Source organism: Nicotiana tomentosiformis, chromosome 12 (genome assembly GCF_000390325.3).
Source record: "Nicotiana tomentosiformis chromosome 12, ASM39032v3, whole genome shotgun sequence".
Classification (NCBI taxonomy): domain Eukaryota; kingdom Viridiplantae; phylum Streptophyta; class Magnoliopsida; order Solanales; family Solanaceae; genus Nicotiana; species Nicotiana tomentosiformis.
In genome coordinates, this window is record NC_090823.1 from 63,241,670 (window position 1) to 63,313,758 (window position 72,089).

At 39.3% G+C, this 72,089-nt stretch overlaps 1 protein-coding gene and 1 non-coding gene across 2 annotated transcripts; one reads left to right on the forward strand and one right to left on the reverse strand.

Annotated features, from left to right (window-relative positions):
- Window positions 1–37,417: 37,417 nt before the first annotated feature.
- On the reverse strand, window positions 37,418–40,486 carry LOC138902754 (uncharacterized). The gene is made up of 6 exons (XM_070190651.1): window positions 40,372–40,486; window positions 38,955–40,285; window positions 38,734–38,904; window positions 38,375–38,430; window positions 38,137–38,194; window positions 37,418–38,095 (listed from the first exon to the last, which is right to left on the reverse strand). The coding sequence occupies exons 1-6, from the start codon at window positions 40,484–40,486 to the stop codon at window positions 37,418–37,420; spliced, it is 2,409 nt and encodes an 802-aa protein (XP_070046752.1).
- A 295-nt stretch (window positions 40,487–40,781) lies between these two features.
- LOC117274978 (small nucleolar RNA R71) lies at window positions 40,782–40,888 on the forward strand. The gene has a single exon (XR_004505136.1). It is a non-coding gene; the product is annotated as a small nucleolar RNA R71 (small nucleolar RNA).
- The last annotated feature ends 31,201 nt before the right edge of the window (window positions 40,889–72,089 follow it).

Sequence of the window (72,089 nt, forward strand, 5' to 3'; positions counted from 1 at the left end):
CTTGGGATGGCTGAACGTTAGTGTCGATCTTTAGACTTATCATGTATACTTCTGAGTTATGACACTACAATATCATTTTGCTATTGATTCATACTTTCATTTCTTTCGTATTTTTAATTATGTGTTATCTTGCCTAGCAAGTGATGTTAGGCGCCATCACGATCCCGCAGGTTGGGATTTTGGGTCGTGACAGCATGTGCTCTCATTGTCAGGAAGAGAGAAAATAAATACCTTGTAGACATTAATATGACTCTTTCCTTTCAGTACCACTACACCAGAGTTTAGCTTGGTGATAGTACAGTTTGCATAATTAAAATTCACATTATCTATTTTTTCTTATATGAGAAATGCCAAAGAATTTAGTTTTAGCCCATCAACATAGTATACATCCTCAATGGCATGCAACAGTGACTTATCAATCTTACCAATTCTGATTGTCTGACCTTTATTACTATTTTGAGAGGACAAACTCCCTCCTTGAATAGATATTAGTGAGAGAAAATGCTTCTTTTCACTATTCATGTTCCTTAAGCAACCGCTATCCAATTACCAGTCTTGATTGCTCCATATCACCTTAGCCTGCAATAAAGATTACTTGTTAGTTTTGGAAACCCAGACAAGCTTGGGTTCCTTTTTATGATAAAAATGAGGAATTACATCTTTTCTTGCGCAAAATGACAGCCTGTTAGATTTAACTACTTTGGTTGCCCTAACAAACTTTGACTGAGCATAAGATGCAGTCTTTGCCTTTTTATCTTCCTTTACAGGCTTAATCTAGTTTAATTTTCCTTTAAATTGAGCATTAGTCAGAGCAAAGAAACTATCTGTATAATGACTTGTTCTACTACAGTGAGTACATAACTTGTTGTAAAAAATACTTATATACTTTGAATCAAATCTTGAAACATGCTTCCTGCATCAAATTCCTTCCTTACTAGTGCTACAATTCTTATTTAACTGGTGTAGAGCATCAAATAATCTATGCCACTTGCTTATCCTAGTTAGTACAAAGTTAGCCTTGTCCATATTTTCTTGTAATACCCTATTCTTTTCTATTTTAGCATACAAGTTATCTTTTGCTTCTTTTAATTTTCTTTCAAGCCACTCATGGACTTCACTGAGTTTTCCTATGTCTTCGTCACAACTTTCATTATACTGTTGAATTTCTAGGTTGAGAGCTATTTCCCTAGTGGTCAACTTAAGAACTTGGTTCTTAAGGACTTTCACTTCATTTTCAAAGTCATTTTCCCTTAGTTTAAGGACTTTAAAATTCGGTTTCACACTAGAAAGATTGTTTAATAATTGTTCATTACCAGCATTCAACCTATCAACTTCATTCATCAAGGATAATATTATGGTCATTAATTCCTTTTTAGATATTACATGCATATTTTTCTTAAGATTAGAAGTGCTTAGCTCCCTTGAGTCGTTCTCAACATCTGAATCATTCATTGTCATAATGCCAAGCACTTTCTCTTTATTTTTAGTGCTATTTTCAGACCAAACAGTGCCATCAAAGCAAGTTCAATGTCTTCACTTCCATACTTTGATGCCAAGAGATCCCATATGCTTTTTTCAAATGAGAATAAACACACCTTAAAGAACACATTCTCTTCAAGACCTCTATAGAGTATTTCTTTCACCTTGGCATTTTTCTGAATCAACATGAATCTTCAATATCGCAATCTTCTTCTCTCTTGACACTCTCACACCCATCACTATTTATCTTCATTGGAATCCTTGGTCCTTGACTTGTGATCACCCAAAGATCATAATCAGTAGCTTGGAGGAAAACTTCCAAATGTACCTTCCATGCATCAAAATGTTATCCATTAAACACTGGCGGTCTGCCAATGTATTGTCCCAGCCACAAGAGAGACGATATGGTGTAATACTTATCATATTCCTCAGAATCTATAAAATCATACAGGACTATGGATTCATTGTCACTTCCTTCATTTTTTTATTCATTTTCACTGTCTTCATAAGCTGCCAGAAAGTCCTGCTTCATAGCATCTGAGAAGCGTTTTGCTTGTTTTTTGTTGCGACTTGGACTGTGTTCTTTCAACTTATCCCTCTTCTCTTTCTCAGCTCTCTCATTCTTCCATTTAATTTCCCACGTTGAGAAATCTTTAACCATGTAGTCCAACATTTTGCAATTTTAACAACCATTATATAATGCCTTATCTGAAACCTTATTTTTGCTAGTGTTTTCTTTCCTCAAATTATTCTTTGGATTCTTCACGAATTATAACGACTCAGTCGATCGTTTTGAGCATTTGCATTCCGTTAAGCTATTTGAAGTCTTGTGCGGCATCGTATGATGTATTATGACTTGTGTGAATCGTCGGTTTTGGTTTTCAGATTTTTTGGAAGTGATTTGGAAGAATGAATTTCATATTTGAAGCTTTAAGTTGCAAGAGTTGACCAAGTTTGACTTTTGCGTATTTGAACCCGGAATGGAGTTTTGATGGTTACATTAGATCCGGATGATGATTTTGGACTCGAGTGTATGCCCGAATTGGCATTTGGATATTAATAGAAGGTTTCGACGCTAACTGGCAAAAGTTGAGAATTTGAAGGTTTGAAAAGTTCATAATTTTGATTGAGAGTTGACTTTGAGGATATCAGATTCGAATTGTGGTTTCGGGAATTGGAATAGCTTCGTTATGTCATTTTTGACATGTGTGCAAAATTTGAGTTCATTCCGAGTTGATTTGATATTGTTCGGCACGAGTTTTAAAAATTGAAAGATTTAAAAAAATTTAAGTTTGAATTGTGGTATGATTCGTCATTTCGATGTTCTTATATGTGATTTGAGGCCTCGAGTAGGTCCGTAATATGTTTTGAAACTTGTTGGTATGTTCAGACGGGGTTCCGAGGGGCTCGGGTGAGTTTCAGGGTGATTTCGGACCATTTCTAGGCCATTTTTAATTACAGATTTTTGGCTACAGCAGTGTGCATCGCGATCACGGACATTGGATTGCATTCGCAAAGAGCAAAATAGGAGAAAGGGGTCTGTGAAAAGCGTTCGCAGAGATAGATTCGCGTTCGTAAAGAAGAAATTTCTGCTGCACAGGGCTGGCTTTCGAAGCTTATATCTTGCAATCTATAAGGAATTTTGGAGATGATCTGAAAATTAGAGTTGTAGCCCTTGGTGTCTAGTTTTCAGAAAGTCAAACCATTTGTCATTTGAAGTTTTACACAAAAATGTTATGACCATTATACTAGAGTATGTCTGGAGGAGTTGGGCAGCTTATTCTTCACGATCGCGATTGGTTTTCTACGATCGCGAAGGACAATGTTGAGCTGAGAAAAGTTGTGCTTCGCGATCGCAAAGGGTAAATACCTGGGCAAAAGCTATATTTCAGGGGTTTTTCCATCTATTTTATCATATTTGGAGTTATGGAGCTCGGATTGAAGCGATTTTTGCCATATGGATTGGGGTAAATGTTCTCTACCCGGTTTGGATTATATTTCATGAATCTATCCTCGTTTTTGGAATTTGGTTGATGATTTAAAAAGAGAAATTGAGGTTTTTTTGTCTAAAGTTCCATAGAGTGAATTTTGTAGTTTTGAATATCGATTCGGAGTCGGATTTGAGTGAAACTAGTATGGTTGGACTCGTAATTGAATGGGTTGTCAGATTTTGGGAGTTTTGTTAGGTTCCGAGATGGGGGCCCGAGGTTTGAATTTTTGGTTGACTTTGGGCTTCTGATTAAAGATTCTCCCTTTATCATTTGGAATTATTTCCTTAGGCTTTATTTGACGTATTTGAGTTGCTTTTGGCTAGTTTTGAGCCATTCAAAGGTCTGTACACGCGGGATAGCATTTTTGAAGAATCGTTTGGCTTGCTAGGTATTGGCTTTGGCTCATTCGAGGTAAGTAACACTTCTAAAATTGGTGCTGAGAGTATGAACCCCTGAATATACGTGATATGTGTTTGGTGTTGAGGTGACACACATGCTAGGTGACGGGCATGTGGGCGTGCACCATGTGAATTGTGATTCAGTTCTTTCTGTGGTACTTCGTAGTTACCTAATCTTATCTGTAACCCTTAAATCTCTACGTGCTAGAGTAGTTGAGTTGTGATCCATGTTATAAATCATGCTTAGGCCACATGCTGGCACTGTTTGGACCCGTAGTGGTCGTGTTACATGTTGAATTAATTGCTTAATTTTAAATTTATACTAGGTCACAACTATTATTTGCATATTATATCTCAGTCTCTATTGTCCTTTATTTATACGTCATATCATCACTGTTTGGGCTGATTATCCTGATTCTTATGAGGCCGAGAGCCTGATTGTGAGGATAATTATGGGCTCGGGCTGCACGCCGCAGCATGTTTATTTGATGCATGCCATGATTGGCTTATTATATCACTTGGGCTAGAATTGCCTATCCGGAGTCTGCACATCCACAGTGGGCACAGGTACCTACTGAGTGCGAGTGCTAGTGTCGAGTGATTGGGACGATTGAGTGACTGTGAGGACTGAGTGACTGTGAGGACTGAGAGATTGGGAGAACCGAGTAACTGGTAGGACTGAGTGGATTGATACTTTGAGAGTATGTGTATGGTTATTCACTATGTTGTATTGCATTCGATATGCACACTTGACATACAGGCATAGAGATGCATTTTTCTCATATTGTACGGTATCACGTCATTCATGGCTTCTCATACACATTGACATATAGGCATAAGGATGTACTTTCCTCATGCAATTTGATAATGAAACATTTACTTGTTGAAAAGTTTTGTAAAGGAAGTCACGGTTTTACAAACCTACTCATATTTTGGTGTTTTCGGTAAAAAATTTGGGTTTTACTATTTTATTTGTTATACATGCCTATTTTGCCGTAGCTGTGAGCGAGTTGAGCATCATACCTCTGGTTATTTTCTGGCACTATTGTTATTATGATTGTTATAAACTATTGCTGGTTATTAGAGTCGGACCTTGACCCTTGCCCCAACTCGTCACTACTTTCAACCTAAGGTTAGGTTTGTTACTTATTGAGTACATGGGGTCGGTTGTACTCATACTACACTTCTGCACATTGCGTGCAGATGTTAGATGCTGATGTTGCTGCGTATGATGGGAGCTGGATTTGAAGATGTACATGCGTTCCAGTTATGGCTATCACTTGCCTTTGGTAGCATTAGATTCGAATTCTGTTCATTTACATTTCAAACAGATGTTGTAATTATTTTAATTCAGTTTTGTAAAGAAATCTAAATCTTTGACGCTCATGATTTGTACTACCAGTCCTTGGAAAATTATTTTTATAATAGTTCAGTTGTATTATCATTTCTTCTCTTAATAAATATCATTTGAACTAGTTTATTGTTAGTTGGCTTACCTAACGGGTTATGTTAGGTGCCATCACGACTAGTTAGATTTTGGGTCGTGACACAAATTTTTTAAACTTCTTTGCAAACAGGGCTTTATCTCTTTTGGCTCTTCCTTGCACAATTCCAGCTTTATCTCTTTTGGCTCTTCCTTGCACAATTCCAGCTTTCTTTTTCATGAGTTTTTAAGTTTTCAAACAACTCATCCCGTTAAATTTTATCCAATTCCTTATCTTCCTGAATTACAGTGACTTTATTTTTCCATGAAGCATGAATAATTCTCAACACTTTGCTAACTAATTATTCAGAGTTGAACACCTTTCCAAGTGACTTTAGTTCATTTATGATAATTATAAACCTTTTAACCATTTCTTGAATAGGTTCAAAGTCTCTCATTGAGAGTAGCTCATAATTTCTCATCAACATTTCAATTCTTGATTTTTTTCACATGAGTTGTCCCTTCATGAGTTGTTTGAAGAGTATCCCAAATTGTTTTTCCATTTAAACAAGCTAATATTCTGTTTTAATCATCCCGACAAAGGCCACATATGAAAGAAATTTGGCCTTAGCATTCTTTTCCATCATTCTGAAATCAGTTGCTATAAACTCAGACGGATCTTTGGGAACTTGTCACGACCCCAATTTTCTATCTTAGGATATTGTAATGGTACCTAGTCTCTAAGACTAGGTAAGCCTAACATGTATAGAGAAATAACAAAAATAATAATAATCAAACCTCAAATTTAAACCATGTAAACCATCATAATAGAACTCAAACATACAACTGACAACAACTCCCCAAAACCTGGTGGAACAGAGTCATAGGCTCCACAGAATATTCTGAAACGTCTACTACAACATTGTCCGATAAAGAAAATAAAATAAATGGGAAAGTAATGGAAGGTTACTCCGAGGCCTGCGAACGTCGGGCAGGTATACCTTGAAGTCTCCTGAAAGAAGCTAACCAATCAATCTCTAGCGTCCGGCACTGGCAGACGTACCTGGATCTGCATAAAAATGTGTAGAAGCGTAGTATGGATACACCACAACGATACCCAGTAAGTATTAAGCCTAACCTCAGTAGAGTAGTGACGAGGCCAAGTCAAGACACCTACTAGGACAAGATAAATAGAACAAAAATATAACAACGGGAAGTAATGGAAAGCAGAGAAACGAATGATAACAAAGAAATTTAGAAGCGTAACTAATGACAGAATTGTAAGCAAAAAAAAAAAAGACAACAAGAAGGAAGCAAATATTGAGAACCACAAATAATCAAGAACGAACAAAACTGGTAAGACAAGGAAGAGTAAAAGAAACAAGAACAATTCACCCAATAACTCTTGTCAATATGAAATGCACAACAAGAATCACAACCGAGGTACCGCCTCATATTCACATTTCACAATTTCAATCACAATCTTTCCTTATATCTTCACGGGAGCCTTACATTTAGTTTTAAAATTTATTTTTCCCGAAATAGCTAATTGCGTTTTAGCCCACTTTATCTCACAGTGTGGCTTCAAGTAGTTCCCCTACCAGGAACATGCGTATTAAGTCCACCTTATCTCACTGCATGCATATCAACCCCTAGTCTTATACCACCGCATGCGTATCAATATCACAACACAATCACAGCTCACATCACAAGTGCTTATATGCCACAACTTGCCACAAAATCAAAAATACCAATGTTTTCACAACAAATAGCCCATGGCTCAACCACAATGCGTATAAGAATTTCAACAATAACAAATGAATGTGAATTGCTCAATAAGAAAGATATCTTAACAATTAACAACCTCACCTCAATGTGATACCGGCTTTTACAACTTCAACATCAATAACTCAACAAGAGGATATTCCATGAAATAACAACTTCAAGTAAAAGTAATTCAACAATTTAAGTGGTAACAAGACATTAAGGAAGGAAATAACTTCAACTAAAGTATATAAGAGCAAAATAACAATTAAGAGGTAGAACAAGTGTTAACAATGTCAAATAAAGCATGTAAGGGTAGATTAACATATGTAAGAGTAGATTAATAATGAGGGATATAGCATGTTATAACAATTCAATTAAAGGCATTGAAAGAGTCTAAAGAACCAAAATCGGTTAAATACCACATATAGATCGTGTACACACTCGTCACCTTGCTGATAAATGATGAAAAGTGTATGTTTTTGAGTATGTTTGCATATTATTTCTTATGTGTGTTGCGGGAGATCGCACGCTTATAAACGTGAAATATGCGCATTACGTGTTTATTATGTGTAAATGAGTTTGGATGGAAGTTGGTGGAAATCGGATAATTTAATGAAAAAAGAAGTTGAGAGGCAAGAGCTAGGAGCACGCCACAATTGGTGCATTACATGAAAGGTAGGCGCAAAATGGCCTAGAAAATGAATCAAAACCAGTGAAGTATGGAACTTTGGCACATGACCAGGCACGCGAAAGAAACAAAGAAGAAGAAAATAGCTGGGAGCGTGCCTAAGGGTCGCACATTGCACCAACCCCCAGCACGTGACTCAACTTCTCCTTTTCGAGATAGGAGTGCTCAAGGCTGCCCCATACAAACCCTAATTGATTTAAATACATTATAAAATGTCCTACTGAAGGCAGAGGCACTACTTTAGGGTTAGACAATATTATTGGAGGCAAGAACACGCTAGGAGTAAGGAGAAAGATTCAACTACGGGTTTTTCCCTTTCTTCTTCCTATTTTTCATTGTTGGTTGTAATTCTTAGTATTGTAATTTTACATACTATAATGAGTAGCTAATTTATTGTCTAGAGTTTTGATGGAACCTTTTGGAGGATGAATTTTTGTTACGTTTTAATATAATTTTGCCTTTGAATATCCCTACTTATTCAACTACGTGCTTATTTTAGTTAATTGAAGAGCTCTCAATTGATTGTGCCTATTTATTATGTATTGCTTGAGAAAATGTGCATATTTAGGTTGTTGTCGAATAATGTCACTCTCAAGGTATATGAGAGATCAATACTACGTGTTTAAAAGTGGGGTTAGAGATAACGAAGCTTTGACGTGATCACAATGAGCGGTGAAAAAGTGCGAGTTAGCGTAATTCGAGAGGATATGAGTAGTACACTATTGTAGTTGCTCGAGAGAGTATTCCGATAAGTTGAGTACTCATAATCAGTAGAGAATACTTAGAAAAAATTGTAGAAGACATAGCGGGAAGGATTCCGACAATTGAGAAAATCATAACTCTAGGCTTTTCCAATCTTGTCTCCAACCCTTATTATCTTTAGTTGTTAATTTACTACTTTAATTAGTTAGACATATGAATCTTAATATTTATAACTTAGGAATTGTTCAAGATTGTCTTCTTAGTGATAATGAGCAATTGTAGCTAAACCTTAGTTCTTTCTGAGATTCGACTCCGGACTCTTAGATCGGATTATATTTGCAGCTAACGCTTATAGTTTTAGGATTAGAGTTGGGCGTGATCAAATTTTGGTGCCGTTGGCGGTGAACTAATGGTATAGTTGTAGCTGTATATATTGGTAGGTTTCAAGTTTGAACTTTTATTTTATTTTTTTAATTTTATTTTATTCTACTTGTTGATTTGAGAAACATGACATCTTGGAATTATGGGAGTTTAGGTGTTGTAATTCTACTTTTGATCCTTATACATATTGGGAAGGAAACCACCCATGGAAAAATTATCAAAATATTCCCGAGAGTGAGTTATGTGTACCAACTCAATCTTATTTGTGGAATGTGTGTGGTGGTCAAAATGGTCACTTTCATGGTTGTGCTTATACGTCTTATCCTCCCCCTACCCCTTACTATGATGGTTCTACTTTTTTTTGTGAAGTTAAAAGGAACAAAGAACCCGGGGATGATGACCTGAAAGAGATCAAGAATATGCTAGGGTGCCTTATGGAAAAAACTAACGACACACAACTGCGGATACAAAGGCAAGAGGCAACTATTTGCAACTTGGAAGCTCAACTGAGTCAACTAATTGTAGCCTTTAATGTTCAACAAGCTAATATTATGGATAGTAGCCAACAGTAGTGTGTATTAGAGACAAACATTAAGGTGCCTGTCACGACCCAAAATCCCCTATAGGATGTGATGGCGCCTAACGTTGCCGTCAGGCAAGCCGACGGTGAATTTTTTAACTTAATTACTCATTTTAATATTTTTGAAATCATCAATCCCGTTAAATTAATAAAGTAAAAATCTGGTACTCGGTCAAACCCGTGATCTTCTTTATCAATTTCCGTATAAGGTATAAATTCCAAGATAAAGTGATAATAATTACGTGTCTACAATAATGAACATCCACTAGGAACCCCCAAAATCTGGTGTCACAAGTGCATGAGGATCTACCAAGAAATATAATAAAATACAACATCTGTCTGGAATACAAGTTAGACATGAGAATGTAAATAACTCTGATGGAGACTCTGTATGTTGCGGATCGTAAAATGGAATGCAGTTCACCATAAACTCCCCGCAATAATCGCGCCACTGCGCCCCAAAGACCACTAGAAATATATATATACACACACACACACACACACACACCTGTACAAAAAGTGCAGCAAATGTAGCATGAGTACGTAAATAAATGCGTACCCAGTAAGTATCTAGCCTAACCCGGAGAAGTAGTGACGAGGGGTCGACATCGACACTTACTAGTGGTCCAATAAATCAAGTACAACAGAAAGTAAACAAGTTTGAGGCATGGTAAAAATAGTGTAAACAAATTTAAGCATGTGGTACGATCCTCCTCTGAACAGTAAACGCAAGCCCTCAATTATCGGTCACCTCCTCAACCGGAGTGGATATGGAAAATGGTCCCCACTAGATAGATAGTCACAACTCAAATCAGAAAAACTCACGGATACGATGGCTTCTTGCCAAATATTACTCACGACGCTGCCGAGGTCAATGGCCCGATCCCAAAATAATGTGTGCATTACAGAGAGTCGAATGGCACGAACCATAGATGCATCTATTAAACTGCCGAGGCGAATGGCCCGCTCCTATTAGAATAAAAAGCTTTAATGGGTCCTTGACCCCACTCACGAATATGCATGAGAGTTATGAAATTTAAGGAATATTTTCCAATGAGTACGCACACGCGGGAGAAATTCATAAAGGAAGCAAAAATTATTCTGCGGATTATCAACTAGCTCATCACATCACTACAATAGCGAGTCTATCACCCTATGCAAGTCTAGTCTCAAGTCGTAATGCAAAATAAAGGAATTAAACGAGCAAAGATAACTCAAATAGTACAATTATAGCATGGCGTGAACCTAAGTCTACCCGGACGTAATAAGAAATTCTAGCATACGCACGGACACCCATCACCTCATATGTGCGTAGCTCCCACAACATGTAGCACATAAGAATATAACACCTGCGGGGTAAATTCCCCCACACAGGGTTAGACAGGAGACTTACCTCGCTCCGAAGTCCCATAACCGGCTCCAACGCCACTCTAACACCTCAAACCGATGTCCATCGCTCCAAAACTAGTCAAACAATGTGCAAACAAATAAAAATATACTCTAATACTCATAATAAATCAATTTATAACAATTCCCAACTCCGCTCGAAAAGTCAATAAAGTCAACCTCGGGCGTTCGCGAAGGCATGAATCACTTCGCGTTCGCGAAGAACAAAACGAGGCACTAACAACCATCAACAGCAAACCATCCAAACTTGGTCCAAAACCATCCCAAACCACACCCGAAGTCCCCGGGGCCCCGTCCAATCACACCAAAAAGTACCAAAACATTATACTAACCTTCTCAAGGCCTCAAATCAGACCAAAGAACATCAAAACTACGAATCGATGATCGAAATCTTCTTTAAACTTTCAAACATTCAAACTTTACCAAAGCGTCCGAATTACACTTAAATATCCCGGAATGATACCAAATTTTGCGTGCAAGTCATAAATCATGCTATGAACCTATTCCAAAGCTCGGAACCCCAAATGGACATCAATAACATGAAATTCCACTTCAAACCAGACTTAAAAAACTCTAAAACCTTCAAAATGCCAACTCTCCATAATAAGCGCTGAAATTCTCCCGGGCCACCCGATACTCGACCTGAACATACGCCCAAGTCGGAAATCATCATGCGAACCTATTGAAACCTTCAAATTCTGATTTCGAGGTCATTTACGCAAAAGTCAAACCTTGATCAACGCTTCCAACTTAAAGCTTCCGAATTGAGAGTTTTCCATCCGAATCAACTCTGAACTTCCCGAAATTTAACCTAGACCACGCGTTCAAGTCATAATATATGAAGTGAAGCTACTCAAGGCCTCAAACCGCCGAACGATATGCTAGAGCTAAAAATGACCGGTCAGGTCATTGCAGTGCCAATGGAGGAGTCCAAAGTAGCACACAAACATTCTAACCATTTAGAATTTAATGATGTCACTGTTGAAGAAATGATACTAGAGTCAGGCAAGGACATTGAGGATACAAATTTAGTTGACTCTAGTGTAATTTTTATCGAGGAGGTTGAAAATAATGAAACTCAGGTATTTGAGCATGTTGTACCTCATTCCAAACACTTCTCTATATTATGTTCGGATGGTGAAATGAGAATTGATCTTTATGAGCATAAAAAGGAGTCAAGGGAAGAGGTCGATGAGCCTTATATTTTGAAATTTTTAAGGACATCTAGGTAAGGTGACACTCCTCGATTGAGAGCCAAAAAGTGCATGAGAATTTATTTAATTTTGGGCTCGCAAGAATTTGTACCACCCAAAAAGCATAATCATAAGTTTTAATCAAAACTTCGGATTCAATTCATAAGCTCGAGGTGGAGGCCGAAAGTGATTCATATCGTGCCGCGACGTTAAATCAGACGTTTGTTGGGAGGAAACCCAACTTGACTGCTTTTTTTATTTTAATATTTTTGTAGTGTCATTTTTTGATTTTCTAGGAGCATGGGAAGCAAAGACATTTGAAGAAAGAAAAAGAAAGCAAGATGATTGGAACTAAGCATGGGGGTGCCTGCACAAAGGACCATGCCTGGGAGAAGTTTGAGTATCACATTAGCTGCTAATGCTTCGGTCTTTGGCCTACCAGGGAGTTTCTTTTACCCTCTTGTTATTTATGGTGTGCATTGAGGACAATGCATAATTTTAAGTTTGGTGTAGGGAGATTGTCTGAGTCATTTTCTATACTATTTTAGTTGTATAAGCGTAATTAAAAATATGAAAAAATAAAACAAAATAATTAGATAGAAATAATCCATCTTGGTTTTTCTTATAGCCACGGTTCTTTTTCAAGAGATGACTCTTTGAACCGGGTAGTAATTATTTTTTTTTAGGTGGAATTTTTAATATGTTTTGGACTTTTTCCGACGATGGACTTCCTATACAGTTTTCTTGAGGGATTAAAGTCTAAAGAAAAATACAAAAAAAATCTTTTTTTTAAAACTGATAATGGAATGAGAAGAACTTGAGTATCTATGCTTTTTAACATGTTTTGTATTGGGGCTTACAGCTGGAGCATTTGCACTGAGTACTTTCTTCTTTATTATTGTGACTATATGCCTTGAGAGTATATGTGTTTTTTTACACTTAGGCTCGTCTATTGACTCCTGTTGTTACTTTCTAGTGCTTGGATTATATGATGATTGTGCTAGTTTCTTTAACTTGAGAGTTGGGTAGGAACCGTCCTAAGTGAGTCATGTGCATTATGTGAGGTGAGATTTTGGTTGTAGTCTGTGCCATCCATTGTAGTCTAGAACTTGCCCCGTTTCTGAGTCAAAGCGAAATTATTAAGTCTTGTGAGTGTAGAAATGATATAAGTATTTGTTTGATTGACCCTTATGCCTATTTGCCTACCAGTGATAACATTATCCGTAGTCATCCCTTTTGAGCTTGTAGACCTTTTTCTTTGGCGCCCACATTACGAGCCAATCCCTATTTTGTTCTAAATCATATCTTGTTCACCCTTTACCTCAAAAAGCACTTATGTCGCTGAAAGAGTAAAGAAAGAGATTGAGTAGCTTTTAAGTGGAACCATAAAAAGGCCGGCAAGGTGCATTTATGGGTAAAAGTCTTACTAGCCGGAAATACCAAATTAAGGAGAGTGTGAAAAAAAAAAGAGAAAAACAAAACACAAAAGAATCAAAAAACAAATAAAATGTAAAAATGAATGACACCTCCCATATCTTTGTTTGGACTAGTGAGTATCTATATGTTGATGTGCTTAATATAGAAGGCCTTAAATATGTATGATTTCATGGCAAAATATCGAATTTGTCATGACAAAAAGGTGCTTAATAGTGAAGTGTAGTGTATTAAAGTGCCTAGGAGGGTTAGTCACTATTTTTCTCTCTCTCTCTCTCTATATGTCTATATATATATATATATATATATATATATATATATATATATATATATATATATATATATATGTCCATACTATACCTTAGCCTACATTACAACCTATAAAGTCCTACTTGATCCTATACTTTCCAAGCTTAAATTAGTCGAGTCTTACACTACGGGCAAACCTATGGTATGAACTTGGGAGGCATAAGAATTTCATTGTGAGGGTGAGCTAATTCTTTCAATATTTGAGTCCCTAGACTATACTTGAACTTATATTTGAGTGTGTGGACTATTTCTCTCCGTGGTTTGTTAGTGAGGGCACATGATTTGTAAAGGATTGGTAAAGTCCTTGGTTTTTGAGTTGGCACAAGAAGCAAGTCATAGCATGGAACGTATTAGAGACAAATTTTGAGGCTAGGATGTTAGAAGAGTCACACAAATATTTTAAATAGTCTTGGCATTAGTCTAAAAATGAGGAAAGATGGCAATAGTCCTTATGCTGGGTTCTAAGCATTGTTATATAAACTATTATCATTGATATGATGCTTGAGTATATTTTGGAATTATGTTACTTGCCGATGTGCTTAATTTTATATTTCTTGAGGACGAGCAAGAGTTTAAGGGTGGGGAAGTGATAAATGATTAAAAGTGCATGTTTTTAAGTATGTTTGCATATTATTTCTTATGTGTGTTGCGGTAGATCGCATGCTCATAAACATGAAATATGCTCATTACATTTTTATTGTGTGTAGGAATGATTTTGGATGGAAGTTGGCAAAAATCGGATGATTTAATGCAAAAATAGGTTGAGAGGCAAGAGCTGGGAGCGCACCACAATTGGTGAATTGCATGAAAGGTAGGCACAAAATGGCCTGAAAAATCAATCAAAACCAGTAAAGTACGACACTTTGGACCCGGACCTAGCACGCGAAAGAAATAAAGAAGAAAATAATAGTTGGGACCATGCCCAGGGGTCACGCGTTGTGGGAAGGATTCCGACAATTGGGGAAATCATAACTCTAGGCTTTTCCAATGTTGTCTCCAACTTTTAGTATCTTTAGTTATTAATTTACTACTTTAATTTGTTATTTAATTAGTTAGACATAAGAATCTAAATAATTTTAACTTAAGAATTGTTCAAGCTTGTCTTCTTAGTGATAGTGAGCAGTTGTAGCTAAACCTTAGTTCTTTGTGGGATTCGACTCGGGACTCTTAGACCAGATTATATTTTCAGCGATCGCTTATCCTTTTTAGGACTAGAGTTGAGCATGATCACTTGCGTACATGGCTTTCACATAACACAAATAGCACAATCAAGACAAATCCTAAGGTGTAGTTCCCCCACACAAAGTTAGGCAAGATACTTATATCAACTAGGCCAACTCAGCCCTCGGAAATAGCTTTTTCCCTAAAATTCGCCTCCACATAGCTCAAATCTAACCAAAAGTGACTTAATATCATCAAACAATGCAAGAGAAAATAATTACAATAGATAAAGCTTTGATCTTTACAAAATTCCCAAAAAGTCAACAAAATTCAACCCCGGGCATGCCGGCCAAAATCCGGGTCCAAGGGTTGATTCCGACTATCCATAACCCCATGAGTCCATATATGTGATTAGTTTTCAAATCCGAGTCAAAATCTTCTCTCAAAATTCAATTCTTCATTTTTTAAGAACTTGACAAAATTTCCTAGTTTTCCTCTTTGATTCACATATATTTGATGTTAAATCTAAGATAAAATCATGAAATATAAATGAAAATTGATTAGAATCACTTACCCAATGTTTGTAGATGAAAATCCCCATCCAAATCGCCTCCGACTGAATCTAGGGTTTTAAAATATAAGAAATGAGACCTAAATCCCGACTTTTCTAACTTTTGTTCAGTTGCAGATGTCGCATTTGCGACATAATTGTGAACCCTCGCAATTGCGAAGAAGTTCTCGCAAATGCAGCCACTGACAACCGAAGAGGAAGTCGCAATTGCAACAGTTGCTTCGCATATGCGAAGCCTGTCCTCATCGCAAATGCGACACAATAGTTGCAAATGTGAGCCTACCCCAATCATAACAGTCCTCGCAATTGCGAACCAGGTCTTGCAATTGCGACACCAGAGCCTCCCCTGCCATGTTCGCAATACAAAGCTGGTGCTCTCAATTGCGACATCAGAGTACCAGCACACCGGATTTTTGCTTTTAGTCGAAAACTCATTCGAGCCCTCGCAGACCCGAACCAAACATCCACACAAGTCTAAAAATATCATACGAACTCGCTCGTGCGATTAAAATACAAAAACATCATCTAAATCTACAAATCGGACACCAAAACGCATGAATTTCAAAGTAAAGTTCAAGAACTTCAAGAATTGCATCTAAGCATCCGAATCATACCAAATCAACTCCAAATGATACCAAATTTTGTAGACAATTTCTAAATAGTATATCAGACCTATTCCAAGTTCCAAAACCAAATTCCGAACCCGATAGCCAAAAGTCAACCTGCGGTCAAACTTCTAAATCTCAAATTGCCAATTTTCTGCAAAACAACACAAATCAACCTAAGGGCCTCCCAATGCGATTAGAAGCATAGTCCCAAGTCCAAAATCAAGATAAAAAATTATCGAAGCTATCAAAATTCCGTTCCGGGGTCATTTTTCACAAAACTCAAATATTGGACAACATAATTAATTTAGGCTTCTAAGCCAAGAGCCAAAGGGTCCAATTCAACCCTAAATCTTTCTGGAACAATACTAATCAACCCGTAAGTTATAATATCATAAACGCACATGTGTGAATCATCAAATACACAAAATAATCGGATGGGTCGTTCTCCCCCTTTTTAAAAAAAACGTTTGTCCTCGAACGTGCATAAAGACATATCTGAAGTGATGAATAGATGAGGATAACGTCTCCGCATATCGTGCTCAGTCTCCCAGGTCTCCTCCTTGATCGGATGACCCCTCCATTGAACCTTCACTGAAGCAATTCTGGTTGACCTCAACTTTCGGACCTGCTTGTCCAAGATGGCCAGCGGCTCCTCAACATAAGTCAAATCATTGTCCAATTGGACTGAACTGAAATCTAAGACATGGGGCGGATCATCATAATACTTCCGGAGCATAGAAACATGGAACACTGGGTGAACCGTCGATAGGCTGGGTGGCAATGCAAGCTTCTAGGCCACCTCTCCCACTCTCTCAAGGATCTCAAAAGGATTGATGTACCTAGGGCTCAACTTACCCTTCTTCCCGTACCTCATCACACCCTTCATGGGTGAAATCCGGAGCAAAACCCTCTCTCCAACCATAAATACTACATCACAAACCTTCCGATCAACATGGCCTTTCTGTCTAGACTGGGTTGTACGAAGCTGATCCTGAATCAACTTGACTTTTACCAAGGCATCTCGAACCAAATCTGTGCCCAACAACCTAGCCTCTCCTGGCTCAAACCAACCAATTGGAGAACAGCACCGCCTCCACATAATGCCTTAGAAGGAGCCATTAGAATACTCAATTGGTAATTGTTATTGTAGGCGAACTCTACAAGCGGCAAAAATGGATCCCAAGAACCCCCGAAATCCATAACACAGGCACGAAGCATATCCTCTAATATAAAAATGGTACGTTCGGACTGTCCGTCCGTCTGGGGGTGAAATGTTATACTCAACTCAACCCCTGTGCCTAACTCACGTTGCACAGCTCTCCAGAAACACGATGTGAATTGCGTACCTCGATCGGAGATAGTGGATACCGGCATACCGTGTAGACGAACAATATCATGCATATAGATCTGAGCTAGTTGCTCTGAAGAATAGGTGGTCACCACCAGAATGAAATAAGCCGACTAGAATCACAAGTCCATGGTAACACGCTCCCATTTTCACTCGGGAATCACAAGTCCCTGAAGCAAACTACCTGGCCTCTGATGCTCATACTTAACCTGCTGACAATCTAGGCACCGGTGATATAGATCTAAGCTAGCTGCTCTGAAGAATAGGTGGTCACCACCAGAATGAAATGAGCCGACTAGAATCACAAGTCCATGGTAACACGCTCCGATTTCTATTCGGGAATCACAAGTCCTTGAAGTAAACCGCCTGGCCTCTGATGCTCATACTTAACCTGCTAACAATTTAGGCATCGAGCCACATACTCCACTATATCTTTCTTCATTATCCTCCACCAATAGTGTTGTCTCAAATCCTGATATATCTTAGCGGCACCCGGATGAATGGAGTACCGCGAACTGTGAGTCTCCTCAAGGATCAACTCATGTAACCCATCTACATTGGGCACACATAACTGGCCCTGCATCCAAAACACACCATCGTCTCCGATAGAAACCTCGTTGGAATAGCTGTATTGTACCATGTCCTTAAGGATAAGCAAATGGGGGTTGTCATACTGACGCTCTCTGATGCGATCATATAAAGAAGAATGAGAAGAAAGCTAGAACCCGACTAGGCTCTAAAACATCTAACCTCACAAACTGATTGGCCAAGACCTGAACATCTGATGCAAGTGGTCGCTCACCAAAAGGAATACATGCAAGGCTACCCATGCTCACTGCCTTTCTAATCAAGGCATCGGCCACTATATTGGCCTTCCCGGTATGATATAAAATAGTGATATCATAGTCTTTAAGCAACTATAACAATCTCTGGTGCCACAAATTAAGATCTTTCTGCTTGAACAGATGCTGGAGACTCCGTTGGTCGGTATAGACCTCACATGGGACACCGTACAAATAGTGCCGCCAAATCTTCAATGAATGAACAATAGCTACCAATTCAAAGTCGTGGACCAGATATTTCTTCTCATGCACCTTCTACTGCCCAGATTAGTAGGCAATCACCTATTGTCTTGTATCAACACCGCGCCAAGCCCAATGCATGACACATCACAATACACAGTGTAAGACCCCGAACCCGTAGGCAACACCAACACTTTGGTGTAGTCAAAGAAGTCTTGACCTTTTGAAAGCTCGCCTCACACTCCTCGGACCATCTAAAAGGAGCACCCTTCTAGGTCAACCTAGTCATAGAAGCAGAAATCGATGAGAAACCCTACAAAACGGCGAAAATACCTAGCAAACCAAGAAAACTCCGGATCTCAGTTGCTGAAGACGGTCTGGGACAACTATGAACAACCTCAATCTTCTTCGGATCTACCTTGATCCCCTCACTCGACACCACATGGCCAAAAACACCATCGAATCAAGCCAGAATTCACACATTGAGAATTTTGCATATAACTGATACGCTCAAATTACACCCAAATAAATGGTGTAAGGCGGTCGATGTCAAATATAATAACCCAACTAGGTTGGGGTCGAATCCCACAGGGAATAGGTGTGAAAAGGTTACTTGAACAGTGTGGAACTTGACTTAAGTCGTAATCATACTCCGTTAGCTTAAAAGAGAGTGTTGTAATTATGAGTTATCGAGAAAACTATTTTGTTATGAGAATGTAACTAATTTGATTAAGAAAACCAAGGTTTTGTCCCCATTAATGGAATATAATGCTATCGGTGTTAATATGATATATTCCTAATGGAAGGTCCTTTGATATGCAAATGATTTCTAAACGACTACCCAATATTTTTCCAATAGTTAGGTAGTATTTTCTCTTTATGATTTTTCCAAATATAAAAGAGTTACAATTAAGAACAACCAATTTATGCCAAATAGAACCCACTTATCCCTAAGCGATTATATTAAAAAAGGTTTAAAGCCTTGAGTTTTGTGCTATTCAATTCTACCAAACTCTAACCCACTTTTCCAAGTAAAGATAGAATGAAATGGCATTAGTCAGTGTTTGCAACCACCAACATTAAATAAAGCATGATAAATGAATAAATACCAACCAACCATTATATATATATATATTCAATGGTAAACACCCATTTAGAGCCCACAACCTTAGCATTTAAAACTAGCTACTCATACTAGAATCCAAGAACAAAGCAATAAATAAAGTCATAAAAATTACAAAGATACAAGATTCTCTCTTCAAAAGCTTTCAAAACAATGGTGTATTCAATGCTCTAAATGTAGCCTCTTTTTCAGACAAGATATCCCACAAAAATCCTAGTTATTCTCTTTATAATGGGCTATAAGTCGGGGGTCAAAATATGGCAAAAATACCCTTGCAGATCACATCTGCGATCGCAGAACGTGTCACAGAATCACTTCGCGGCCCGCATAATTATAACTCCATCACATAATTGAGTGTCCAGTTGCCCAGTTGTTCATCGCAAATCTATTATGCGGTCCGCACATTGATTTTGCGATCGCAGATGATGCCACAAAATTGCTCTCGCAGAACTCTTTCTTGCACTTATGCGGCTCTCTCAAAAACTGGGAGCAGCTTCTTCATTCTGCCGTTGGTATGCGGCCCGCACATCACTTTTGCGGTCGCAAACCTGCCGCATTTCTGCTCTTTTATGGGTTTTTTGTCATTTTTTTGTGTTCTTGGTTCTTCAAGTCTGGTATGCTGCAAAACACCAAAACTACATAAGAAATAACTTACAATTCTTTAAAAGACGAGCGAAAGTCTTTGTAATTAGTATCAAAAGTGCCGCAATTCTACGGCACATCAATAACTTCTTCTCTCTCAAGGTCTGAAGCACGATCCGTAGATAACGCTAATGATCATCCTGACTGCGGGAGTACACCAAATTGTCGTCAATAAACAAAATGACGAATGAGTCATGATATGGCTGGAATACACTATTCATCAAGTGCATAAATGTTGCTGGGGAGTTGGTCAGCCCAATTGACATCATAAGGAACTCGTAGTGACCATACCAAGTCCTGAAGGAAGTCTTCGAAAATATCTAGATCCCGAATCTTCCGCTGATGATACCCTGACCGCAAATCAATCATTGAGAACACTCTGGCACCCTGAAGCTTGTCAAATAAGTCATCAATGTGCGGTAATGGATACTTGTTCTTCACTATAACTTTTTTCAACTACCGATAATCAATACACATCCGCATAGAACCATACTTCTTCTTCACAATCAGAACCGGGGCAACTCAAGGTGACATACTAGGCCGAATGAAACCCGTATCAAGGAACTATTGCAGCTACTCCTTCAACACCTTCAACTTCGTTGGCTCCATACGATATGGTAGATTAGAATTGGTCTGAGTGTCCAGCAACAAGTCAATAAGGCCCCGTAAAATTTTACTTAAAAACCTCGGATTTCATAGTGCCAAGGTAGACTTATGTGTTGTTGATTGTAGAGATTCTTTGTGGCTCGCAAGCTCGCTGCGGTATGAACATTTTTGGTTGACCAAAGCGTTGGGGAGTTGTTGAACATTTTTGGCAGAGTAGGGCATTTTTGCAGTCGCAGATCCGCTGCATAGTGGAGCAGAGAACTAGGCAAATTTGGGATGATATTTTGCAGTCAATTATGCGTCCGCATAACCATTTTGCGGGTGGCACAATCTATCGCAGATCCAACATAAAGATTTCTGAATGGGAGTTCTGCGGCACATTATGCGACCGTAAAACTGGTCTACGGACCGCAAACCTACTACAGACCTGTAACGACCCGGTCGATTATTTTGAGAATTTAAATTACGTAATCGGAACTATGTGAAGACTGATCCGGAATGGAATTCCGTCGACTCCGTTGAGTGATTTTGAACTTAAGAGCGCATCCGGAATGTGTTTTGGAGGTCTGTAGTAGATTTAGGCTTGAATTAGCGAAAGTTAGATTTTCGGCGATTTCGGCCGATAGTAAAAATTTTGATATCGAGCTCGGAATGGATTTCTGATAGTGGTTGTAGGTTTGTAGTGTCATTTGTGACCTGTGTGCAAAATTTGAGGTCATTCGGACGTGGTTAGATAGGTTTCGGCATCGATTGTAGGAATTTAAAGTTTCAAGTTCTTTAAGTTTGAATTGGAAGGTGATTCGTGATTTTAGCATTAGTTGATGTGATTTGAGGGCTCGACTAAGTTCATATGGTGTTTTAGGATTGGTTGGTATGTTTAGATAAGGTCCCGGGGGCTCGGGTGAGTTTCGAGTGCTTAACGGATCAAAAGTTGGATTTGTGTTGCTGCTGAAGTCTTCAGGCATCTGTCATTTTTGCACCTGCGGTGGAGAGACCGTAGGTGTTACAGCTAGTCGAGACTGATATCGGTTATGTATTTAGAATCGGGTCTTTTGAAGACAAATGGAAGGTGAGAATTTTGACTCTAAGGCTTATCGGTGTTGATAGAAAGGATAAATTATAGTTGGGATGGGGTGACGTGGGGTCCCCCTGCGGGTGTATATAGAATATATTCTTTCAGTGATTGAAGACTTCTAGGCGATTCTTAGCACGTTCGAGGACGAATGTTTGTTTAAGATGGGAAGGATGTAATGACCCGGCCGGTCGTTTTGAGAATTTAAATCCCATTCGGCGGCATAAGGCCCCGAGCAGCTTCATATTATGTGCCTTGACTTGCGTGTGTGGTTGAATTCAATTATCGGGTGATTCGAAGTGATTTGGGACACTTAGTCCCTAAATGAGAGCTTAAGTCTTAAAATTTGGACCGTAGTCGGAACTGTGTGAAGACGGATCCGGAATGGAATTTCGTTGATTCCGTTAGCTCTGTTGAGTGATTTTGAGTTTAGGAGCGCGTCCGGATTGTGTTTTGGAGGTCTGTAGTAGATTTAGGCTTGAATTAACGAAAGTTATATTTTCGGCGATTTCTGCCGATAGTGGAAATTTTGATATCGAGCTCGTAATGGAATTCCGAAAGTGGCAGTAGTTTCGTAATGTCATTTGTGACCTGTGTGCAAAATAGAGGTCATTCTGACGTGGTTTGATAGGTTTCGACATCGGTTGTAGGAATTTGAAGTTTCAAGTTCTTTAAGTTTGAATTGGAAGGTGATTCGTGATTTTAGTGTTAGTTGATGTGATAACTCATGCCTACACCCACAAGGTACGACCACACAATAAGACACACCACACATAGGCCCATAATAACATTTCTGATCACAATAGTTGCCCGTAATCAAAACCATCACCGGTAATTAGCCTCATATCCGTTAGAACCCTGTTCAAAACTAAACAACACTGACAACGATGCAAGAAACATGAAGACCTCTTAATTATACACCCGAATCAACAAGTCACAACTAACACTACCGGGCACACACCCCGCAAGCTAAAACTCAAGAAGCACCGAACGAAATTGACTGAATATGAAAAGAGAAACACATAAGGAAACTACCAAACAAGCCCGACAGGCACAACTCTCTATCAATACTAACCTATAAAACAATATAACAAGGAAAGAATTAAAGCATATGAACAATCACAAGGGTCTCATCATGATATAACTTCCACCGCGGTACTCAGCCCGATTCAGACATATCAAATCACATGGAATCGCGAGGGTCTCACCCTCAACTCAGAATCACAAGTCAAATACACATCATACCAATGGAAATCTTCCACTAATTCAATTCTGCCAATAAAATCACAACACTTACTAAACCCTCACCCGAGTAAAGTATCAAATCACAAATCGTAACCAATTTACTCAGGAATCATATCAAACCTGCAATAATGGACAACATGAATTCACTTCTAGTCTCGAAACTTTCGATAATGAATAGAAACAAATGATAGACACGGGATAACACTCATAGTGTCTCCTAACATAGGTAAACACCTAAACATAATACTAAGTCATGAACTCACCCATAGGTGGGACAACAAATAGGGGAACTCGCCCCAATAAGCAGAATCGAATCAAAAATACGAATGGTGCCCCTCTGTAACAAATCAAAAGCATACTTGTATGACATCATCTGGCGTAGTGGCCTATGGCCTATTATATGAAACACATCAACGGGTCGGGCCTTCCCCTCTTGGGCACCCTCTACTCGCCTGAATACTCCGTTGTGACACACCTGTCTGGAGTCTAGGACAATCTCTCACCCTGTGGCTGATATCTCCACACTCGAAGCAACCTCTCTGCTGAAGTGGCTGTGGGAACTATGCCGTACGGGTACTTTGAGACCCGTGAGCACCTCACACACTGTGCGAAGCCTGAAGTGCAAATCGAACTGGATGACCCACAAAACCTCTACCATGTCGTACCCTACCTCCAAAATAAGGACCAGTAGATCTCTCCGGTCTACAAGGCCTCCTCACCTCCATGTCCTCTCTCTTCTGATCTCGCATGTACTCTCTCTCATGGCCTCGCATGTCCTCTACACAACGAGCGATCCTTACCACCTGCTGAAACAAAACATCTGATTCTAATTTTCGAGCCATACTGAATCAAATATCATGCCTGAGTCCCTCAATGAATCTACGGACACACTCTCTAACTGTGGAGACCAACACAGGTGCATGCCTGGGCAAATCATTGAATCTCACGGCATACTCTGACACTGACATAGTGCCCTGGCGTAGCCGCTCAAACTCCGTGCGCCATGCATCTCGACGGGACTGAGGTACAAACTCTCTCAGGAACATCTCTGAAAACTGAACCCACGTAAGTGAAGCTAACTCGGCTGGGCTACCCATCTCATATGCCCGCCACTACTGATAAGCCGCTCCCTTAAGCTGGAACGTAGTAAGAGCAACCCTACTAGTCTCAACAATATCCATAGTGCAAAGGATGTTATGGCATTCTTCCAAAAAAACATGTGCACTCTCTGAAGCCAAACCGCTGAATGCAGGAGGGTTATATCTCTTGAACCTTGCAAATATAAGCTGCCCTTCCTCGGATACTGCTGCTCTGACCATAAGCTAAACTGAAACCACGGCCTGTGTTACCATGACACTTGGAACCTGACCAACGTGAACTCGCTGCTCTGGAGTGTGGGCGGCGGGAGTCTGGGCTCCTCCCCCAGTCTATGAAGTAACTGGTGCAACCAGAATATCCTCGCCTGAGCCAATATACCAAACATGCTCAGGAAATCTGGTAAAGTCTCCTGAAGTCCGGGGGTAATAGCAGGCGCCTCCGGTACTTGCCCCTAACTGGAACTACTGGCGGCTCCTCAACTGCTTCTCTAGTAGGTGCCCTAGCTACGGCATGTGCTCCTCGTCGGCCTCTGCCTCTGACCATAGTGGCATCTACTCCGGGGGTAACATCATCAGGAACCGCAGCTCGTGTCCTCACCATTTCTGAGACAATGGAATGGTAAATATCAAACTTCAAGATCAATGAACTCACACGATAGGAATGAAGGAAGTGAAATTGTCCTAATAGTTTCGTAGCCTCTCGAAGATAAGTACAGACGTCTCCGTACCGATCTGTAAGACTCTACTAAACTCTCTTATGACTTGTAGCACCTATGAACCTAGGGCTCTGATACCAACTTGTCACGACCCAATTTTTCCCTCCGTTTGGTCGTGATGGCACCTAGTCTTAGGGACTAGGTAAGCCTAACATTAATTGAAACAACATTAATTAATTAACATCTAACAAAATATATAGAAATCTCTTACAATTCCCAAAACTGGTAGTACAAGTCATAAGCTCTACAAAGTGTTTGCTAGAAAACTTCTAAATACAACTGTCCAGAAATAAGAATAAATAGTGCAAAACGAAAACTTGAAGGTGACTCTGAAACTTGCAAATGCAGCGGCATGTTTACCTTGAGTCTCCACAACGATAGTTCACACAGCTAGCTAACGAACAAATACTTGGGTCTGCACAAAAACAAAAATTGTGCAGAAGAGTAGCATGAGCACACCACAGCAGTGCCCAATAAGTATCAAGACTAACCTCGGTTAAGTAGTGACGAGGACTAGTCAAGATACCCACTGGTCTAATAAACTGAACAAGCATAAGCATAGGGATGACAGAACATGACATCTATCTTAGGACCCCGCGATATAGCTAACGATATAGCAACTACAATAAGGAAGGGAAAAAAATAGGAAGTAATAGCGGAACACCAGAATAAGACACAGAAGAATGAACGAAAACACAACCCAAATTCAAAAAGAATCACAATACAGTAAAGGCAAGTAGTAACTCAGCAACTGCAATAGTTTTCACATCAGGTCTCAGCCAACAACCCCAATAAATTAGTCAAATCCTTCAAGTGTAAACTTTCACCCGTAAGTTTTTAAATTGAGGTCTTTAGAATATAATCCTTTCCAATAAGAAATTATTTTTGAAATATACTTCCTTCAAATAAATATCTTTCAAACATAGTTCTTTCAGGATAAAACCTTTCAAATATAAACTTTTCAAATAATTAGCCTTCAAACATAGTTCTTTCAAGATAATACTTTTCAAGTTTACCCCTTTCAAATAAATATCTTCAAACATAGTTCCTTCAAGATAAATACTTTTCAAATACAAACTTTTCAAGTAATATCCTTCGAGTATAAGTCACCCTGTGACACCTATGCATGGAAGATTAGCAGCTCCGAACACAGATATAACCATAGGGAAAATCTACCGAGATATCGTCCCATAGTCCCGAATTAATTATGCAGTATGGGGGGGGGAATCTCTAGGAATGCATCTGTAGTCCCAATTTAAATATGCAGTGCTGGGGGATCTCCTGAAATACGTCCGTAGTCCCAAAGTAAATATGCAAGACAGGGGAATCTCCCGGAATACGTCCGTAGTCCCAATTTAAATATGCAGTGCTGGGGGATCTCCCAGAATACGTCCGTAGTCCCAAAATAAATATGCAGCGCAAACAACAGAGATAACAACTATAACACGAGAGAAACCTCGTACATCACCACAACGAGTACAAAAACAACAATGACAGAAATGCAAAGTACGACGAGCAAATCAACTCAAGAATTTAAATTACAAGAACAGTAGAACTCATTCACAAGGAATAACTACTGTAAAGAATGCTAGGCACAAGGAGAACAACTTAACAAGGGAAAACAATACAAAAATGTAGCAACGATTCCACAATATTCAAGTCAACAATAAGAAGCCAACACGAGTCAAATAGTTCCAAATAATGGCAAGTCAACTAAGATATAGGTTATCTAAACTCTTTTTGAGGTTGAGCAATTACGAGGAATATTCAACAATTCAAGTAAGGATAAGCAGCAGAAGATAATCATAACTCCAATTAAGACTAAACAATTATAGGATGAGAAAATAATGATTTCAATTAAAGATAAGCAGTTATGAAAAATATAGCACGACGATAGAAGAGCTAAAATCTTTTGTTAAGTCGAATAAGGGTCAAATAGACAATAAGAGTGAATCCTAAAGCAATTATCTCTAATCAAAGCATGTAGAGGTAAAACTAGCAAACGTATCAAAAATAACATCACACACGGTGAATATAAGGACATAAGAACCCTAGAAGACCAACTTTCCACAAATAAGTCCGAGCACGCACTTGTCACCTCGTGTACACAGACTACAATCAACATAGATGACTCAAATCCTAAGGAGAAGTTTCCCCACACAAGGTTAGGCAAGATACTTACCTCGAGTCAAGTCAATCAATCCGTAAGAATACCCTTTCCACGAATATCCAGCTCTGAATGGCCCAAATCTAAACAAAAGCAATTACATATCATAATTACAACAATAATAGACTCATCTAATTAACGAAATCAACATGTTAACGAAAATTCTGAAATTAACTCAAAATCGCTTGTGGGGCCCACTTCTTGGAATCGGGTCAAAGTCATAAAATACGAAAGCTCATTCACTCATGAGTCTAACCATATTAAATTTATTAAAATCCGACATTAAAATCTCGATCAAAATCCCAAGTTCGGCCTAAGAATGTTTTCTCAAATTTTCACCCCAAATCCGAATTTAAACGATGAATTCGAGCATAGATTAGTGGAATATAACCATAAGGGAGTTAAGAATCATTACCCAAAAACTTCCTCCGAAAATCTCTCCATATTCCGCCTTCTACCGAGCTCTCAATCAAATTTGTGAAGTGAACTTCAAACCCTCAAATCTACCCTATTTCTGCCCAGTTATTCCGCATATGCGGACCTTGGGTCGCACCTACGATGCCGCACCTGCGGAATTTCCTTCGCAGGTGCGGAAACGACTTAAGAGGGCTAGGTCCGCTTCTGCAGAAAAAGGGCCGCACCTGCGAGTGCGCGCCTGCGGACTATTGTCCGCTCCTGCGACCTCCTCCGCGCCTGCATGTCCTTTAGCGCATCTGCGGGCATCGCAGATGCGGCATTTCCCTTCGCACCTGCGACCCCTGACCACACATCCCAGATCCGCTTCTGCGCTTACCTCTCTGCACGTGCGATCATGCACCTACGGTCTCTCCACCGCAGGTGCAAAAATGACAGATCCTGAAGACTTTAACAGCAACACAAATCTAACTTTTGATCCGTTAAGCACTTGATACTCACCCGAGCCCCCTGGGACCTCAACCAAACATACCAACCAATCCTAAAACACCATAAGAACTTAGTCAAGCCCTCAAATCACATCAACTAACGCTAAAATCATGAATCACCTTCCAATTCAAACTTAAAGAACTTGAAACATCAAATTCCTACAACCGATGCCGAAACCTATCAAACCACGTCCGAATGACCTCAAATTTTGCACACAGGTCACAAATGATATTACGAACCTACAACCACTTTCGGATATCCATTCCGAGCTTGATATCAAAATTTCCACTATCAGCCGAAATCGCCAAAAATCTAACTTTCGCCAATTCAAGCACAAATCTACTACAGACCTCCAAAACACATTCCAGACACTCTTCTAAGCTCCAAATCACATAACGAAGCTAACAGAGTCGAAGGAATTCCATTCCGGATCCGTCTTCACACAGTTCCGACTACGGTCCAAATTTTAAGACTTAAGCTCTCATTTAGGGACTAAGTGTCCCAAATCACTTCGAATCACCCGATAATTGAATTCAACCATGCATGCAAGTCAAGGCACATAATATGAAGCTGCTCAGGGCCTTATGCCCCCGGACGGGATTTAAATTCTCAAAACGACCGACCGGGTCGTTACATCCTTCCCCTCTTAAACAAACGTTCGTCCTCGAACGTGCTAAGAATAACCTTGAAGTCTTCAATCACTGAAAGCACATATTCAACATACACCCGCGGGGAACCCCACGTCACCCCAATCCACATAAGCCTAACGAGACCATCCCAACTGTAATTTATCCTTTCTATCAACACCGATAAGCCTTAGAGTCAAAATTCTCACCTTTCATTTGTCTTCAAAAGACCCCGATTCTAAATCCATAACCGAAATCAGTCTCGACCAGCTGTAACAACTCATGCCTACACCACAAGGTACGACCACACAACAAGACACACCACACATAGGCCCATAATAACATTTCTGATCACAATAGTTGCCCGTAATCAAAACCCTCACCGGCAATTAGCCTCATATCCGTTAGAACCCTGCTCAAACCTCAACAACACTGACAACGATGCAAGAAACACGAAGACCTCTTAACTATACACCTGAATCAACAAGTCACAACTAACACCACCGGGCACACACCCCGCAAGCTAAAACTCAAGAAGCACCAAACGAAATTGACTGAATATGAAAAGAGAAACACATAAGGAAACTACCAAACAAGCCCGACAGGCACAACTCTCTATCAATACTAACATAAAAACAATATAACAAGAAACAATTAAAGCAATTGAACAATCAAAAGGGTTCCATCCCGATATAACTTCCACCGTGGTACTCAGCCCGGTTCAAACATATCAAATCACATGGAATCGCGAGGGTCTCATCCTCAACTCTGAATCACAAGTCGAATACACATCATACCAATGGAAATCTTCCACTAATTCAATTCTGCCAATAAAATTACAACACTTACTAAACCCTCATTCCAGTAGAGTATCAAATCACAAATCGTAGCCAATTTACTCAAGAATCACATCAAACCTGCCATAATGGACAACATGAATTCACTTCTAGTCTCAAAACTTTTGATAATGAATAGAAACAAATGATAGACACGGGCTACCACTCATAGAGTCTCCCAACATGGGTAAACACCTAAACATAATACTAAGTCATGAACTCACCCATAGGTGGGACAACAAATAGGGGAACTCACCCCGCTAAGCAGAACCAAATCAAAAACTCCAATGGTGCCCCTCTATAACAAATCAAAAGCATACTTTTATGACATCATCTGGCACAGTGGCCTAGGGCTATTATATGAAACACATCAACGGGTCGGGCCTTCCCCTCTTGGGCACCCTCTACTCCCCTGAATACTCCGTTGTGACACACCTGTCCGGAGCCTAGGACAATCTCTCACCCTGTGGCTGGTATCTCCACACTCGAAGCAACCTCTCTACTGACGTGAGCACCTGACACACTGTGCGAAGCCTGAAGTGCAAACCAAACTGGATGACCCACAAAACCTCTACCATGGCGTACCCTGCCTCCAAAATAAGGACCAGTAGATCTCTCCGGTCTATGAGGCCTCCTCCTCCCTGTCCTCTCTCTCCTAATCTCGCCTGTACTCTCTCTCATGGCCCCGCATGTCCTCTAAATGGCGAGCGATCCCTACCACCTACTCAAACAAAACATCTGACTCTAACTCCCGAGCCATACTGAACTGAATATTATGCCTGAGTCCCTCAAAGAATCTACGGACACACTCTCTAACTATGGTGACCAAAACAGGTGCATGCCTGGCCAAATCACTGAATCTCACGGCATACTCTGACACTGACATAGTGCCCTAGCACAGCCGCTCAAACTCCGCGCGCCATGCGTCTCGACGGGACTGAGGTACAAACTCTCTCAGGAACATCTTTGAAAATTGAACCCACGTAAATGAAGCTAACTCGGCTGGGCTACCCATCTCATATACCCGCCACTACTGATAAGTCGCTCCCTTAAGCTGAAACATAGTAAGAGCAACACCACTAGTCTCAACAATATCCATAGTGCGAAAGATGTTATGGCACTCCTCCAAAAAATCATGTGCACTCTCTGAATCCAAATCGCTGAATGTAGGAAGGTTATATCTCTTGAACCTTGCAAATCTAAGCTGCCCTTCCTCGGATGCTGCTGCTCTGACCATAAGCTAAACTGGAACCACGACCTATGTTACTATGACACCTGGAGCCTTACCAACGTGAACTCGCTGCTCTGGAGTGTGGGCGGCGGGAGTCTGGGATCCTTCCCTAATTTGTGAAGTAACTGGTGCAACCAAAATATCCCCGCCTGAGCCAATATACCAAACATGCTCAGGAACTGTGCTAAAGTCTCCTGAAGTCCGGGGGTAATAGCAGGCGCCTCCGGTACTTGCCCCCAACTGGAACTACTGGCGGCTCCCAAACTGCTTTTCTAGTAGGTTCCCTAGCTGCGGCACGTGCTTCGCGTCAGCCCAATTTTTCCCTCTGTTTGGTATCGTGATGCCACATAGTCTTAGGGACTATGTAAGCCTAACATTAATTGAAACAACGTTAATTAATTAAGATCTAACAAAATAAATAGAAATCTCTTACAATTCCCAAAACCGGTAGTGCAAGTCATAAGCTCTACAGAGTGTTTGCTAGAAAACTTCTAAATACAACTGTCTAGAAATAAGAATAAACAGTGAAAAACAAAAACTTGAAGATGACTCGGAAACCTGCGAATGCAGCAGCAGGTTTACCTTGAGTCTCCGCAGCGACAGTCCACACATCTAGCTAACGAACAAATACTTGGGTCTGCACAAAAACAAAAATTGTGCAGCAGAGTAGCATGAGCACACCACAGCGGTGCCCAGTAAGTATCAAGACTAACCTCGGTGAAGTAGTGACGAGGACTAGTCAAGACACCCACTGGTCTAATAAACTGAACAAGCATAAGTATAGGGATGACAGAACATGACATCTATCTAAGGACCCCGCGATACGGCTAACGACATAGCAACTGCAATAAGGAAGTAAAAAAAATAGGAAGTAACAGCGGAACACCAGAATAATACATAGAAGAATGAACGAAAACACAACCCAAATTCAAAAAGAATCACAATACAGTATAGGCAAGTAGTAACTCAGCAACTGCAATAGTTTTCACATCAGGTCTCAGCCAATAACCCTAATAAATTAGTCAAATCCTTCAAGTGTAAACTTTCACCCGTAAGTTTTTAAATTGAGGTCTTTAGAATATAATCCTTTCTAATTAAAAATTATTTTTGAAATATACTTCCTTCAAATAAATATCTTTCAAACTTAGTTCTTTTAGGATAAAACCTTTCAAACATAAACTTTTCAAATAATTAGCCTTCAAACATAGTTCTGTCAAGATAAATAATTTTCAAGTATACCCCTTTCAAAAAAAAATCTTCAAACATAGTTCCTTCAAGATAAATACTTTTCAAATATAAACTTTTCAAGTAATATCCTTCGATATAAGTCACCCTGTGACACCTACGCATGGAAGATTAGCAGCTCCAAACACAGATATAATAACAGGGGAAATCTACTGAGATACCGTCCCGTAGTCCCGAATTAATTATGCAGTACGGAGGGGGGGGAGGGAGAGGGGAGGGGGAATCTCCAGGAATACGTCCATAGTCCCAATTTAAATATGCAGTGCTGGGGGATCTCCCGGAATATGTCCGTAGTCCCAAAGTAAATATGCAGTGCTGGGGGATCTCTCGGAATACGTCCGTAGTCCTAAAGTAAATATGCAAGATAGGGGGATCTCCCGGAATACGTCCGTAGTCCTAATTTAAATATGCAGTGCTAGGGGATATCCCGAAATACGTCCGTAGTCCCAAAATAAATATGCAGCGCAAACAACAGAGATAACAACTATAGCACGACAGAAACCTCGTACATCACCACAATGAGTACAGAAATAACAATGACAGAAATGCCAAGTACGACGAGCAAATCAACTCAAGAATTTAAATCACAATAACAGTAGAACTCATTCACAAGGAATAACCACAGTAAAGAATGCTAGGCACAAGGAGAACAACTTAACAAGGGAAAACAATACAAAAATGTAGCAACGATTCCACAATATTCAAGTCAATAATAAGAAGCCAACACGAGTCAAATAGTTCCAAATAATGGCAAGTCAACGAAGATATAGGTTATCTAAACTCCTTTTGAGGTTGAACAATTATGAGGAATATTCAACAATTCAAGTAAGGATAAGCAGCGGAAGATAATCATAACTCCAATTAAGACTAAATAATTATAGGATGAGAAAATAATGATTTTAATTAAAGATAAGCAGTTATGAAAAATACAGCACGATGATAGAAGAGCTGAAATCTTTGGTTAAGTCGAATAAGGTTCAAATAGACAAAAAGAGTGAATCCTAAAGCAATTATCTCTAATCAAAGCATGTAGAGGTGAAACTAGCAAACGTATCAAAAACAACATCATACACGGTGAATATAAGGACATAAGAACCCTAAAATACCAACTTTCGACAAATAAGTCCGAGCACGCACTCGTCACCTCGCGTAGACAGACTACAATCAACATAGATGACTCAAATCCTTAGGGGTAGTTTCCCCACACAAGGTTAGGCAAGATACTTACCTCGAGTCAAGCTCAATCAATCCGTAAGAATACCCTTTCCATGAATATTCGGCTCTGAATGGCCCAAATCTAGCCAAAAGCAATTACATATCATAATTACAACAATAATAGACTCATCTAATTAACGAAATCAAGATTTTAACAAAAATTCCGATATTAACTCAAAATCGCTCGTGGGGCCCACTTCTCAGAATCGGGTCAAAATCTTAAAATACGAAAGCTCATTCACTCACGAGTCTAACCATATTAAATTTACTAAAATCCGACACCAAAATCTCGATCAAAACCTCAAGTTTGGCCTAAGAACTTTTTCTCAATTTTTCACCCCAAATCCGAATTTAAACGATGAATTCGAGCATAGATTAGTGGAATATAACCATAAGGGAGTTAGGTATCATTACCCAAAAACTTCCTCCGAAAATCTCTCTAAATTCCGCCTTCTACCGAGCTATCAATCAAATTTGTGAAGTGAACTTCAATCCCTCGCATCTGCATCTTTTCTACCCAGTTATTCCGCATTTGCGGACCTTGGGTCACACCTGCGATGCCGCACTTGCGAAATTTCCTTCGCAGGTGCGGAAACGACTTAAGAGGGCTGGTCCGCTTCTGCGGAAAAAGGGTCGCACCTGCAAGTGCGTGCCTGTGGACTATTGTCCGCTCCTGCGATCTCCTCTGTGCCTGCGAGTCCTTTAGCGTATCTGCAGGCATTGCAAATACGGCATTTCCCTTCGCACCTGCGACCCCTGACCACACATCCTAGATCCGCTTCTGCGCTTTCCTCTCCGCACGTGCAATCATGCAAACAGTCTCCAAAACAGTCCGCTACAAGTGAATAACTCGAACTCACGGCTTCCGATCACCGTCCCGTGAGTTCTCACAAGTATAGAATGACTTACCATGAATTTATAGAAGAAAAACTGGATGAAAGAGAGCAGTAAACTCACCTTATTTGTTGGATAACTCAGCTCCTATCTTGGTTCTTCAAACTATAGGTTTTACCTCCAATTAGAACTTGAAAGGGAGAGAAAATCAATTAGGGTTTGTGGGAAATTTTTGGGAGGATTCTTTGCAGAGCTTATGTCTAGTTATTATGCTCTATTTTAAGTCTAACATATGAAGAAAATAGGCCTTTAAAAGGCCTCTTTGGACGACCCGAAATGGCCCATTTTTGGGCTTTCATTTAAGCAAGTAGGTGACACACCTACTTGTCACCTAGCAGCTTGCGCAGTATTTCAAAAATGCCCATATCTCACTACTCTGATGTCGTATTGACAAACGGTTTAATGCATTGGAAAATAGACTCATAGATATTTAATTTGATGGGTGGAACACCCCATAACTATAAATATATTGAGAGAAAATTACAGTTACATTTGACCCAAAGTTTCAGTAAAACTTATGAGTGTAACTTGTGATGACTTTCATCGACTTTTGTTCCACAACTCGCTTGACATTAAAACATAACACACGGATGTCATACGACTAATATAAATCATAACATAATCTCCTTATCATGTTAATCACCCTAGTCTCACCCCAAAGGTACATGTTATAACATTCCCAACTTGTCGACTTTCGACGAAACATTGTTTTATTCAATTGCTTTAGCTTCTGAACTGTCCAACCCTCTTTGTACTTGTTGTTCATGATCTTCAATATTTATAACCTCATAGGTAACATGATTAACTTACTTTATATACTTTTAAATATTATCTCATTTTTGGTCCTACATTAGTTTGCTTACGACGCATTTTTACGTACAAAAATATAGGGTGTAACAATTATGCACCACGAAAGACTGATTTTCAACCCCACTCTATCACTTGCAACCCCACACTTATTTTCAAGATATACCAATATGCATAGATCACATATAATGCAACTACAGGACAACGTACATCGCAATACAAGCAGTTACGCACTTTAATTGCATTTAATTCAGCCCGAAACTTGGTTGCGCGGAAGCCTAACGACCATTAGATGCCTCAAAATAAAAGGTGAAAGAGTGGCGAGCATTCGTAGCTCCTACACTCTAACACAGTTGTACACAATCCCTCAAACGACCCCATACTTATTCACTAGTATATACTAATCGCTCGGTTATTCAAACTTCACTGGCGCCTAAATTTACCTCGTGGGCAATTAGTCGAACATGTGGAGTGCAACAGTTTTGCCTAGTGTCTTCCAACAGTTGGGTAATTCAAATACCCTCCCAAAATTAACGAGATGAAGGGACTTTTAGTTTATCATCTCTCAAACATCAACAACCAATCAAAGGAGGCAAGCAAAGCCTGGATTTATTTTTTAATTCCCCTCTTAGTTTCATGTGGAAAGATCACTAGGATTAAACCTAACCTAGGGGAATTCGGGGTGGGATTCTGCTGTCTTAGAGAAACAAGAAGAGATGAGAAGAGAATTGAAAGAAAACGAGGGAGAAGAAAATACCTGGTGGCGTTGGAATGGAGGCAGTGGTGGTGCGAGTTTGTGGAGGTGTGTCTGGGTTGAGAGGAAATGGGTGGGAGAAGGATTTGGGGTTTTAGGCATGTGAAGTGTATTAAAACACTTACTTGACTCGCGCGAGCTTGGACATGATGCGTCCCAGCTGGTTTCCCTAATTTTTCACGGATGCAGAACTTTGCGCGATGGCCTCACTTCACTTCCTTGAGCAGTTGGCCCATTAATCTTTCGTGCTGAGGGGGAGGCAACGCATCCACCCTTTTTTCCAACACCTGGATCTTTTTTTTTGTTTGATAAAATAAGTTACATAGAAGAATTAACTCCTACAAAAAAAAATTCAAAAATATAAAATGAACAGGAAAAGTTAGTAAACTACGAAAACAAAAGAAAATGCTTGGGTTGCCTCCCAAGAAGCGCCTGATTTAACATCGCGGCACGACGCAATATTTTTTAAGCATCGGCCAAGTCCATCGAGGTCTTGTGACATGCAATGTCACCACCCCAATAGTGTTTTACTCTCTATCCATTTACCAAGAATGTAGCACTTGAACTCGTATCACGCAATTCCACCGCTCTATGAGGCTTCACACTAACCACTTCAAAAGGACTTGCCCATCTAGACTTAAGCTTTTCGGGGAAAAGCTTCAACCTCGAATTAAATAAGAGAACCTCTTGACCTGGCTCAAACTCGCGATATTGGATGTGCTTATCATGCCACATCTTGGTCTTTTCTTTATATAATTTGGTATTTTCGTACACGTGCAATCGAAACTCATTAAGCTCATTGAGCTGTAACAGCCTCTTCTCGCCGGCTAAGTCCATATCCATTTTTAGCTTTTTAATCGCCCAATAGGCTTTATGTTCAAGCTTGACGGGAAAGTGGCACGCCTTACCATAAACCAACTATACAGAGATGTTCCAATGGGGATCTGTATGCAGTTCGATATGCCCATAATGCGTCGTCAAGCTTTACGGCCTAGTCCTTCCTATTTCCACTTACCGTTTCTCTAGAATTTGCTTCACCTCTCTATTTGACACTTCCACTTGACCACTAGTTTGGGGATGATAGGCGGCGGCAACCTTGTGCTTAAATCCATACTTTGCTAGCATGTTGTTCAATAGCTTGTTACAGAAGTGAGTACCTCCTTTACTTATCAGACTTCTTGGAGTCCCAAAGCGTGTGAAGATGTGCTTTTTTACAAAGTTTAGCACTACCTTTGCATCATTAGTAGGAAGAGCAATGGCCTCCACCCACTTAGACACATACTCGACCTCCAGCAAGATGTATCTGTGACCATTAGAGTATAGTAACGGTCCCATGAAATCAATCCCCCAAACATCAAAGATCTCTACCACCATAATATTTTTCAAAGGCATATCGTGATTCTTCGTGATTCATCCGGTTCTTTGGCACCTGTCACACTGTTTAACAAAGGCGTGTGCATCCTTAAACAATTTTGTCCAATAGAAACCTGATTGCAATACTTTTTGGACGGTTCTATCCCCACCGCGATGACCTCCATGTGGAGAGGCGTGACAAACATGCAAGATTGCATTCATCTCCTCCTCATGAACACACTTTCATACTAACTGATATGCGCACTGCTTATACAAGAATGGCTCATCCCACAAGTAGAGCCTCACATCATGTAGAAATCTTCTTCTATTATCAGGCGTCAATTCCGGTGGCATCACCCCACTTGCAATAAAATTCACATAGTCTGCATACCATGGGGCTTCACTCGAGGTGATTGCTAATAACTACTCATCCTTAAATGTTTCCTTAATCGAACCTCCCTCAGCCACATGTTTTCGATTTTCTAATCTGGACAAGTGATCAGCCACTTGATTCTCTGTTCCTTTTCGATCTCGGATCTCCAAGTCAAATTCTTGGAAAAGGAGGACCCAACGAATCAGCCTCGGCTTAGCGTCTCTCTTTTCAAACATATACCTTATAGCTGAGTGATCGGTGTAGACGATGACTTTGGTTCCCACTACATAAGATCTGAACTTGTCAAACGCCCACACCACTGCAAGCAACTCTTTTTTAGTAACAGTGTAGTTCATCTGGGCTTGATTCAGAGTTTGGCTCGCATAGTAAATGGAGTGAAAAATTTTGTCCCTCCTTTGCCCCAAAACAGCTCCTATTGCGACGTCACTCGCATCGCACATCGACTTAAATGGGTGTGCCCAGCCCGGGGCAATGATAATTGGCACAGTCACCAATCTTTTCTTCAGCTCTTCAAATGCTCTCAGACAAGCATCATCAAATTTGGAGGGGATATCTTTCTCAAGAAGCCTGCACAAAGGAGACGAATTTTTTGAAAACTCTTTAATAAAACGACGATAAAACCCTGTATGGCCTAAGAAACTACAAATGCCCTTAACGGATGTTGGTGGGGGAAATTTTTCAATCGCCTCCACCTTTGCCTTGTCCACCTGCAGACCATTTTTGGGCACCTTGTGCCCCAAGACTATACCTTCTCGTACCATGAAATGGCACTTCTCCAGTTTAGCACCAATTTTGTCTCTTCACACCTAGAAAGAACTTTATCAAGGTTCATTAAACAATTATCAAAAGAATACCCAAACACAGAAAAATCATCCATGAACACTTTTACAAATCTTTCAACCATGTCAGTAAAAATAGCCATCATACACCTTTGAAAAGTCGCAGGTACATTATAGAGACCATAGGGCATTCTCTTGAACACATACGTGCCATAGGGACGCGTAAATGTGGTCTTCTCTTGGTCCTCTGGGGCGATAACAATCTGATTATACCCCGAATAGCCATCTAGGAAACAATAGTATTCCTCTCCATCTAGTCTATCAAGCATTTGGTCAATAAACGGGAGGGGGGAAGTGGTCCTTGCGGGTGGCATTGTTTAATTTTCTATAATCTATGCAAATTCTCCACCCAGTCACAATTCTTGTGTGAATCAAGTCATTATTTTCATTAACCACTACAGTCATCCCCCCTTTTTAGGCACACATTGGACGGGGCTTACCCATTTGCTATCAGAGATTGGAAATACAATACTTGCATCAAGCCACTTAATCACTTCTTTTCTTACCACCTCTTTCATGATTGGATTTAGGCGGCATTTGTGCTTTATACTTGGCTTGTGTCCTTCCTTCATGAGGATTTTATGCATGTAGAAGGCCGGACTAATGCCTCTAATGTCAGACATTGTCCACTCATATGCTTGCTTGTGCTCACGCAGCACTCTTAACAGCGTTTGTTCCTGCAATTTAGACAACTCAGAGGAAACAATAAAATGTTGAGTGTCTGAACCACTAAATAAGCATATTGAATGTGAGGGGGCAAGGGTTTAAGTTCCAATTTTGGAGCCTCTTCAATCGACGACTTTGGTGGAGGCCCACTCGGCCTATTTAGGGGCTCAAAGGTGTTTAATTCCTGCATGTACACACAGGACGCATCTAGTATATGCATTATCTCCTCAACCTCATCATCAGTCTCCAAGCTATCGAACAACATAAGTGCTTTCTCTAGAGAATCATCTAGGTATACACTCGGGTCTATAAGTTGCTCATCCACCTCCACAATAGATATCATAGAGATCTCCTCATAATGGCGGAGAAGTTGAATCGTCTTGTAGATATTGAAAACTGCTTCCTCATTGTCCACCCTCATAATTATTTTTCCCTCTCTCACTTTAATAATTGCATCACCTGTAGCCAGGAGAGGTCGTCCCAATATGATTGGAACTTGTTCATCAGCCTCATAATCTAGGATAATTAAGTCCGCTAGGAAGATGAATCTCCCAATTTGTAGCAACACATCTTCAATCACTCCTTCAGGGTAAGCTATGGATCTATCAGCTAGTTGCAACATCACAGTGGTTGGTCTTGGAGCTCCCAGACCCAATTGCTTGAATAAAGACAATGGCATCAGATTTATACTTGCCCCCAAATAACAAAGAGCATGACCCACATCAATATTACCAATCTGCACAGGGATGGTGAAGCTGCCAGGGTCCTTAAGCTTTTGAGGAAGCTTGTTTTGGACCCTCGAAGTGCACTCCTCAGTAAGTGTGACTGTCTCGAATTCAGTCAATCTCCTCTTGTGAGCCACTATATCTTTGATGTACTTAGCATATTTTGGAATTTCATGAATTGCATCCACCAATGGAATATTTAATTGAACTTGGCTCAACATAGAGAGAAATTTGTTAAACATACGATCATCATTCTTCTTTTGTAACCTTTGGGGGAAAGGTGGTGGTGGCCTTGTAGCACTCACTGGCTCTGAACTTGCATTATCTTTCTTTGACTCGTGTGTTGCCTTAGGAATCAACTCCCCCTCAGATATAGGCTTATCTCTTCTCTTCTTTGGCGTTTCTTCTAATTCCCTCTCATTTTTTAGTGTGACTGTATTAACTTGAGGGTTCTTCCCTGTATCACTGGGAAGAGTACATGCATGCCTAGTATTTTGAATTGACGCTAATTGCTCCACTTGTCTCTCAAGATTTCTGAAATCGATCCTGAGTTGTTGATTTTTAAGCAACAACTTCTTCAACAGGTCATTCGTACTCTCCTCGACTTGCTGGGGTGGCTTTTGAGGTTGGTTGTAATTACCTTGGGGCCTATACTGATTCTGAGTATCTGATTTCCACCCCAAGAGAAGTTAGGATGATTCTTCCAATTTGCGTTGTAAGTGTTCCCATATTGTGCATGCTGATTCATCAGACCTCTACTCTGTTGCCCCACATAATAGAGGGATTCAGGATTCGTGGGACATATGCCACTCATGTGACCTTTACCACATAACTTGTAGCAAGTCGACGTCTGTTGCACATGTTGCATCTATTGCATTTGGTTCATTGTCATTCTATTCATCTAATTTTCTAATTTCACTATATCTGCTCTCATGGCTAAGAAATCTTCAAGCTCAATTACACCTGCTGCCTTCTGTTTAAGTGCTCTTCGTGATTCCCCATCTCCTTGCCAATTTTTATCATTAGCGGTGAAATTGTTTACGAGGAGATGGATTTCACTATACAATCTTGCCATGCAACTACCCTCACAAGATGAGTCAAGATTCATCTTTGATGTCTTGTCCAACCTATCAACGAAAGTTTGACCCAACACCTCATCAGTCTGACAATGATGTGGGCAGTCTCTGAGTAGCTTCTTGTATCTTTCCCAAGCTTGACGAAGAGTCTCGCCATCCCGTTGTTGGAACCCAAGAATCTGGCTCCTTAGTGACTTTGTCTTTTTAGTGGGAAAAAACTTGATTAAAATTTTTCTTGCTAGATCATCCCAAGTGTGGATCGAGTTCACGGGCTCCTTTTGCTACCATTCTTTGACTTCCCCTAGTAGTGAAAATAGGAACAATGTCAACCTGACATAATCCTTGGAAACGTTCGGATAATTATAAGTGTCCGTAATTTCCAAGAAGTTCTGAATATGCCGCTGCGGATCTTCATGAGATAGACCCACATACTGCCCTGTGGACTGAATCAGCAAGACCTTGTACTATTTGAGTTCAAAATGAACCGTCATATCAGGATTCACAATAGCCCGAGTCATATTAGCAAGATTGGGCCTTGCGGCTTCTATCGCCGGTCGCTTTTCATTACCTACCATCTCTATTGGTTATGGTTGAACTACAATGTCCAACTCTCTTTCTGTTCTAGTTCTAGCTTTGACTTCCCTCCTTACTCGCTGAAGTGTTCGTTCTATTTCAGGATCAAAAGGAAGGAGTTTGTTCGCGCTTCTACTCTTCCGCATTCAAGAGAAGAGACTGTGTTAACACAAAAAAGCAAACTGAAAATTAAAACTTGAACAAATAACTAATAAAATCTTAACTCAAACATGTAGCTAATTTTTAAGTCCCCAGCAACGACATCAAAAACTTGTTACGACCAAACACACACGCGAGTATACGTGGTCGTCAAGTAATAAAGTAGTGAGTAAAGTATCGTTCCCACGGAGACTTATGATTAACTTTCGACTGATTCAAACTCAAACAAATTATCTATTCAAAAGATTTCTCCCAAAATGTGTAAGTAATTAATTAACAACTCAAGAAACTATCAAGCAGTTAAATAAACTAGAGATCGACTAAAATACGTAGGCAATTTCGGATAAAAGTTAATAGGAGAGGATATTCCTGGGTCATAGGCTACCTAACAATCTTGTTACGTTCTTGGCTTAAACTGACTACTTGATTTATCTGGTTTGTTGATTGACAAGGTTAATGTTACTTGTAAGAATCTATCGAGTTCTTACTCGCCTATTCAAGTTAACTTAATGCCTATATGTCTATGGAATTAAGACTAACAAGAACGCATTTACACTTCCTGTATTTTAACCAAGCAAGACAATTAGGTATATTTATATCCTAATTGCGAATCCGTTCCCCGATGCCCAGGTTCAAGAACTTGCTCTATTTAATCCTATATGCAATCCAGAATTCTCACTTTCGAGTTCAACTCTAGATTCGTAAATAGTATTTCAATGTTAGCTGCGCAGCAAAATAATTAAGAACAGGATTAAATAAACAATCCAATATTATAAAATCAAACTCGTCAATTTAAACTTCAAACGTCAACATTCATGTAGCACCCATAACTCCAGAACGAATGAGTTTAGCCATGCATGCTCATGGTACTCATAATGCTTCATTTACTCTCTTCTTATTTTTCGGCTAATATTTCTGCCTATCACTTTATTTTGAAAACTTCAACAAAATGTTCTTTCACTTTTAGCTCCCCTTGGTTCATCTCATTGGCTCTTCGGGACACCTAACTTTTTCTCTTTTTTTTACTAGGGGCGGGAGTCATACTCAGGTAAATATTTATACCTTCTAGGATTCCACTGCCTATCTTTTGAAATTTCTGAACATTCTAGTATTTATCTCTAACTATACTATTCTAGAGTGCACCATCTGGGTGTCTCACAAAGGGAACTATTACCACGTTTGCACTATCCTTCGGAAATGTTAGCTAATGATAACAATTCATCCACTATGTTGGCTTAATCTAGCCCCAGATGGATCCTGATATCCCATTCTTCTCTTAAGTTATATCTATTAGCTCCCATAGGGCATAACTGAGATGGGTGTGGCCAATTGTATATATCTCTGTTACCATTGAAAGTAACTTAGAATACTTATATTTCTCTGCCTGAATTGTAAATACTGAAAATTTTCAAGTACCTCGTACCCTTCTTCACCTTGCTTCTTTTACTTGTTGAAACTTGTATCTAACTTTTGATTCTTTTATTGTTTTTACCATATGGATGGATAGATATTCATGCCTTAGGGCTCCTTATCAAGAAGCTTACACGTCTTAGTACACACATGATCTGCTGAAGACCTCACATTTACTCATCATAAGCATGATGCAAAATCTAGTTCCTCTAACTCAACTCTTCTACAGCCACATTCAATCTCTTACCAACTATCTTTTTGGATGTAGGTATCGTTGTATTACTAATAAAATAGAATTTAGGAGTTTGAATTCTTACAATTGAGCTCTACCACACGATCTAGAGTAAGAAGAAAGAGTGACAGTCCTAAATGCCCTGTAGCTTCCTGCTTATAAGTGTGGTGTATAACACATCCAGAAACAAGACTCTACTAGACACAGCTTGTAGACTCCCTAGGACAGAACTGCTCTGATACCACTTTTGTCACGACCCAAATCGAAGGCCCGCGACGAGCACCCAGTGCCTAACTCAACCGAGTACCAACGTAATGTATCCTTATTATCATACTATCATGGGTAAATGAGCCGGAAAGGCCGTCATGATATGACTAGAATTAAACATAGGAGATTACTCGACATAGGACGACCTAACATGGTATACAAACTTATACATGTGACATACAGGCCTATAAGATCGAAATGATCATTTGTACATTCAAAACATAGGCCGACAAGGCCATACAATAATCCATATACAAGACATCCGTCTATAAGCCTCTAAGAGTACATAAGTGTCATAAAGGTCGGGATAGGGCCCCGCCATACCAATCAATATATGTCCAAAGCATACTGACCAAATAGGTAACTCCGGAGCTAGTGGAGTGCACCAACACCTTCTGCTGAGCTGATAGCCTGCTAGGAGGACTATAAACCTCTCTATCGAGACCTACGGGCATGAAACGCAGCGTCCCCAGGCACAAGGGACGTCAGTACAAATAATGTACCGAGTATGTAAGGCATGAAAATAGTATATAAAAGACATGAAAGAAACATGGAGTAAAGAACTCAACCTGTAAGTATGAATAGCTATGTGAATCATGAAACGTTTATAGTCATGCATATACATATAAATGTCATATCATACATAGGTATATGCGTACATAACATCATTAAGCCTCTGAGGGCATCCCATCATATCATCTCGGCTTCTGCGGGTGAAATCATCAACGTATACCACCTGATCAGGTGGTGGTGCGTATATAATGCCATAACCTTTCCCCATATCCCATATACATATAATATACGCGTATATAACGACATCTGGTCATGGGTCAATGTACATGTATAAATGAATGCAATGCATAAGAAGTAAGTCAATAAGATCTCTCGGGATGTCATAAGACCTTCGGTTAATATCATGAAATAAACTTTATCAACTTACATATTTTCTGAGACCCATGAACAAACGATATAATAATAGGTCATATGGGGAATCAGAAACATAGGCACCCCTAGTACTTATAAGAATAGAGTCATTTGTGAAAGTTCCACGTTTGCTCATTTCGTTTGTATCATATGGATCATGCCAAAAGGAAAGAAGGGATAGCCTTAACATACCTTAACTCTGTTGATTCCTTAATACCTTCCAAGACATTCTTGAAATAACTCAACTCAATCAACCATAGCATAAGAAGATTCAAAATCAGTGCTGAGTAAAGGCTAAGTCTGCAACTTAAACTAGTAGCTCGTTTATGTAACTTTGGGCAGTATCTCCCCTATAACAAGGGCCTCCTCCAATACCATATACCAACAACAACAACCAGAGTAATATAATAAGAATAACATCAACAATAGGGTACAAAATAATTCATTAACAAGTCATCAACATATCACGACGAGCGACAAGCTCGGATTGAATCCCTTTAGCACCCTTCAACCCCATTATCATTCATTAATTAACTTAACAACATAGCCAGCATGATATTATGTACAATGGGAGGAATTCTAACATCCTATTCATCTCCTAGTTCACCCTCAAACAGCCCAACAATCTAACAACAACAACAACAAGTATAACTTTCCATTGTTATGTTGTCCTTTCTCTTCATACTCACAGTACCCATAACAAGTTCGACATGTAGACAATATTTTATAATAACAATATCATAAGAGAGTCATTTTCAAGGGTTTCCAACCATTTATAGTTCATGAAAACAAACTTTCCAAAACAGTCCATTAAAAATAATAACATCTCAAATTATTTCAAGTCCCCTTTTGTAGTATTTTGCTCAAATAATGCAACCAACACACAAACAACTTCAAGCACATGTAGTAGGATGTTATACTCACCTTAACCAGTATAAAAACACGAAATCATCGAAGAATAACCCACAACTATCCTCAATGGCACCACAACACTATAGGTGTTGTATTCTCTTCTTGAATCAACTTTTGGTGTTCAAGTTGGTGTATAAAAACTTATAGTTTGCCTTTAAAATCTAATATATATGAAGGAGGGACTGATTATTACCTTAATCAATAAGAACAACATGAAATCTGAGGTTACTTACCTTTGAAGAACACTCCAAAACAGCCACAAGATGAAGAACTACGATCTAGCAAGCACCATGGGATTTCTAGCGTTGGATTCATGTTTTTATCTTAGGTTTTCACCATAGAATCATAAAGAAACCCTTGGAGAGCATTTAGGAGGGTTTAGGAACTATTTTGGACTAGAAAAATGAGTTAAAACAACTTAGAATTGATTTAAATACAAGCTGGAGTTTTTACACCGACTTTGTGGGTCCCATGGGAGCTGCTTGCGCAGTCTCACGAAAATATGAATATCTATCAACTCCGATGTCGTATCGACGAATGGTTAAATATGTTAGAAACTAGACTCGTAGATCTTCAATTTTGTAGGTAGATCTCCCCGTATTTCCAAATATATTTGGAGAAAATCTCAGCTACATTTGACCTAATGTTCAGCATATTTATGAATGTAACTTGTGATGACCTTTGCCAACTTTTGTTCCACAACTCACTTGACTTCAAAACATAACACACGACTATCATACGATTAAAATAACTTATAACATAACCTCCTTATAATGTTAAACACCCTAGTCTCACCCCAAAAGTGCATGTTACAACATTCCAACTTGTCGACTTTTGATGAAACTTATTTTCTTCAATTCATTTTGCTTCTAAGCCTTTCAACCCTCTTGGTACTTGTTATTGATGATCTTAAAGATTTGTAACCTCCAAGGTAACATGATTAACTTACTTTATGTACTTTCAAAGACGATCTCATTTACGAGATTACATCAATTGACTTACGACGTACTCTCACATGCGAAAACATGGGGTGTAACATACCCATAAGCTGATCTTGGTTCGCTGGAAAGTATATGGTGGAAATTCGTATGCATAAAACTAATTATTGGTACCAGCCAAAGTCAAGTCAAAAGACGATCGATCAATAAAATTGCAGTCTTTCTCTACAATATTCTCTACAAAAGCTACAAAATAGCAAAAGACACAGAAAACAAAAAGAGTCGAGTTTTGTTGACAGTAGAGTTAGGTTTTGTCGTTACAGAAGTGCATTCCGACCTGATTTCCCACGGGATGGATACGTAGGTAACCCACGTAGGGTCCCGTCCCACTCTTATAATAGAAAATCAAAAATCATTCTATATATATATATATATATATATATATATATATATATATATATATATATATATATATTCGGAACTACGCCACGACTTGATTTCCTTTGGTAGGAATACGTAGGCAATCCACATCGAATTCAGTCATCTTTTGCAATCGAACTACATTTTAGCCTGATTCTATTGTGATACGTAGGCAGCCTTAGTCAGACCCGGCCATATCATTGCAAAATTCTAACATTTCACATTTATTTCCAGCTTGAATCATTAATAACAGACTCCTTTTATCAATTTTCCTACATAGAAAAAATAACTTCTTACTTCTCCAGGCGCCCTCCTGAACAATGGGCATTTCTTTCAAGGCCAAATTTCCAGGCGCCCTCCTGAACAATAGGCATTTTCATTTCAAAGTCAATCTTCCAGGTGCCCTCCTAAACAATGGGCTTTTCATTTCAAGTTAAAATCTTACAGGCGCCCACTTTCTAATACGAGTATTTTAGATTTAAATTCTCCGATCACTTCGGACCGGTACTGTCACGACGTAATTTCTCCCTCTGTGAACCGTCGTGATGGCACCTAGTCTCTACGACTAGATAAGCCTAACACTTTGCGAAAATGAAATAAAAACACGAACATTAACTACTAACAGTAACAAATATCTAATAAGCAACTGAATGCCACTCGTCATATACAATTATCACCTCTGAAAATGTACAAAACAATTCCCTAAACCCAGAATACCGTAAATCACAAGCTACTAAGAAGTCTTAATCGTTCTATACATCATTTCGACACAAAGAAGGAAAAATAAACATAGGGAGATAGAGGGGGACTCCGAGGATCTGCGGGCGCGAGCAGATGTACCTTGAAGTCTCCAATAAATAGCAGCGATTGCAACTAGTGATGAGGCTGGTAAGATGAACCTGGATCCGCACACGAAAAATATATGCAGGAAAGGGCGTGAGTACACCACAACGGTACCCAATAAGTGCCAAGCCTAACCTCGGTCGAGTAGTAACGAGATCAGATCAGGGCCCTACTAGTATAAATATAATGAAATATCGCAGTAAAATAAATACGGAAATCTAACCGGAATAGAATCAATGAAAGACAATAGCTTAGAACACAGTGATAACAACAGGGGATCTCCTGAGATACTGTCTCATAGTCCCAAACATAAATGTGCAGGGGGATCTCCCGGGATACCATTCTGTAGTCCCAAAATAAATATGCAAAATAGGGGTCTCCCGGAATACCGTTCCGTAGTCCTAAAGTAAATATGCAGTACAGGGGGATCTCCCGAAATACCGTTTCGTAGTTCCAAAGTAAATATGCAGTACAGAGGGATCTCCCGGAATACCGTTCTGTAGTCCCAAAGTAAATATGCAGCGCAACTAACCGAAATAACAATTACAGCAAGAAATCCTACAATTTAGACTAAGTTCAAGTCAAGGAAAGCAGGTAATTTCACTAAACATGCTGCATAGAGTTCAAATAGGCAGTTAAACAAGTAGACATGCTATTCTAGTCTAAACAGGATAGTTACATATGCTAGTGTGTTTCAAATAAGGAGAAAACAAGTTATGACTTAGTGAAAAACAAAGTTTTACAACAAATAGCATGTGTACGTACTCGTCACCTCACGTACACGGTGCTCACATATCAAACAGTACCAAATCCTAAGGGGAGTTTCCTCCACACAAGGTTAGGCAAGCCACTTACCTCGAACCAAGCTCAATCAATCAGTCACAATGCCTTTCCCACGAATATCCGGCTTCGAGTGGCCCAAATCTAGCCAAAATCAATTACATAGCATAAATATAACTACAAAAAACTAATCTAGCTAATGAAATCAAAGCTAACGCAAGAAATTGAAAAATTGCTCAAAAAGCCTCCCTGGGTCCACGTCTCGAAATTGGGTAAAAGTCACAAATTATGAACACCCATTCACTCACGAGTCTAACCATACCAAATTCACTCAAATTCGACACTAAATCTCGATCAAAATTTCAAAATTCGGCCTAAGAACTTTTCTCAATTTTTCCCCTATTTCCAACCCAAATCCGAAAGTAAATGATGAAATCAAGCATAGATTAGTGGGATTTAATCATAAAGGAGTTAGGAATCATTACCCAATAACTTCCTCCGAAAATCTCTTCAAATTTTGCCTTTTACCGAGCTCTCAATCAAATTTTGTGATATGAACTTAAACCCTCGTTTTTGAACTTTAAATTCTGCCCAGTGATTCCTTAATCGCGATTGCGTAAAAGGCCTCGCGATCACGAAGAACAACTTTGCTCCCTCAGAAATTTATTCCACTCCAACGCATAACACTTCACGCGAACGCGATGCACTAGCTGCTCACACCTAAGCGATCGCAATTGTCCTCACGCAACCGCGAAGAGTAACACTCAAACTCCATTGCTGCCTAACTTCTTCTTCACGAACGCGGCCTAGCCCACGCGATCGTAGTGCACTGCCTGATAACCTTACGCGATCGCGTCTTCATCTTCGCGAACGCGAAGAGCAATTTTAGCTGACCTTTCAGATGACCTACGCGATCGCGAGATCTCCCTCGCGAACGCGATGAAGAAAAATATCTGCAATAACACCAGAATATCTGCCAACTCCCTAAGTCCAAAAATGACCCGTTGAGCATCTGAAACACGCCCGAGGCCCCCGGGACCTCAATCAAACATACCAACCAATCCTAAAATACCATACCAACTTAGTCGATCCTTCAAATCACGTCGAACAACATCATAAACACGGATTATGCACGAATTCAAGCCTAATGAATTTTGATATTTCTAAATTCTACAAATGACGTCGAAACATATCAAATCTTATCCGAATGACCTTAAATTTTGCACCCAAGTCATATTCAACACTACGGACCTACTCCAACTTCCGAAATCGGAATCCGACTCCGATATCAAAATTTTCACTATCGGTCCAAATCTCCAAAAATTCGACTTTTGCCATTTCAAGCCTAAATAAGCTACGGACCTCCAAAACACAATCTGGACACGCTCCTATGTCCAAAATCACCCAACGGAGCTAACGAAACCGCCGAAACTTTATTTCAGAGTCGTCTTCACACAGTTCTGACTACGGCCAAAATCCTAAGATTAAACTTTCGTTTAGGGACTAAGTGTCCCAAATCACTCTAAAAACCAAAACGAAACCTCCCGGCAAGTCACAATAGCAGAAATAGATATGGGAGAAGCAGTTAATAGGGGATCGAGTCTATAACTCTAAAAATGACCGACAGGATCGTTACAGGTACGTAGCCCAAATTTCCTTCAAATAAAAGTGCTCCGATCACTTCGGACCGGTACGCAGCCCAGACATCTTTCAAAAATCAAAGTGCTCCGATCATTTCGGTCCGATATCTAGCCCAGATCTCTTTCGAATTAGAGTTCCAACCTGGGACCCTATTTCATTCAAAAAAATCACATTATTCTCGCACCGCATATGCGATCATCATTCATAAATTACATATCCATCCTTCTCAGACAAAAGCATAATCCACACTTCGTCAACTCTAGTGATCAAAGAGGCGACGCAATGTGGAATTATCTTCTAACAATAAACTGGGATAGATTTTGAGGACGGACGTCGAGGTTTCTAACAACAATCGATGACATGTACCAAGTATCGTTCTTACGTCCCATTGACATGGGGTGTGTAGGCAATTTGTACCCCCATAGTCAAAATAACACCAGTATCATCACAGCTTGACGCCGGGACAACTTTCAAAATCAAAAATCATCTCATCGTTTTCTCGAACTACAACCGACCTAATTCTTGTTACATCCGAGATATGTAGGAATACTCAACACAGAGCCCGGCTGTATCCACATCAGAATCCATTCAATCGATCTATCCGTCCATCCAACACCACATCCCAATGTTATCATAGTCCGACACTGGGGCAATCTTGAAAGCAATGTCGAGATCACACGAACCTTTTCGTCTTCAAACATTTGTCTTCCACTCCACGATGCTACGATTCATAAGTAGTACTCAATCTTCCAGAACTACACGCAGCCTGATTCTCGTGCAACCCGAGATATGTAGGCAACTCAAATACTAGAGTTCGGTCACAATCTTCAAAATATCCTCATTCCCATTTTGTCATGTTGGGCCAAAATTGAGTATGGTGTCAATTTCTTTGCCCGAAGATTCTTGCATTATCTCCGGTCAAAGAGGGGCAGTTGTTGGCACTCAATTTTGACCCTCCATATTTAAAAATTAACTTCTGTAGGCTTCCTAGTCTAAAATGATAAAAATATAATTTTTGCACATTATTTTAGCTTTAATGCAATTAATTGATAATTACTCATATTTTTACAAAATATGAGAATTTTTATAATTTTATTGCTATTAGTTAAATACTACCATTTTGGTGCATTTTTCTAAATTTTAAGCAATTTATTGATAATTGTCCTATTTTTCAAATATTAGGATATTCTATTAATTTATTGTCTTTTCAAAAATTAAAAATAACAATTACTACAATTCAATTGTAAATTGTAGTAGTTACATTTTCAAATAAATACTACAAAATTTTCTAATTAAATAATTATATTTTAATTTGTAGCGCAGTCTATTTAATTACACGGAAGCGAGTAGAATTAATTTCAAAATATATATTGAGTTCGATCAAATTTAATGTCCCATCAATATCCGATGTGACAAAACATTGACGGGACATGACATTGACGTAACATGACATAGATGTGACTTGACCTTCCTTCATTTTTGACCATGTATCTTCCTTTACATTTTTTCCTTTTTTAATTTTTAAAACTTGTCCCTATGTCTCTATCCCATCTCTATCCCATACATATCTACAATACAATACAATATAATACAATAAAATACACACATTTTTGGAGGCGAACATCATATATTTTAAGGGTTGAAAACCCTAGTTCATTGACATCTGTCACTCTCTTGAAGAGAGAACAGCCGCAGCGCCGCTCACCTATCTTCCTCCCTCTCCGAGCTCCAGCGACACCGGCAAAATCCGGCCACGCCATGGCCGGCGACCCTTTCCCTTCTTCTGTCTCTCTCGTTCTCTCACTGTAACAATACGCCGCCGCTGGATTTGGCCACCAGCTGGCCGGTGGCTGATACGCATTGCTTCTGCCTCTCCTTCCCGTCTCCATTCGACCACCAACGATCTCGAAAATTGACGGAGCTAGTCGGATCTTTTCCAGATCTGGCCGGAAAGAACTTTTTCCGGCATCTGTTCTTTCTCATCTCTCATATTCTTTTAGATTGGTTACATATAAAAGTTCGATCTAAAATTTGGTTGAAAACTTGTGTTGTTGCAGCTTAAAGAAGTTTGGCCGGAGAAATAAAATTCCGGCGAGCATCACCGGCGACTTTGTTTTCTCTTTCTCTCATCTCCTTCACCTCTGTTTTTTAAGTAATACCAGATTTAAAAAGGGGAGCCACCAGATTTGAAGGTGTCTGTTTTGCCGGAATTTTGGCCAGAAACTTTGCCAACAACCCTCTTCTGTTTTGTGCCTTTGACGTTGTTGTTCCGGTGGTCGCCGTCGTTGTAGTATTGTTATTGTTTGTTGCCATTTTACTGTTTTGAGGACTGACTTTGTGTCCAATTTTCTGATGACCTCCATTGTTGTGGCTAGTGTTTCGTTCTTTTGTTTGACTCTCACTCGATACTATATTTGCTAACGGTATTGCGATGCTGCTGCCTCATCCATATGTGGTGTTGGAATGTTAATTATTTATGGTTGTACGGTGTTTGGGATTTATGGCTTGAAAGCCGATCTACGTTGCTTTATCTATTCCTGACCACTTCAATTGACTTGAAGTCTCATGTCAACAGAGACTTAAGTGTTTTAATGATATTTGGCTGACCCTTTGTTTCACCTGAATGCTTGATTCCGATGTTCATTGCTAGGTTACTTCACGTGACGGAGACCAAATTTTGCTACAGCAGCAAGTAGGGTGTGCATAGTATCGACCAAACTGATTAAAATCATTCGAATCGAATATTTTGATTTATTTGATTTTAATTTATCGATTTATTCGATCGATTTAGGATTTATAGTTTTATATTATACGACCATTAATGTAGTCTAACAAAAATAAATGGAGAATATTTATAAGCACTCAATTTGTTTTTAGTTAACCTTTTTGGCTATTCTCTCAACAGGTAATCTATTTTTGTTGTTTCGTACTATTTTTGCCATGACTTTAAACCAAAAAATCGAACCGATTAAATCGAACCGAACATGAATAAACCGAACCGAAGTTATTATGATTCGGTTTTGGTTATTAAAATCACAAACCGAAAACCGAATAAACCGAATCGAACTTCGACAAAACCGAACCGAACCAATCGATACTCACCCCTAGCAGCAAGGCCAATGAAAATAAATTTTTGAGGCCTTGTAATGATTATTGACTGATAAAGGACAAGATACTACACCGTCTCTAAGATCCGAAACAAAATATATTTATGAGGCGATGATGATAAACATCGGGGAAAAAAAGATGAGAATGCGACGAACCAATAAAACCTATGAAAGGTGACGCGGTTGGCCACCGGAGTCGCAATCGAGGTGGTTCCTGTTCTCATGTCTAGACGGATATCGGAAATGTCACGACCCAAATCTCCCTTCGTAAGATATCGTGATGGAACTTAGTCTTAGAGACTTGGTAAGGCTAACATTTACTGAATAGCAACAATAATTAAATAACATCTAATAATTTTTTTTTTGAAATGAAAATCTCTATAAAATTTACAATTTCCAAAATCGGTAGTACAAGTCATAAGTTCTATTGAGTTACTAGAAAACCTATAAATACAACTGTTTTGAAGTAGAGATAAAACAATGCAAGAACAATATCGGAAGGTGACTCCGAAGCCTGCGAACGCAATAACAGGTTTACCTTGAGTCTCCACAGTAAGATCTGTACAGCTAGCTAGCGATCAACTTACTCCAATTTACCTGGCTCTGTACAAAAATGTACAGAAGTATAATATGAGTACACCACAGTCGGTACCCAGTAAGTATCAAGACTAACATCAATGGAATAGTGACGAGGTACAGTCAAGACACTCACTAGTCAAATAACATGTGCCATACAAAATAATCGAAAACAAATAGCAGTGATATCAATAATAATTCACTAGTAATATAAACAGTAAGGCAGCAAAAACACCATAATTATTACTCAGACGAATAAGAAATACAAGTACAACAAATTAAACAAGTCTTTTACATATAATTTCTTCAAATAAATACCCTCCAAATATATTTCTTCAAATAAGTATCCTTCGAATATAAAACTCTTTCAAATAAATATCTCATATCATAATTATAATATACGGTTCTCGACCCCCTTTCATATTCTCACGGCATCTCGTGCCCATATCTCTATCAAAACCGCACGGATAACTCTCGTACCAAATATCTCTATACATAAAATCCGCACGATTAATTAATTTTGAATAAAGTAAGGTTACAATTTTTAAACCGAGTAAAAATTCAACAAAGAAATGAGCTTATTTTAGAAATAGTTTAAGTAAAGAAAAATGAAATTTTAATTTAAATAAAACATCAGATAATCTATTGCTTCGGATGTAAAACTTATTAATTTAAAACATAATAGTAACTTCTTTTATTTAAAACAACCCAGTCATAAAAAACCGGTAAAAAAAAATTAGGAATATATAAATCTTCAGAGTCTCGTACTAAATAGCCCAAGACAACACAATACAATAAAGAATACAAACATATAATAAAAATCAAATAATACATCACGACAGATCACAAGGATTGACCTATCATGAAAATACAAAATAACCAAAGACAAGTGCAACCATAGAGAGATGTCAATAATAGCACGACAGAAATCTCGTGCAAACAACCGAACAAAACTTTCCAACAATATAACGTGCCAATATCACATCTTATAAATTGCACCTCAAGTGTTCAAATATTACAACATATCACAGATTTGCACATCAAGTGCACAAATATTATAATTTATCACAGATTGCACATCAAGTGCTCAAATATTATAATTTGCCACAAAATTCAGCAATACATTATTTTTCACAATAAGGAGCCTATGACTCGACCATAATGTGTACAAAATCTTAACAAATATATCCGGGAGTGAACAACTCAACAAAATAGTATTTCACATAAAAATCAAAGTGGCAATCACACCAAATCATCATATAAAAATAAATCCAACAAAACAAGAATTTAGACAAGACAATTAAAGGATTTAATAAGTGCCAATAATTTTCAATTTAATACGTAAGGGCGTCTAATGATTTTAACCAATGTAACTTGCACATATAAACCAAGTACGTACTTGTCACTTCGCGTACATGATTTTCAATTACACAAATTGCACATAAGACTCAATGCCTAAGGGGAATTTCCCCACTCAAGGTTAGGCAAGATACTTACCTTTTCAAAGTTATACCGATATTTTAAAATCGCCTTCTTGCTTGAATTGACCTCCGGACCGCTCAAATCTATCCAAATTAATTGTAATACTTCATTAAAATTCATCGAAAATAATTCCGGATAATAAAACGTCGACTTAGAAATTTATCCTTAAAAAGTCAACAAAAGTCAATAGGGGGCTCGCCTCTCGAAACCCGACATAATTTTTACAAAATTCGAACACCCATTCCGATGCGAGTTCAACCATACCAATTTTATCCAAATCCGATAACAACTCAACCTCCAAATCTTAAATTTTTGTTTTTGGAAGATTTTGCTAAAATCTTGATTTCTTTCATAAAAATCCAAATTAAACGATGAATATAATCATAGATTCGTGAAATATAAATACTTTAGGATATATAACACTTACCCCAATCCATATGGTAAAAATTGCCTAAACAATCGGTTCAATCCGAGCCTCATAGCTCCAAATATATTTAAAATGGCTGAAAATCTCGAAATATAGCTACTGCTCAGGTATTTACTCTTCACGATCGCGGAAAATACTTCGCGATCGCGAAGCACAACTTTTCTCAACCCAAAATTTGCTTTTCACGATCGCGGACAATGCTTCGCGATCGCGAAGAACAAGTGCCCAGCTCTTCTAGACAGCCTCTAGTATAATGGTCATAACATTTTGTACAAAATTCTAAATTGCAAATGGTTTAACTTTCTGAAAACTAGACACCAAGGGCTACAACTTTTATGTTTTGATCATCTCCCAGTTCCTTATAGATTGCGAGATATAAGCTGCCAAAGGTAGTCCTGTGCATCACAAATTTCTTCTTAGCGATTTCCAAACTCTTCCCAGACAGCCTGTAGTATATCAACCATAACCTTTTATACACAACTCCTGTAATGACTCGACCGGTCGTTTTGAGCCCTAGCATATCGTTTAGCAGTTTGAGGCCCTGAGCAGCTTTACTTCAGGTATTATGACTTGTGCGTATGGTTGGAATTTAATTTTGGGATGTTCGGAATTGATTTGGAAAGAAAATTCTAATTTCGGAAGCTTTAAGTTGGAAGAATTGACTAAGGTTGGATTTTGGAGTAAACGACCTCAGAATTAGGATTTGAAGGTTCCATTAGGTTCGTATGATGATTTTAGACTTGGGCGTATGTCCGAGTCAAATTTTGGATGATCCGGGAACGTTTTGGCACCTATTATGGAAGTTAACATTTTTAGAAGGATTTCTTTAATTTGGGTTGTAGTGTATTTCAATGTTATTGATGCCCGTTTGGGATTCTGAGTCTGGGAATAGCTCCGTATGGTGATTCTGGTATTAGGAGCGCGTCCGGATGTGGATTTGGAGGCCCGTAGGTCATCTTGAGGTCATTTGGCAAAAGTTGGAATTTGAAGGTTTTTGGGAAGTTTGACCGAGAGCGGACTTTTTGATATCGAGGTCCGATTCCGATTTCGTAATGTCAATTATGACTTGTGTGCAAAATTTAAGGTCAATCGGAAGTGATTTAATAGGTCTCGGCATCGATTGTAGAAGTTTGAAATTTCAAAGTTCATTAAGTTTGAATTGAAGGGTGATTCGCAGTTTCAATGTTGTTTGATGTGATTTGAGGCCTCGAGTAGGTCCGTGTTATGTTATGGGACTGGTTTTTGTGATTGGACGGGGTCCCGGGGGCCTCGGGTGTGTTTTGGGGTGGTTTAGGACCAAATTGGAGCTGTTTTGGACTGCTGTTTCTGGTGTCTGGTTTCCTTTTTTGCCAATGCGAAGGAAATCCCGCGTTTGCGAAGAAGAACTTTTAGGGGTGCTGGGTTTGTCCTTCGCGAACGCGAAGCAGTGGAGGAGAACGCGAGGCAAAGTCTGGTCAAGCTTACGCGAACGTGACGCAATGGTGGCGAACGCGAAGAAGGAAGGGGAGCCGGGACCTGAGCCATTAAGCCTTCACGAACGCGAAGCTTAGACCGAGAATGCGATGCTGTGCATGGTCAGGCCTTCGCGAACGCGACACTGGTCACGCGAACGCGAAGAAGAATGGGTCTGGGCAGATTGGATTTAATACGGGATTTGGCTCATTCTCTCTCATTTTTCATCGGGATGGACGATTTTTGGAGAGCTTCAAGGGGAGATTTTCATCATCTATGTCAAGGTAAGTGATTCCCACCGATTGCAAGTTAAATACTTGGTTTATATATGGATTTAAACAAGGAAATTAGTAGAAAATTTGAATTTTGAAGAAAAACCTAAAAATTGGTATTCTTGGATTTTTGACCACGAATTTGGGCATGGAATTAGAAATAAGTCATATATTTGATTTTGTGAGGTTATGGGTAATGGTTATCTTCAAAAAATTTCGGAATCCGGGCACGTAGGCCCGAGGTTTGCTTTATCAATTTTTCGAGCGGAGTTAGAAATTGTTATAAATTGGATTATAATGAGTATTCGAGTGTATATTAATGGGTTTGCATAATTATTGGCTAGTTTTGGAGCGTTGAGCATCGATTCGAGTTGTTTGAAGGGCTCGAAAGCCGGTTATGGAACTATGGAGTGAGGTAAGTCTCCTTTCTAACTTTGTAAGAGGGAATTTACCCCATAGGTGAACTAAATTATTGTGTGCTTCTACTTGTGGGGTCTACGTACACACGCGGTGATGAGAGTCCGTACATAGTTACTAGCTATGCCTACGTCCGGGTAGTTTTAGGCTCAAATCATGCCTTGTTGATATTTTTATTGATTTATGTTTATTGTTTGCCTTGAGAGGGAGCAAGATTGAGTCTGCTTATTAAATGTTTTGAAAGGAATTGAAATTGAAGAACTTAGGATTTAAAAGGTTTCATTTGAACTTCGTAATTTTGAAAAGAATTGAGGAATATTATAATAGCTGAAGAAATTTATGTTTGACCGCGTCGCACGTATGATTCGCGAGCAGGGTATTTCCTACTACTCTTATGGGATCGGGCCGTTCGCCTCGGCAGAATTTATGTACCACACTCTCATGGGAGCAGGCCGTTCATCTCGGCAGGTTAATAGATGTATCTATGATTCGCGCCGTTCGACCCTCGGCGGTGCACGGTTTACTTTTATATTGGATCGGGCCGTACGCCTCGGCATTTCCTATATATATTATCCTCATGGAATCGTGCATAGTATTTGGCGAGAGGCCAGTGTATCTGAGGTTTTCCGTGATTTGAATTATGACAACTTCTTTGATGAGATCCACTATCTCTATATATATGCTCCGGTTACAGAGGGAACTTGTTAGTTGAGAGCTTGAGCAAAAATTGTAAAGAGGGGAATTATACCACGTATTTTGTACATGTTTATTTCATACATTTACTCGGTTTCATATTTATTCACTTCTTTACTGTACCTGATATTATTGGACCACTAGTAAGTGTCGAAGTCGACCTCTCGTTACTACTTCTTTGACTTTAGACGGGATACTTACTGGGTACGCATTGTTTTCGTACTCATATTACACTTGCTGTATATTTTGTTGTATAAGTACATGTATGGCTAGTGGCCTTGTGAGCGTAGCAGCGTGGTTGATACGGGGACTTAGGTGAGCTGTTTTTTGTGAGAAGATCCGCAGCCAACAGAGTCTCCTTCAGAGTATTTGTATTTTCTTTTCTGTCCAAATTTGTATTCTGGACAGTTATTGTATTTTATTTTGTTCCCTTGTAAATGCACATACTCTTGTGACACTGGGTTCTGGGATGATTATGGGATTATTCAGTATTGAAATTTGCAAAAAATATTATTATTTACTCTGTGAAGTTCATCATTTAATATTTAATTGAAGGAAATTTACGATTTCAGAAATATTAAAATGAGAATTTAGTAATTATTGGTGTTGGCTTGCGTGACAGTAGTGTCCGGCCCCATCACGACCTTTCAAGGATTTTGGGTCGTGACAGCATGGTATCAGAGCACTAGGTTCACTTAGGTCTCACGAGTCATGAGCGAGTCTATTGGAGTCTTGTCGATCGGTACAGAGACGTCTGTGCTTAACTTCGAGAGGCTACAAGGCTGTTAGGAGCACTTTCCTTCTTGATTCCTTATCGTGCGATTTAATTTCCTGTTAGGCTTGTGCCTTTATTTCCTTCCTATTCAATCTTACGTGGCGTGAAGCACTTGTTATAATTTGGGAATCGAGGAATTTAAATGATACTACAGATGTAGTGCAGGATGCTTCTCCCTGCGTATTTTCTTTGGGCTATTATCGTCGCCTTGTGGAATGTCGCTCTGTCGTTTCAGCTCAATATAGTATTATCTAAGGTTTAGATATTTGGCATTGATTATTTTGACGAATTTGTGCGTTGCTGTCGCACAGTGTATGTGTAATGGTAGGGTGATTGCCTATGCATCGAAGTAGTGAATGACTTGGAAGGAGGTTCACTTAGTGCATGATTCAGAGATTCAGTATTTTATTTTCATCGGAGGGAAGGTAATCGTACTATGAATGTTCAGGTTTGGGGTTGATGGAGTAATGAGGCTTGATATTTTCGAGGGTGGTAGAGTTCTCAATGGTGATATGATTTCATCGCCTTGTTAAATACATTAAGGTTCGTCGGTGTTATGGTCTTCTTCAATTTGCCTTCGGGGCAGGGTGTTGTGAAATAGTATCTGGGATGCGGTTGTCAGAGATAATGGAGTGTAGCAATTTCGGAATCGAACTGGTACTTCTAGTATTGATGGCTTGAGAAAGATGATCTTCTAAGAGTTTTAGAGTTGGTGGCGACTCATGTGATCGAATGTTACAGAAATGGATTCGGGTTTGGAGTAACAATTGGGCAGCGGAGAACGAGGAAGGACATGTGGGAAGTGTCTTGCGGTGGTTGAATTGTTAGGAGGTCAAGTGTGAAAAGTAGAAGTCGAGTAGTTGCTTATAGGAGAGGGTTTGACCAAAGTGTGAGAGTGGCAGAGTAGAATATGAGTTGTGTGGTAGGATAGCCACACGCCTTGAGGGAAGCTTAGAGCAATTTGGGAACCGTGATGTGAAGTGACTAGGACCATGGATTTTATTTCGATGCAAAATGACTTCAAGTTTGGAATGCGTTGTTAGACTTTTAGCTGATGTCAATGGGGAAGGAGGAACCTTGGCAGGTCCCAGGGTTATGTAATTGTAGCTTCAAGCTAAGTGGGAGAGTCGGGCTGTCTATGATTGGATTGCGTAGTTGTCAACTGGTGAAGTTTCTGGTTATCGGTGTATTGATGGGTTATTACGACCAAGGAAAGAAAATATCAGTGGTAACTTTAGCAAAGGATTTGAGGAATGTGTGTTATCTTTGGCCTTATTGGTTCATGTTCAGGTCTTGGGTAGACTCAGAGTCTATGCTTCGTGTGGATGTAATGTATAAGGAAAGGAATTCAACCGGTTGCTTCTTCGAGAGGGTGTTCATGTTCTAGTAGAGCCTTGGAGTTTGATTATATTCGGGGTCAAGTTAGAGTGGGCGACTCTCAACGATGGTTCTAGTGGGTTCAAATATTCAAAGTGCGGTGCCTAGGAATTTCGAGCCCGTAGTATGGTTAAGTATTGAGCTTTTGCAGTGGATTATGAAAAGTAGCTTGGAGTGTTCTACATTATCTTCAGTCTGCGGTGTGGCATTGGAGGAATGGGAGGAAATAACTTCGGATTCATAGAGGGATTTTCAGGATGGGTGTACCAGTTGAAGATGCGAATATGCACATAAGGAGGGTATGAGATGGTTCATGGGTTTTGGAGACAACGTGGTCTCGTGAAATAAAGTCACTTAGGATGAGTGCAGATTTAGGTTCATGATGTTTTGAACGGAGCTATTATTATTTCTAGGACGAGTCCCGAGTAAATTAGAAAAAGTTGCTCGGTTGGTAATGGTTGAATCAACATGGTTATGGCAGCGACCAGTTTCTCCAGCGTGAAGTTATACATGTAGTTTTTGGTTGTACACTTGAGCTGGAGAGCCACCACAACTTGGTTAATTTGGGAGGTATTTGATTCGTATGGCTTTGTTGTGTAGAAGGATTTTCGGAAGAGTTATGGCAGTTTAGATTATGACATGAGGTTGTATTTTCTGCTGTTTGGGAATTTAGTTACGTATTGTATTTATTCGTCTGAAATGATCTAAGTAAAAGATTTCTATATGATGAAGTGTTTATCCTATTAGGGAATCAGAGGTTATTATGGAATTCTGGTACTCTCACATATTGGGATGTTAGGTGCAGTGAGCGGCATGAGGAATTGGAAGATCAGGATCAAGGTTGCAGTTAGGTGTTGACAAGAATGTCACGAGCTCGGATGATCAGGGAAGAATTCAGATGGTTAGAATCAACTGGTATTGTATTTAGCGTCACCTGGGATCGGTGTCCTGTGTAAGAGGCTTTGTGTACTGATTTGCGGCTTCTTGATTTGCTTTACAACATTAGTGTGGCCGGTGGTATGGATGTGTAAACTTGTTACCTGGTGCAGAAGGTCATGGGAGCATACCCCACGGGAATATTGCATAAGTGTGACATGTAGTCACCTAATTGATTAAAGGTTGGAACCAAGTATGGAGATTTGGTACTATCGCTAATGCGAGAATTTATGCCTGAAGGGCGCTCGGTTCATTTGGTGGTGGAATGTGGAAGTTTGTTCCAGATTTGACGGCTACTCTTATGTGTCATGAATAGGTCATTGTGGGTCCTTGAGAGGCTATTTAGCCAAGCATGGTATGATCAGAATCGGTTTGAGGTCCGCGGATAGATCTAAATGTGAATGTGGGATCTATATCAGGCCGGATGTGCTCATCTCAGCATAGCATTGTTTTCGGAAAGGTCTTCGGGCCTTGGATGTTATTTCTATCATCAACGCTATTCCGTGTAATCTATATTATACCAGGTGGGTTGTGAGGTGGTTTGATTATTCGCAATCGTATTGAGATCCCGTATGGCTTGTGGTATTATGTGAGCCGGATGGCTCTCGAGATGCACATCATATATCGCACCTTAGTTGTGCTTGAGTTTGTAGCGCGTGACGCTACCCGTCTCCCCAGGATTTGTATTATGCACTTGGCGTGCTTATGGTTGATATACGGGCATTTCGTGAGTATAAGCTTTACGGCTCGATGTGTGTTTTCTTTAGATTATTATGTGTGGATCGGGTGGCATGCCGCCACGGGTATCATGGTTGGACCGGGTTGCATGCCGCAACGGTATTATGTGTGGATCGGGTTGCACGTCGCAGTAGTGTATTATTGAGTACAGTTTTCTATATCTATTATTGCGTGTTTTGCTTCTCATTTCCTAAGGAAGGTTCATAACATCCTTTCGGTTGTTTAATTAGTTACGTGTGTTGAGTAGTTCTTTCCAGAGTTCATTTTTCCTTATGTATCACATTCGAGTTTATAGCTTGTTGGCACATTGTGGCATCATACGAGATTTTTGGCAGTGTCTAAGGTGGCTTATTGCCTGAGCAGCTTGTACTGGGTGAGACGAGATTATTGGACCTGGGATCAGTGCGATCAGATTTATATGAAGCATATTAAAGAGTAAAGAAAGCATATTATGAGTTCTACACATCTCCTCTATTGTGGCAGTATTGCGGGAGTTTAAGCAAGGCTTAATTGGTCATGAGGTACACTACAAGCTTCGATCAGTGGAAATTTTAGCTGATGTTCTTTGGAAAGATTGCCTGGGGCAAGTGAGTTATGTGGTGCATGGTAAGAATTCAGTGAGAGTATACAACCATGTATTGGTACATCGCGTAGTGATTGAAACAATGTTTGTATGTTGGAAGCAGGCCTAGTAGAGAATTTTGGACGTTAGAATTTGGCTCTAAGGCTTATTTGCCCAAATAAAGGGGAGGATCTTTAGATTTACTCGAGCTAATGTGCTCAGCTGGGTTGTGGAAGTACGGGCAGGTGCACGAGGTGTTAAACAGTGATTTCAGACAACTCCAGAATAGTCCTTAGCACGCTTGAGGAAGAACGTATGTTTAAGTGGGAGAGAATGTAACGACCCGACCAGTCGTTTTGAGCCCTAGCACGTCGTTCAGCAGTTTGAGGCCCTGAGTAGCTTCACTTAAGGTATTATGACTTGTGCATATGGTCGGAATTTAATTTCGGGAAGTTCAAAGTTGATCTGGAAAGAAAATTCTAATTTCGGAAGCTTTAAGTTGGAGGAATTGACTATGGTTGGATTTTTGAGTAAACGACCTTAGAATCGGAATTTGAAGGTTCCAATAGGTTTGTATGATAATTTTGGAGTTGGGTGTATGACCGGGTCGAATTTTTGATGACCCGGGAACGTTTCGGCACCTATTATGGAAGTTGACATTTTTAGAAGGATTTCTTAAATTTGGGTTGTAGTGCATTTCAATGTTATTGATGCCCGTTTGGGATTCCAAGTCTGAATAGCTCCGTACGATGATTCTGGTATAAGGAGCGCGTCCGGATGTGGATTTGGAGGCCCGTAGGTCATTTTGAGGTCATTTGGCGAAAGTTAGAATTTGAAGGTTTTTGGGAAGTTTGACCGGGAGCGGACTTTTTGATATCGGGGTCGAATTTTGATTCCGGAAGTTGGAGTAGGTCCGTAATGTCAATAATGACTTGTGTGCAAAATTTGAGGTCAATCGGACGTGATTTAATAGGTCTCGGCATCGATTGTAAAAGTTTGAAATTTCAAAGTTCATTAAGTTTGAATTGAAGGGTGATTCGTAGGTTCGATGTTGTTTGATGTGATTTGAGGCCTCGAGCAGGTCCGTGTTATGTTATGGGACTGATTTGTGTGATTGGACAGGGTCCCGGGGGCCTCAGGTCCATTTCGGGGTGGTTTCAGACCAAATTGGAGCTGTTTTGGATTGCTGTTTCTGGTGTCTGGTTTCCTTCTTCGCGAACGCGAAGGAAATCCCGCGTTCGCGAAGATGAAATTTTGGGGGTGCTGGATTTGGCCTTCGCGAATGCGAAGCAGTGGACGCGAATGCAAACGCGAGGCAAGGTCTGATCAAGCTTACGCGAACGCGAAGAAGGAAGGGGAGCCAGGACCCTGAGCCATTAAGCCTTCACTTCGCAAACGCGAAGCTTAGACCGCGAACGCGATGCTATGCATGGACAGGCTTTAACGAACACGACACGGGTCACGCGAACACGAAGAAGAACGGGTCTGGGCAGATTGGATTTAATACGGGATTTGGCTCATTCTCTCTCATTTTCACCGAGATGGACGATTTTTGGAGAGCTTCAAGGGAAGATTTTCATCATCTATGTCAAGGTAAGTGATTCCCACCGATGCAAGTTAAATACTTGGTTTATATATGGATTTAAATAAGGAAATTAGTAGAAAATTTGAATTTTGAAGAAAAACCTAGAAATTAATTTTTTTGGATTTTTGACCACAAATTTGGGCATGGAATTAAAAATAAATCATACATTTGAGTTCGTGAGGTTATGGGTAATGGTTATCTTCGAATATTTTCGGAATCCGGGCACGTGGGCCCGATGGTTGATTTATCGATTTTTCGAGAGGAGTTAGAAATTGTTATAAATTAGATTATAATGAGTATTCGAGTGTATATTAATGGGTTTGCATAATTATTGGCTAGTTTTGGAGCGTTGAGCATCGATTCGCGTTGTTTGAAGGGCTCGGAAGCCGGTTATGGAATTACGGAGCAAGGTAAGTCTCCTTTCTAAGCTTGTAAGAGGGAATTTACCCCATAGGTGAACTAAATTATTGTGGTCTTCGCTACGTACGCACGAGGTGATAAGAGTCCATACGTAGTTACTAGCTATGCCTACGTCGGGGTAGTTTTAGGCTCACATCATGCCTTGTTGATATTGTTATTGATTTATGTTTATTGTTTTCCTTGAGAGAGAGTGAGATTGAGTCTGCTTATTAAATGTTTTGAAAGGAGTTGAAATTGAAGAACTTAGGATTTAAAAGGTTTCATTTGAACTTCGTAATTTTGAAAAGAATTGAGGAATATTATAATAGCTGAAAAAATTTATGTTTGACCGCATCGCACGTATGATTCGTGAGCGGGGTATTTCCTACTACTATTATGGGATCGGGTCGTTAGCCTCGACAGGATTTATGTACCACACTCTTTTGGGAGCGGGCCATTCGCCTCGGCAGGTTAATAGATACATCTATGGTTCGCGCCATTCGACCCTCGGCAGTGCACAATTTACTTTTATGTTGGATTGGGCCGTACGCTTCGGAATTTCCTATATATATTATCCTCATGTAATCGTGCATAATATTTGGCAAGAGGCCAATGTATCTGAGGTTTTTCCCTGATTTGAATTATGACAACCTCTTTGATGAGATCAACTATCTCTATATATATGCTCTGGTTACGGAGGGAACTTTCTAGTTGAGAGTTTGAGTAAAAATTGTAAAGAGGGGAATTATACCACATATTTTATACATGTTTATTTCATACATTTACTCGGTTTCATATTTATTCACTTCTTATTGTACCTGATATTATCGGACCACTAGTAAGTGTCGAAGTCGACCTCTCGTTACTACTTCTTCGAGGTTAGATGAGATACTTATTGGTACGCATTATTTTCATACTCATACTACACTTGCTGTACATTTTGTTGTACATGTACATGTATGGCTAGTGGCCTTGTGAGCGTAGCAGCGTGGTTGATACGGGGACTTAGGTGAGCTGCTTCTTGTGAGACGATCCGCAACTAGCAGTGTCTCCTTCAGAGTATTTGTATTTTCTTTTCTGTCCAAATTTGTATTCTGGACAGTTATTATATTTTATTTTGTTCCCTAGTAAATGCTCATGCTCTTGTGACACCAGGTCCTAGGATGATTATGGGATTATTCAGTATTGAAATTTGCGAAAAATATTATTATTTACTCTGTGAAGTTCATCATTTATTATTTAATTGAAGGAAATTTACGATTTCAGAAATATTAAAATGAAAATTTACTAATTATTGGTGTTGGCTTGCCTGACAGTATTGTACGGCACCATCACGACCTTTCAAGGATTTTGGGTCGTAACAACTCCAAATCCAAATGATTTGATTTTTTGAAAATTAGACACAAAGGGCTACAACTTTCATTTTTGGATCATCTCCAAATTCCTTATAAATTGCGAGATATAAGCTTCCAAAGTCGGGTTAGTGCAGCAGGATTTTCCTCTACGCGATCGCGAAAAGGCTTCCGCTCCGCGATCGCGATTCACAGTGTCCAAACAGCAAAATTGCTCTTCGCGATCGCGTCCGTTTGTCCGCGATCGCGATGCATACCTCTGTGGCCAAAAACCAGCAACTAAAAATGTCCTAGAAATGGTCCGAAACTACCCCGAAACTCACCCGAGCCACTCAAGACCCCGTCCGAACATACCAACAAGTATCAAAATATTTTACGGACTTAGTCGAAACCTCAAATAACATTTGACAATGCTAAAACCCCGAATCATACCCCAATTCAAGCTTAATGAAACTAAGAAATTTTAACTTCTACATTCGACGCCGAAACCTATCAAATCAAATCTGATTGACCTAAAATTTTGCACACAAGTCATAAATGACATAACGGACCTATGCAAATTTTCAGAACATGATTCCGACCCTGATATCAAAAAGTCAATACCCGATCAAACTTCCAACTTAAACTTCCTATTTTTGCCATTTCAAGCCTAATTTAACTACGGGCTTCCAAATAATTTTTCGGACACACACCTAAGTCCAAAATCACCATACAAAGCTATTGGAATAATCAAAACTCTATTCCGGGGTCATTTACTCAAAAGTCCAACTTTGGCCAACTCTTTTCATTTAAGCTTCAAAAATGAGAATTGTTTTTTCAATTTAATCCCGAATCATCTGAAAACCAAACTCGACGACACACGCAAGTCATAATGCACATAACAAAGTTGCTCATGACCTTAAGTCATTGAACGAGATGCTAATCCTTAAAATAACAAGTCGGGTCGTTACATTCTCTCCCTCTTAAACATACGTTCGTCCTCGAAGGGGCCAAGAATCTTTTTGAGGACATTAAATTACCGAGTGTATTATTACACACATACCCGCGAGTGACTCTACTTTACCACAAATGTAACATGGATCTGACAATGCCACCTCAATTGAGATTATTTCTATTATCCTCAATTATAAACTTTAAAGCCAATTTTCTACACTCCAATAAATTTCAAAAAGGCCTGATTTTAATATTAACACATTGTGTTAGTCTCAACTGGCTGTAGCAATTTCGTGCCTATAAACACATTATACGTATGCCCATAACCACATCTCTAGTCATAATAGCTGTTCATAATCAATTACAACGTCGTCAATTAACCTCATGTTAACAAAAATCTCATTTCAAACCTTCACCTTGCTAACAACGAGACACGGGGCATGAAGACCTCATAATTATTTACTCGAGTTAACGAGTCACATTTAATGCCACCTGGGCACTAACAATCTATGTTAAAACTCAATAATTACAGCACAAAAATGGCTAATTATGCACAAAAAAATATACAAGAATTATCAAATAAGCCTAACAGGCATGACTCCCTATTATTACTATAGTACAAATTAAATTTCACAAAATTAATACTCATAAAATTTTTACTACAAGGACCTCGTCCTTACATAACTTCCACCGTGGCTCGTAGCCCAGTTTAACTAATTTATCTCATATAAAAATGTGAGGATCTCGTCCTCAACTCCGAATCATAAGTATTTTGCACATTGTGCCAACTGAAATTTTCAATTTCCTTTCTTTCTTCTTTTAAATAAATTCTGTAAACATTATTTTTTCACAACACATAATGAACCCTCATACCAATAAGGCATATAATTCATAAAATTGAGATCAATTGTTCTGTAATCACATCAAAACCCACTGTAGTGAGTAATATAAAGTCACTTTTGGACTTATAGCCCTCAGTAATATACAAAATAAAAATGATAGACACGGACTAACATCTTCAAATCTCCCAACAGGGATAAATATATAAGCGGGTCACAAAATTACGAAGCTCACCCATAAGCGGAGCATAATAGGAGGACTTGCCTCAATATTCATAACTGAATCAAATTAAGAAAAAATATCCTTTTATAACAAATCGGAATCGTACCTGTAATGACACCATCTGGTGTAGTGCCCTCAACCACACCATAGCAAATATATCAACGGGATGGGCCTCCCCTTCTAGGGCGTCCTCTACCTGCCTGTCTTGCACCTCTAACTGGCTGTGCACGTGGAATATTAACTGGAATAAAGCCTGTAGCCTGAGCGTTTTGATGAAATTCACCTCTCCCAAGTATGGGACAATCTCTCATGATGTTCTTAGTATCACCACACTCATAAAAACCTATCTGAGGTCGTGCTGAGTCTGTGTCGGGTAGCTGAAATAACCACTTTAAGAATCTTGTGCTGGTGGTGCACTAAAAGTATTAATTGGAGCACTCCGAGTACTCTGAATAGCGGACTAGGCTGACCGACTGCTTGAGCCTCCGCCATGATGAGTCATAACTGTAGAGTAGTTACTACTAAATCCTCTAGAGTTCTGAGACCTTTTGGCCTCCTTAGAATCCTTCTCCTCCCTTCGAATATGTTCTAACATCCTGGCAGTCTCTACTACTTGCTGAAATGGAATGTCAGTCTGCAACTCTCGAGCCATACATATTTTAAAATCATAATCGAGCCATTCAATGAATCTGCGGGCTCGCTCTCTAACTGTAGGAACCAAGATAGGTGCATGGAGGGCTAACTCACTGAACCTGATAGCATATTCTGACACCGTCATGGTGCCCGGACGCAACCGTTCAAACTTTGTGTGCCATGCATCCCGAAGAGTCTGGGGAACAAACTTTTTAAAAAACATTTCCGAAAAATAACCCCAAGTTGGTGGTATGGCATCGACTGGTCTACCTTCTTCATAAACGTGCCACCATTGATACGCAGCTCCTGACAGCTAAAATGTAGTAAAGGCAACTCCGCTCACTCCCACAATACCCATAGTGCGGAGAATACTGTGACACATTTCTAGCAATTCCTGGGCATCCTCGGTTGATGTGCCACTGAAGGTAGGTGGACTATACCTCTTAAATCTCTCAAGTATCTTTTGTTCTTCTTCTGATGCCTCTAACCTGACCTCAGGCTAAACCGGAATAACAGGATGTACCGATACTATATTCGGAACCTGACCAATATGAACCTGCTGCTCTAGAGTACGGGCGGTAGGAGTCTGAGTTACTCCCACAATATGTGAAATATTTGGTGCAACAGAGATCAATCCCTCCTGAGTTAATGTACCAAACATATTCAAGAACTATGCTAAAGTCTCCTGAAGGCCGGGTAACAACAGGTGCTTCTGGTACCTGTCCCCCAACTGGAGCTAATGGCGGCTCCTCAACTGCTGCTCTGATAGGTCCTCTAGTTGCGGCACGTGTCTTTCCTCGGCCTCTACCTCTTACAGCCCTAGCAGAATGCGCGGGTGCCTGCTCAGCTGACCCGGTAGCACGTTTCCTCACCATCAGTGAGAGAATAGAGATACAAAGTCTCAAATTCCACAATCAACAAATTCCACACGACAGGAATGAAAGAAGTGGAAATTTCCTAACAGTTCTGTAGCCTATCGAAGATAAGTACAGACGTCTCCGTACCGATCCGCAAGACTCTACTAAACTCGCTTATGACTCATAGCACCTATGAACCTAGAGCTCTGATACTAACTTGTCACTACCCAAATCTCCCTCCGTAAGATGTCGTGATGGTACCTAGTCTTAGGGTCTAGGTAAGCCTAACATTTACTGACTTACAACAATAATTAAATAACATATAACAATTTTATTTTTTTGAAATGGAAATCTCTATAAAATTTACAATTCCCAAAACCGGTAGTACAAGTCATAAGCTCTATTGAGTTACTAGAAAACCTATAAATACAACTGTTTTAAAGTAGAGATAAAATAATGCAAGAACAATATCGGAAGGTGACTTCGAAGCCTGCGAACGCAGCAACAGGTTTACCTTGAGTCTCCAAAGATCTGTACAGCTAGTTAGCGATCAACTTACTCCAATTAACCTGGCTCTGCACAAAAATATGCAGAAGTGTAGTATGAGTACACCACAGTCGGTACCCAGTAAGTATCAAAACTAACCTCAGTGGAATAGTGACGAGGTACAGTCAAGACACTCACTAGTCAAATAACCTGTGCCATACAAAATAATCAAAAACAAATAGCAGTGATAGCAACAATAATCCACTAGTGATATAAACAGTAAGGCAGCAAAAACACCATAATTATTACTCAGCGAATAAGAAACACAAGTACAACATATTAAACAAGTCTTTCACATATAATTTCTTCAAGTAAATACCCTCCAAATATATTTCTTCAAATAAGTATCCTTCGGATATATAACTCTTTCAAATAAATATCTCATATCATAATCATAAAATACGGTTCTCGAACCGCTTTCATATTCTCACGGCACCTCGTGCCCATATCTCTATCACAACCGCATGAATAACTCTCGTGCCAAATATGTCTATACATAAAATCCGTACGATTAATTAATTTTCAATAAAGTAAGGTTACAATTTTTAAACCAAGTAAAAATTCAACAAAGAAATGAGCTTATTTTAGAAATAGTTTGAGTAAAGAAAAATTAAATTTCAATTTAAATAAAACATCAGATAATCTATTACTTCGGATATTAAACTTATTAATTTAAAACATAATAGTAACTTCTTTTATTTAAAACAACTCAGTCATCAAAAATCGGTAAAAAAACCAGGAATATATAAATCTTCAGAGTCTCGTACTAAATAGCCCAAGCCAACACAATATAACAAAGAATACAAACACATAATAAAAATCAAATAATACATCACAGCAGATCACAAGGATTGACCTATCACGGAAATACAAAATAACCAAAGACAAGTACAATCATAGAGAGATGTCAACAAAGGGCACTTCCGAGATACCGTCTCGTAGTCCCAAAAATAAATGCTCAATAGGGGATCTCCCGAGGTACCGCCTCGTAGTCCCAAAGTAAATATGCAACAAACAACAATGCCCCAGGCTATCACAAATCATCACAATTCAATTCCCGACATAACCCACCTTGTCTCGCCACGTGCACAATAATAAAGTAAATATCCGCCTTGTCTCTCCATACACGCATAATAATATTCCCACCTTGTCTCGCCACATGCGCAAATACACGCACACATACACACACACACACACACACACACACACACATATATATATATATATATATATATATATATATATATATATATATATATATATATATATATATATATATATATATATATATATATATCAGAAACCTCATGCAAACACCCGAACAAAACTTCCCAACAATATAACGTATTAATATCACATCTCATAAATTGCACTTCAAGAGCTCAAATATTACAACATATAATTTGCCATAGATTGCACATCAAGTGCTCAAATATTATAATTTGCCATAAAATTCAGCAATACATTATTTTCCACAATAAGGATCTCATAGCTCGACCATAATGTGCACAAACTCTTAACAAATATATTCGGGAGTGAACAACTTAACAAAATAGTATTTCACATAAAATCAAGGTGGCAATCTCACCAAATCATCATATAAAAACAAATCCAACAAAACAAGGATTTAGGCAAGACAATTAAAGTATTTAATAAGTGCCAATAATTTTTAATTTAATACATAAGGGCGTCTAAGGATTTTAACCAATGTAATTTGCATATATAAATCAAGTACGTACTTGTCACTTCGCGTGCATAGTTTTCAATTACACAAATTGCACATAAGACTCAATGCCTAAGGGGAATTTCCTCCACTCAAGGTTAGGCAAGATACTTACCTTTTCGAAGTTATGTCGATATTCCAAAATCTCCTTCTTACTTGAAATGATCTCTAGACCATTCAAATCTATCCAAATTAATTGTAACACTTCATTAAAATTCATCGAAAATAATTCCGAATAATAAAACGTCGACTTAGAAATTTATCCTAAAAATATCAACAAAAGTCAACGCGGGGCCAGCCTCTCAGAACCTGATATAAGTTTTACGAAATCCGAACACCCATTCCGATACGAGTTCAACCATACCAATTTTATCTAAATCCGATAACAACTC

Excerpts from the sequence above, each read along its gene's own strand:
- LOC138902754 (XM_070190651.1), bottom strand. The coding sequence starts at position 40,486 with ATGCAACATGTGCAACAGACGTCGACTTGCTACAAGTTATGTGGTAAA. Across the intron at positions 38,905-38,954 it reads TTCAATATGCTTATTTAGTG|GAACAAACGCTGTTAAGAGT; the intron begins GTTCAGACACTC and ends TCTAAATTGCAG. Across the intron at positions 38,431-38,733 it reads ATCCAATCATGAAAGAGGTG|ATTGTTATCGCCCCAGAGGA; the intron begins GTAAGAAAAGAA and ends GGGTATAATCAG.